This window comes from Accipiter gentilis, chromosome 21 (assembly GCF_929443795.1).
Source record: "Accipiter gentilis chromosome 21, bAccGen1.1, whole genome shotgun sequence".
Taxonomy (NCBI): domain Eukaryota; kingdom Metazoa; phylum Chordata; class Aves; order Accipitriformes; family Accipitridae; genus Astur; species Astur gentilis.
In genome coordinates, this window is record NC_064900.1 from 17,174,871 (window position 1) to 17,246,959 (window position 72,089).

Genomic DNA, 72,089 nt, shown 5'->3' on the forward strand with positions numbered 1-72,089 from the left:
ACTGGGTTGGAAACTGGATGGACAAAGAGTTGTAATTGTGGTGTGATTAATTGAGATGGATTAAACTATTCCCACAGGTTTATTGGCTTATGCTCAATGAGATAGAAATGAATGTAATTAGCTAAATATCACGAATGAAGAAACTTTTCTTCTCAGTGAGCAATATGCTCTTTTGAGAGCAATTATGGCTTAGTTCTGCAAGACACTAAATAATTATAGCTTTGAGACCACTGATGATGTTTAAGACTTTGGAGGATTGAACCCTTTGTATTCAGAAATTGTCAGAGGCTTAGGGTTTAGCTTATGAGAAAAAACAGTTTGTCCTGTTGTTCTTTCACTACCTTTACCATAGATATGTCCATGAGACACTTTTATCAAAGGATTAAATCAAATACTTAGAGGCTAATTCTCTCAGCTTTACTGAGGTAGTCAACTTGATTTATTGTTCCTGACTTATACGGACAACAATTCTCAACAGAGAGAGAAATTCTCTCAACAGGTGGGCATATAATTAAACTGGATTCTTATTGCAGTTAGGTACTCCATGTAAAGCATCAAGCTTTTCTTGTTTGCCAGGAATCATTCATGTTTTAAACTATTGTATAAGAGCAGCGAAGGTATTTGGGGTATGGGGGGGGAATGGCTTAAGATCTGTAGAGAGAAGTTTTATTCCTTGGAACATCTGATCCCTGCACATGGGAGGTTCTGGTTCTTTGACAGTCTGTCACACTGAAGTCTGAATGTTGGTTCCCTCAACACCTCACCCTTGTTTTCCCTCTGCAGAGATGGTACAGCAGATAAAATCATGTTGCACTACAGGTTTCCCTGCATTATTACCCCTTCAAAAATTATGGTGATGAGTGACTGTTTGCGCTTATGGTACCCATGAGGAAAGTTGGGAAAGAAAGGATCAGTGCCTATTGTACTATGCACTGTGTATTTGTATAAATAACCTCTTAGTGCGCTATGAAGATTTCACGGAAAAGCTCTCAAGACAAGTCAGGTAATCTGGGGAAAGGAGTGAAATCTCCACCTGTAAGAAGTGACTCTGACTGAATGAAATTATGGAAAACAGGCCTGGGACACTTTAGGCATGTTGTAGCCTGAGTCAGTTGACGAACAGTACAGTGGTATACATACCCTAAGTAGCTTACTGAAACACTGTGTTTGTGTCCCCAAAAAATAGTGCTAGGTTCATGCTTTTTTTGATTTAAAAATACAGATGGTGTTTTCATATGCTTTTCTTTCCAGCACTGCACCTCTTAAAACCTTCTCTGAAGATACTTGTTTTTCTGGGGAGATGGAGAAACATTTTATAAGCATGTGGCTGGGTTGCTTCTGAACTGATGATGTTAATGGTGCAGAGAAGTGTTAATGGCTCTTCAGAGCTCCAGGGAAGGGAATGTGTATAGGTCTGTTATGTCTGACCTGGTTGTCCTGGATCTGCTTTATGGCCAATGGACAGAAACAGGCACTTCTTGTTGCAATTCATTTCATCTGGGAAAAAAAAGTAGTCTAAAATGGGTGAGATAATTGGGTCCTGAAGTACTTATTTCTTACCGTTGATTATGAAGAGTCTAAGGTGACGGGCTCAGCTGCTGACAGCTTCGCTGTAAATTTCTAAAGTTAAGTGAAATAAATCAACCTTGGAAATAAATGGAAAATGAATCCCACTTTGGCCACAAACATAATTTGTTTCCTGTCCTTGACTCTTTAGTCTTTAACAACTAGGCTGTTCTATGTACTTCCCTCCAGCCTGAAGTATCCACACAACACTAGCCAGAGGATTAAAACCAAGCAAGCTGTGGTAACAACGAGTCTTTCTACTGACTTCTCTGGCTTTGTATCTTTCTTATAGTCTGCTAGTTTTTTGTATTGTAGGGTTGGTGGTTTTTTTTCGTTGGTCGATTCATTTGTTTGAACAAATGAATTCTCTCTCTTGAGTGCTGGAAATATTTTAGAAATGGATAACCCTCACCTGTCCTGGAAGCTGGGGACTAGGAAGTATCACACGGTCCTGAGCACAGCTGAAACAGTGTGTGCTGAAGTAAAGATCAGTGTCTGGCATTTGAGACTCTGAGACGTGAATGAACCTGCCAAAGACCTGTGGGTTGTCAGGTCTCTAATGGGCTGAGCTCACACTGCACCTTCTCCCTCGCCGAGCTCTGTGCTCAGCTGCTTTTATTTTGTAGCCAAACCTGGAAAAACGCGTACCACAGAGAGAACGTTTGATATGCAAAAAGGTGTGTACACATGTGCACGTGAATGCACACAAAATGTGACTGCAGAAGCCTTGTCTTACTGAGAAGAAGAAGGTAGTTACTTGCTAGCTCTTGTGGTTTTTGGGGGGAGTTTGGGGCTGGTTTTTTCAGGGGGCAGGGAGGAGAGGTTCTAGGAGGGAAAGGGAAAAAAATCATGCAAAAGTGGTGGTGCAGTAAACATAATCACGAGGGGGATGCCACGACACAGTGCTGTGCCTGTTTTCTGAACGTGACCCTGTGAAGAAACACTGTGTGTCTCTGGAGCATTTTGTAGTGTTTTGTTGGCTGGCTATTTGGGGTTGCCACCTGCTGGTAAAAATACTGCATAGGTTGCTTTTTCATCCTGCTGGAAGGAGACGAAAGTACAAATGAGCTGCAAAACTACATGAGTATTTTTTTTCTGATTAAATTATTTCTTTTTTTTCTTGGCAATTTGTTTTGTGTGAGGCTATAGTTATTATTTTTTCTCAGATATCATTTATGTGGTTTTACCGCTTTCTGGTTTTTGCAGATTATGCAAATTGCCAAATATTCAAAGAGCAATGCTTAAATTGTGTAAACTGCCAAGGCCCAGTTCTCATTTATTGCAGTTTTTTTAACCACTGTAACAACTGGTTTTTCAAAAGGACCTAAAAGACCTGAATTTAGCAATTCCATTAGAAGTCAAGGGTTTCAAATTGCCAACAGCAGCTTTAGAGAGCTCATCCTGAAATACATTTCAAAAGCTGGTCAGGACAAAAAAAGCATTTTTGTGGCCAGAGTTGAAGTCACCATGAAAAGATAACATATATTGCACAGCCTTTATTTTTGTCCAAGGAAGATGCTCTTCATGTTAATTTTTCAATTTTTCAGTGTAACATTCTCCAGAGCATGACTGAGATGACACGAGAAGATAGGTGCTCTGGATTTCCTCCTGGAATTAAGTGTGACTGCCTAGCAGCCCATGCTGTTTCTGTCTCAAGCTCAAACACACAACTTGCGGTGATTTGCAAGCTGTCATATTAATAGTCCCACTGTGATAACTGCCTATGCACGTGTTCCTGCTCCGTCGGCTCCCTTTGCGTACACAACCTCCTCTAGCTTGAAGATCTTATGCACCACATGGCATTAAAAGCTTGCATCTCTGCTGCAGAGATGTCTAGCAAATGTGCTGGGGGGCTGAGGAGATGTTCTTTGTTCAGGAAGGTGTAAGGACCCCACGGGAAATGCTGCTTATGTGTGCTACAGCACTGTGCTGACCGCTGCCAGTCAACGTGGACCTACTGGTTGAAGCAGGTCAGCTTTGACAAACAGGTGACTGGGAGCCCTGGGAAGAGGGCAGTGGTGGCATTGGAGTTTGGCCCTTTGCTAGCCCCCAGTGACGGGAGTGTGCATGGGAGAGGGGGCCTTGAGGATCATATTGCTACCTAAGTAATTACTTGTAAGTCCTGGCTTAGTGTTGCCAGCCCATTTCAGGAACTAATCTCATTGTCTTCTGCATAACATGTACTTTTGCACGGTACAATAATTATCAGCTTTCTCCTGGCAACTGATAATTTTAAACCCTGTAGAGCCTGCACCATTTGCTGCTTGAGCAGCAATTTGATGACTTGTGAAGTGGGAGCTGGGTGTGGGTGAGGTTCAAGACCTCCTGTGGCAACCACAGGGAAGGGGAGACATTTAAATGACCCATGTGAGGACCTGCAGGTCAGATGCTTGAAGGGGACTTGTCATAGCAGGGTGGTTTTATTGAAGGCCACAAAGTCTGTGCCGTCTGGTCCTGCTCCACACTACTGTACATGCCTGCCTTTTGCCCCTAACTGGCACAAAATTAATTTTCAGGTGGATTCAGCTTGATATGTGCGTATGAGTTCGTGCAGCAGTTCTGCAAGGGGACATGCAGACCTCCTCTCTGCATGGGTGTAGGGACAGGGCACACACAGGGTGCCCTCTGCCTTTTTTTTTTTTTTTTTTCTTCTTTTGTCCTCCCTCCAGTTCTTGAAAGGGTTGTTTTCCACTTCTCTCTCCTCCCCTGTTGAGGTCTGTGGCGACTGGAGGCAGGGCAGGTGACGCCTTGGCCTTCAGCTTTGTTACTTTCAAGGCATTATAACAAATGTCTATTCCCTTCCCTGATGAAAAATGGGTTGAGTTATAGCTAGGGTTGCCTGTTGTTAAGGCTGTCCAGCCCTTTGTCTGATTGTTGCTAGTGGTTATTTATAGCTGTCAGGCTTTGGCAAATCATGATGAAATTTTTCATGCTTAGTGGGAGTCTCAGATGAATTTTTATGGACAGTTTCACCAATTCCACTTTTTGCAAGAGAAGAGCAAGGGAAATTACTTCGATCATGTTTTTTAAAAACACCAAAACAAAAAAAAAAAACCTCTCTCTTAAATTGTGTCTATTTCTTCCTCATGCTTAAAATTTGGAATATGGAGAGATGTGGTTTAACATCCCTTTGAAAATTGGCCTGTGCTTCATCAGTGAAACAGCATTGAAAAACTAACTTGCTCCAAAACAGCAAAAGATTTCTGGAGGTTAAAAGGATGCAATAATGAACACTTAGGAATCTTTCCTCTTGAAGAACATGATGAGCAGTGATGATGAGCTGGATGTGTGGGGATAAATATGAGACAGGGGCAGACTAGAGAAGGTAGGACAAAAAGGGATCAAACATATAAAGAATCAGCAGTGAAGACCATGTACGTTTGTGCCACTAAAGCTTTCTCCAGGATATGTTTATTTTGAAGAGGTTCGATGAAGGCATCCTTCATTTTGAGATATCTGCATTCTGAGTATTTGACTTTGCAGATAGGGTTTGTGCCTAGGCTACAGCAGATAGTTGTTTTGATCTGCTTGTGACTAGTAGGTCTATGGTAGTCAATAGAAGTTGACCTGTTAATAAGTCAGAAAAGTTTCTCTGAAGACAGGACTTACAATTTTTTCTTAAATATTTTTACTCTTTTACAATACAGTCAATACCACAAAGATTACCATTCTGCCCAGAAGAATATGCAGGTGCATATGAAGAACTGTACACTGGAGTGTGCACAGCCCCAGCAGAGCTGGAGATCAGAGGCTGTATGTTAATAGAACTGCATCATGTTAGAGTAGTAACTTTCACAGCGGCCGGTGCTTTAGCAGAGACCATAGACCCCTTACACTCCTTGCTGCTTTGCAACTAAGGAACATCTACAACTACAAAATGTTTCAGGTCTGACATATGGCATTGACCTTGGATAGACACTGAATATGCTATTTGAAGGAGGAGGAGGGGAACGGGAAGGAAAGGGTAAGACCTTGTTGTTGACCACAGGAGAATGTTACGCACTCACACCTGTATTTTAAGGGTCCATGGCGAGGCAAATCTCTCTCTCCTTTGCTGAATGCAGATAAGGAACTTTTGAAAGCAGTCCAAATAGCTACCACCGAAAGCCTAAAGCTTTCAAAGATTATGCCTTAGTGTCCCCTAACAACTGTAGCTCACCAGTGCAATACAGTCATCCTCAGACTCCAGACCCGGGTCTCTAAGCTCTGAATATAAATGGCCCAATTTTAAAAGCTATAGTGCAATGATTGAGACTGCTGAGACCAGAAAGGTGATGCTCTTAGCAGCTTGCTTGTGGCTCTGGGGCTGCCCTTGGAGCACATTGGAACAGCTACCAATTTCTCAGCTTTCAGAACAAATCAACTGCTCCAGGCACAGGCATTAGGTACGCTCCTGGCTTGATAGGTAGGAGAAAAGGCATACATTTTTTATCTTTCTTAAATAACAACTCACTTGAAATTAAAATCAAAGTTTTTCACCCTAAGATCAGAAAAATGAACAGAGACCATACTTCACTTGTTTAGGATGGCAAAGCCCACCATGGTGACCAGGACTGCACAAGGGCAGCGGTGGTATTGTCTAGTCTTACTCACTCGTGACGTGTAACTTAATGTATGTCTCTGCTGCGAGGGGTGAGGAGCTGCTGCCCCTGGTGAAGCAGGTGAACTTAAGCTGTGTCAACAAGCCTCTTAACTTGTGCTACTAGCTCATAGCTCTGCTTTCTAAGAAGTGGATCTGCATATTATGAGAGAGGAATTCAGACAGACTAGCTGAAGTGTGTGTGATGTTGGGAAAGAAAAGGTGTGGGACGCTTGCTGAGGCAAGATGTCAAGTGTTGGGTGATCTGAGTTTCCATTTCTGACAACTACTCGTTATTTTGTGAATCCTGACCTAAATTCTATAGAGAAACTTGCAACAACTCTTGGGTACCGATTCTTCGAATTGTGGGGTCAGTAGGTGCTAGCACAGCACAAAGAATTTGTTGCTTCTGCCTGAAGTATTAAGCTGACATAAAATTAAAAGAGAAGACAGTGAGATCGACCTGTAATTAAGTTTTATGGTATCTGATTGAGTTTGAGCACTGAATACTTGCCAAATTATTTTATCATCTGTTATTCTAAAATGAAAAGAGTAATGGTGCAAATGTACACCTTGAATCTCTGTGGGGCAATTTTTCTGGCTCTCTATGGAAAAACTAGATGAAGACTGCATAGAATTGAACTTTGGATTGACAATGAGGGGGTTGATTTATCCACTGTGCTTCAGTTTGAATATAGATATAAAATGCCTGCTGAAACAAAGAAACCTTACTTTTGATTTTTGATGTGCCAAAAATTCAAGCTAATGCTATGGAAAGAGTACAATGTAGAGATTAATGTAGAGTGTAGAGATCAGCTTTTCGTAATTGGTGTCTTTGTAACGCTCGATTCACTTTTATGCTAATTTTTTCTATAGAAAACATTTGGTGTGTTGTAAAATCTGACATTCAAGACATACTGAATGCTGCCAGCTACTTCTTTTTATGAAAGATGAATCTCAAGTCAGTTTTATTGCTCCTTAATTTTTCAATTACTAAAAAAAATATAAAATCCAAGCAATTCCTTTTTATTGATGTTTCACTTCATTCCCAAGTTTTTCCCTATGTACTTGATATGAAGGCTTATCTGTTACGTGTCCACATGTCTGTACTCTCTCTAGAGGTGATCTTGGCACTGCAGCATCTGAGCATCTTCCTGTATTTGATTGACCACTGTGGCTGACTGGTGGTGTTAATGGTGATCATGTTTGTAACTAGTTCATTAAAAAAAAATAATAATCTTGCAACAATTTAAGGTGTGGAAGAGTGTTTTTGAGGAGCTAAGAGGAAGCTTAAATGTATGAGTGAGTTAGTAAGATTTGTGATCATTCTGTGTTGAACCGGTTGCTAAGGAAGTTCTGTATGTTACACAAATAACATTTATTCCTCAGTGAATTTCATTCAAAGGTTATACTCAGACATCACATTGAACCTCAACTCTTGGTGATTTTTTTTAAAGTATATTTTGAGGTATTATATTTAAAGTATGCAATACCTCTCACTACCAGAGAACACAAAATTATTGGCTTAAATCCATATTCATGAACATACTCTTACATCACTTTTTACTTCCTAAATTTCAATTGAGAAGGTTGCTGTATTTAGATATTCTCGATAAAAACAGACAAAAGCTCAAAAATGGGCATGTGCTTTTTTTTTTTTTAAAAAAAAAAAAAGGCCTTCATTAAACTTTTTCCTCTCTGTAGGAATTCAGGTTGGCAGCTGAGGAAAGCGGAACTAGCTGATATCTTAGAACAGACCCATAGTCCAGCTTTCTTCCAGTTATGGAAAGGGAGGGTAATTCTTTTCTTGTTTATATGCAGGTTTCAGTGTTAACTTTCCAAAAGTGACCTGTTTGCAGGATGGTGTTTGGGCACACATGAAGTTTGGAATAGAAGTTCTAAAATCCCCAAACCAACTTGCTAAAGAGCAGAAAACTTTTGAAATGGAAGTTTTTTAACAGTATTTTCTCTGAAAACAGTAGTGAAAATCATTATTTCAAATAGTATTTCAGATTATATTTGCATCAGTGTAAGAACAATGAAAAAAACTTGCGTGACAGTTAAGCACAAATAGATATTTATATTGTCTACCAGTTATCATACTGCCTTGACATGCCCTGGTATCTCAGTGCTCTCAATACTTTTCTATCCTGTGCTTAATGATATGACCAAAATGTGTCAAAGCATTTTATTTTATTACTCCTACTCCTTTTTTTGCTAATATTTTGGTTTCTTCAACTTTTCTCAAAATGGCGAATATTCATGAAAACTATGAAATTCTTTGTTCAGAGTGTCCTTTCATGGAATTAACAAATATCTTAATTTTGAAAGAGGCTGTATGGATATTAAACAGCTTCTTTATTTCAACTGTATTTGTGATGTAAGCACACAATCAGCTCTATCTCCCTGTCCAAAGCAAAGCTGTATGTATACGTATTTGTACATAAACACATGTATGTTGTTAACTTTTACCATTTTTGCCCATGTATTTCCTATGCTTACAGGATGATTCTTGATCATGGAAAAATTCTGATCTTGTAGAAGTTACCTTCTGAGAGTTGACAGGCCTGCAGTGAGGGCCAAACATGCTGCCAAAACTACTGTCAGAATAGTAGCCTTATTTTTAACATGTAGTTTAATGTAAGAACATGGAAAATCTTACTGGATTACTTATGTGTTCAAATACAAACTCACACTAAAATGGGGTCTTGTCTACCTCTTTCATGCCAAGTATTTTGTGTCAGCATATACCCCCTTTCTAATATCGCTCTAGTATCTTTCACTACAAAGGCAATACTTTTGAAACAGACATCACCTAATGTGATATTTTACTGGTTTATGTCATTCTTAACCATTGAGCAAATAGTGAAAATTAAATAAGCAATCTTTACCTAAGAATGATTATTTAAAGCTAAGCTATTAATAAAATCCTCTGACAGGTGGAGGCTCTTAGTAATATCAATTAGTTCTCTCTTTAGATATGAAGTATTCATTTTATAAATTTATTTATTCTCTATATAAAGTTTGTTGCCTCTTGAAAAATGGCTTGCTATTGGGAATACGTCATGCTATCCATTTAGAAGAATATTCTGTAGATGATATGGACGTGCTTTCAACAGTTTGGGGAAAAAAGAACAAGTGGCTATGTTTTGCAAACATGAAGATGAGTCTGAGTGTTGGATTAAGGAAAAGATTAAAAGATGGCTTTGTGGAAATCTTCTGCTCAGGTACCGCGTTTGCTATGTGGAGATGATAGGTTATCATAGGCATTACTAGCAACATATATGTTTTCTATAATGCCATAATTCTTAGTTAGCTTTCTCTTTTAAAGCTTTTGTGAACTCAAAGGTAATTTGTCTCAGGCTAGTAAAAAACAGTCACTGAGAATGGTAGAATTTCATTGTAAGGATTTAATTCATCATTTGGATTGCTCAGCTGATGATCTGCATGAAAGCTGTATAGCAGAATAAATAACAATAGCTGTGAATCACATCAGCATGGGGATGTTAAAAAAATCAAATGTGTTTTTTTTTCCCAGGCATTTGGAAAAGTCATTATGCTCTCAGTGCACTGGAATAGAGATGAGCGATCTGATTTTGCGTTCCTTTCGCTCTGTGTTGGGGTGCACAGTGCAAACAGGGGGGCAGATGCCTGCATGCTCTCTGGCAAGGAGCGGTCAGGTAGTTCACCAGCTTTTTTTAAACAGTTCCAACAAGACTGAAAATCAAAAGCTGGTGTTTATTCAGATCTAATGAAACCTCTCTCCTGTGGGGAGGGTAGCTATTTAGTCAGTCTGAGACAATCCAAATGAAAGTTCTGGAAGAAATCAACTTATTGTTTATAAACCTGTTAAATAAAAGTAATTGGGATATGGTGGTATTACTATGATCTGCTTCTAGTAAATGCCAGGTGGCAGAGAAGATGGTGGTGGTTTTCACCTTTACTGTAGCTTTGTGACAGGGGATGTGCTGGGGTTTTCATTACTTTCTTATTTTCATTGAGGAAACAGTAATATACCTCCCAAATTAACTTCCAGTTAAATATAAAAAGGTTAGACTGTAACTAATCTCTGAACAATTGTGCTAGAACTGGCTTTCTTTCAGACATGCCAGCTCTTTTTTTGATATATTGTATATTTTTGTTCAACTTGTAGTTTTAAGTTTTACTGGACAACAAGAAAAAGGCGGTGTCCTCTAATGCAAGTGATTTTGCACCATGTGATTGAGTCAACTGAGTAGTTACAGGGAGCTTAGAAAAGGCAATTGGAGCCAGTTCCGAGTTGGGGGGAAGCAGGGTTTGAAAAGAGGAGGAAACAACAAAGAGAAGTAACAAGGTGGCAGAAAAGGGAAAAATTTCTTTATCTGTTTAGTCAACCAAAGGGTGTTGGGAAGATGCACTCAACTAGATTACATTTTGCAGGGTAACATGTTTCACATAGATGTTTGGCTTGAGGTTTTTCTTGTGGTTTATAATGGATTGTATTATGGAAAGGTTAGTAAAAGTGGCCTCTTCCTTTTCTTTTTTTTTTTTTTTTTTTTTTTTTTTTTTTTTTTTTTTTTTATTCTTCACTTGAACTGTTGAAGTCCACAACTCTAAATGTATTTCATAGTGCAGTGGTGGGGATACGGCACCACTATCAGTGCAGATCTCGAGACCATGCTGAACTCGAAGACACTGTTTGCCAATCATTTCCCTATGCTTGCTTCCCCTTTTCTTCTGAAAAGACTCATTCACACTGATCTGAACCAGGGAGGGTAAATGGGGAGCTGAATTCTGTTAGTGCTCTTCCTAGACAGTGTTATGTGGATAAGGAATTCCTTTTATTTCTGTATATTCACACCCTTTGTCCCGGTAGCACGTGTAGGAAAGGGGAGTATTTCTTTGTCTATAACCCTTTCAGAGTATGTAGTCTACACAGAATCCACTGTATTGCTGGCTTGTTATTCAGCATCACACATGGATAATTATTATTCTTGTAAAAGAAACCCAATAGTCTGACAGTGACTTAAGAAGAATGCTATTTGTGTTTCTTGGTGTCAAGTTACTGCAACGGTTGGCTTATGTCTTCCTTGCAGTAACTTCCTTACTTCCCCTCATCCACCGCAATATCGTGGTAAATGGTGTAAAAGTTGTAGAGAACGGTGGTCAGCTTGGGCGCCCTGTTCCTACCCTACCCCATCCTTGCTATGCAGAGGAGGCTGCAATGGTGAATAGTGGAATTTCATTGTGGTAAAATCCTTCCCCTCATAGGAAGGAGTGCAGGGAGAAAAATCATGGTTTAAGTCCCTAGGCTGTGTGTATTGTGCTCAGTACTATTGGAGTCCCCTGACTTAATGCATCTTTTGCAAGAGTGTCCTAATGCAGACTTCCTTAAAAGCCCAGCACCTGAGATGCTATGCAGTCCCAAGATGGGCATGGCCTGGCAGGTGAAGGAAGAGGGCATCACTTGGGAGGATCCTTTAGGTTCCTTGCGGGGCTTTTGCAGGTGTTAAGGGATAGCAAGCTGGGGAGTGTTTGACTGCTCTGGAGGGGAAGAAATCCCCCTCCAAAAGGGAATTCCTACAAAGTTATCTGACCACTACACCTCACGCCTGAAATGTAAGAGTTCCTTGGTGGCCTTGTCTCATGCTGATGCTCCCCAGCTGCCTGCTGGCTCCACAGGCTGGCCAACAGCACTGGGAGGAGGTGGAGACAGGCCAACTGCCTCTTCCTGATGGTGGTGGAACAGGATGAAGGCCACCATGTTGCATGACAGCTTCAGGTATGGTATGAAACAGAGGAGGTCACCCGTAATTCAGTCATGCTGAGAGTCATGCTCCCTACCCACAGCCAACTGCTGCTCTCCCTGCAGGGCTTCTTTGCATGGGAAGAAAGAGGGGATTTCAAAGGTCTAAATGCTGTTGAGCTAAACTTAGGATTTCATTTACAAGGGGTGATTCTCTGTAAAGACACAGAAGGGCTCCCCTCTTCTGCTTCCCCCCCTCTTACGTACATGTTTGAGTTGTGCTTGTTTATTTTAACACCTGGAAAACGGCATAGTATTTTATTTAAATATCAGCTCCTTCAGGCCAGCACACCTGCCGGTACAGTGAGAAGCTTCTCACCATGCGTTACACGTGTATGCTGTCAGATTAAAATGCAGTGCTGTGATTTAAAAGGAAATTTCAAAGCCCTGTTGCGCCTGCCTCCCAGCATGGTTTCCATAAGCACAGTACCTGTGTGGTAGGGCTTTTTAAAAGGACAGTGAGGCCCCAGTTAGCAGAGCAGTGATGTTGTGAAAGGGCTGTAGATGCAGTTCCAACAAGGAGCATTAACATACTTGCCCCGGGGAGAAAGGAACGCATCCAAATGCTTTCAAACAATAAGTACTTCTTATCGTCTCCTGCAAATTGTTTATGAAACTCTCTCCATCATTATTGTTTAAGTTTAGCTGTGTTTTGCTTTGGGAAGGTTTCCACTTGCCAACTTTTACCTGAGCAATATTTTAAGAGGGGTGCAGATATGAATGAGATCATTTTACTCTTCACCTTTAAAAAATCAGAAAGCCCCCTCTCCCTAACCCCCATTCTCATTTGTATTTGACATGAGAGGATGGATCTCCCAGCTGCTAACTTGTATTGAGACTGAAACAGCTCAGATCTTGGACAGTGGCTTCTGAATTTGGAGACTCGACAAGTATGGTCCTTTGCCCTTAGATGCACTCCAGATAGCGCAAGTGGAATTTTTGAGTCCTTATGCCCACCTAGTGAGACGTTTCAGGCTTTCCCCTATGGTATAGGAATACATTTAAAAACTCTATAGTTTTATAAGTAAAGCATTGATTAAAATGTCATTGATAGATCTGGCTGCATTCCGTAGTTTGGCCACTGGTTTTGTATTCTCTTGGGCGAGCACTGAACACATCAGTTTCCTCACCCATAAAATGGAAGCAATACCTTCAGGGGCAACAACGAGGCCTTTAGGTGAAAGGAGATACTGAAGGACAAAGCGGTGCTATACCATGATGATTATTCTTTTACTGAGAAGGTGCACTTTTCAGGTTTAACACTGCTTGGTAATGATTAATTGGGTTGCATGGATTAAATTTTTAGTGAGAGTTATGAAATACTTTCCTAAAGAATAATGCATTTTAAATGTTATGCGAGATTTAAGAATTAAAATTTTGTCTTGTATTTCAAAGAATTTTAAATGACCTTCAGACTGAGCCAGTCAGTGGTTTGAATATGCTAATGAAATCACTTTGCTTGCAAGTTGTTTTGTTTGGTAATGAAACTCAAAACTACTGACCGTGTTGAGCTGATGATGTTTGTCTGTCTAATACACTAATATTCATCAATGTAGTGTGCACAGGCAAAGTTCAGGTATGAATATAGATGACTAGGATTTTCTGGGAGTTCGTATAATAGTCTCTTTTAGGTTTTGATCCTTGTAGCCAGCTGATGACCTTTATTTTACACTGATAATGAAGGAAAGCAGCATTATTTTATCACTTAGCTCCATGAATACAGAAATAATTGAGTTCTCATCACTAATCATTTTAGCAAATTAGAAAGCCCCATTTAGCCCACATCTTGCCAGCTGTACATGTACTGAGTAGTGTTTCTGAAGTATTTTGAGACTGTTTACTGCTTAATGTACTGCTCAGTGAGGATATCAAAGTCCGACCCTAATATTTTGAATGTATTTCAGAGTCTGGTTTTGGGGTTGGTTTTTTTGTAACTGATTGTTGCTGTCATTTTCATTAGACTGAACCTAGATGAATATAGGTAATTTTTCAGTATGAAGAATAAACATTACAGTTATCTTGGTAAGAAAGAGCAAAATGTATCTGTATAACCTGTGATCTGAAGTATTAGAGTTGTTTAAAAAAATAAAAGACAGTAACCTCAGAAGATTCAAATTAAATTTAGAAAAATCCACAGATTTCTTTGTCTGGTTCCTTTACTACTGTAAATCTTATTAAGTAACATTGTAATCCTATAATTATCACAAATTTGGATTAATCCCAAATGAGTGAGTGTCTAATGTTGCAGTTTGTCTGGAAAGCTTTCCTCCCACCATTTATTATATATAAGCTGTCTGTACTGTCTGCATTAAACAGCACTAGTAATGTTGTAGATCAAAAATCTTTGAATATCTTATCTAAAACAGCCTCAGGTAATTAAAAAAAAAAAAAAGTATTTCATTTACTTTATGAAAGCTCATCAAAGATGCCCAGAGCATTAGGTTAGGCCTTTAATATAGTTTCTGAAATTCTGAATGACTTTTTATTAAAGGTGAAACTTTCCATTTAAATGTGTTGATTTCACTTATTTTATGCCAAAATTGTTGAACCTGAAGATTTTGCTTTTAGTTTTGGAACAATTTTATAGCTGAAAAGTGTTCATCAGTTCCGCTGGTCAGATATCCAAATATAATTGGGAACATATCAACCTGTTCCTGTTTCCCGTGACACGAGATGAAGGGGCAATGGGGAGCAGGGACAGGAGGCATGCAACAGAGGAGGGAAGCAGATGAGCACATCTAATCACGATTGTTATGCCAGAGGAAAAGGAAGTTAAAAAAAAAAAAAAAAAGAAAAAAAAAAAGATTCTCATTATTCATTACATTTCCCATGAGTTTTAACTTACCCTTGTCCCGAGTTTCCAATAAAGTTGAGTAATGGGAAAATGTATTAATCAGCCTCCTAGAATGCGATTTCAGTTGTTACCTATCACATGCCTCTCATGCTTCCCTAGAGAGGCATGGGCATACGAGGCATGCATTTGCCTCTGGCTGTGCATCATGTGAAATTGCTGGCAGCTTATAGCAAGTATCTAGACTACCAAAGTTGCTTTGGTATTCATTGGAATTAAGTTAATTGTAAAGAGTTGGAGATGAGCTCACATAAAGTATATATGGTAAAACACATTCTTTCACTATGTGGCATGATGGACAAGATGCTCCTGAGGATTGTCTTGCTATGGCAGAAACTGCTGTGATCCACCAAGAGCTGGAGATGGGCCTAAACCCAGATTATGAAATTCATCTTTGCAGGAAAATACAGAAGGTGTACATTATTCAAAGGAGGCATGTGCAGTAATGCCAAAGGCATCTTGCTGTGATAAATGGCCAGGGAGGCATGTTTTGAGCCTTTAAATGTACTCTGATCTTTTCAAGAAATTTCTGAAATCCTTTCAAGAGATAGTGAGGCTAGTATACAATGCCCTCTCTGGGAATTAAAAAGAAATTTTGATTTTGGAGATATGTGAAGTGAAAGATAATTTCAGGAAAAATATTTGAGGGTTTGTTCATTGTAATTGTTTAATACAATTGCTTAATTCTATAAGCCCAGTTTCTGAGAAAAAGTTGTGTGTGGTAGATTTTTGTATTTTGGATAGGAGAAAGCTTGTACTGCCAGTTTAGCTTCTGGCTTTTCTGACAGATCTTGCCATCTTTAATAGTCATTGGACTAATACACAGTAAAGCTGTAGAGATTAGATGATGTGGTCTTAGGCTATATGTAATGTTGAAGAATTTCAGTGTTACATCAGTAGATATTCAGATGACCTATCTGGGTAGTTCCAAGGCATTTTCTGGGGAGAGCTTTATGATCTCAGGGATCTGGGCTAGCAGTTTTACCCTGGCAAGCTGTGTCTCTTAGGTCTGATTAATTTGCTGTACTTTCTTTGCCCTGGTGTGCTTACGCTCATTCCTTTACATTTTGTTTCCTTTCATCTTTACGTCACTTCAGGGTATAAAGGGGCATTTCTGTAACATTTCAGACCTGGAGCCAGTCAATTCCACTTCAGTCTTTTTTTTTTTTTCTTTAATTGTTTTTTAAATAAACATGACTTTTTGATTGACTGCATTTGGGGAGAAACCATTTTGCTAATGAAAGTATAAACTGAGAAGCAGGGGATTTATATGTTTGCACCATTTGGGGGAATGTGAAGGGACCTTTAAAGTACAAGTGAATGTAACTCTTTTCTATCCTATAGTAACTTTTAAATGTTAGTTTTCCAAATATTTCATGTTACTATCCAGGAGGCAAAAAAACCCATATCTAACCATTATTTGTTTGCTCGGGTACCATGTTGAGAGTTTTTCTCTTTTTAAGAAAGTACCATGAAATCAAATCTTAGCAAGTGATACCATTTCACAGTGTTTGACCCTTGCAAAACTAGTCTGATTTTCTTGTTGTTTCTTTTAATTAAGTTTCAGTAAACATATACTGTATGGTATGGATGAATGATCTGATCTTTTGAAAGTGGTTTTTTGTAGTTGGGCACACTTTTGAATCTGAAAATATCAGGAACTTCTGACTGCAGTAGTTTGATTCATAATTGATAACTCAGATGCAGCTAGATTATGAAGTCAAGTACTTGAGAAGCTGCGAGGCAATGTTGAATTTGCAAGATTCACAGTACCATTTACACTGTATTCAGTGTAGGTGAATATTTACAAAAGCTTTGTGAAAGCTAAGTTTGCCTTGTAATATGAAAATGAAAACTAGGAAAGAATTAATGGTCTGGCTACTGTAGCAAAAGCACATGTTTGCGTGATAAAAACTTCCTGGTGTTACAGACACCCTTTCTGAAATGACATAGGAAAAATTGAAAGAAGTCACTTGGACAGGAATACGAGTGCTCACTGAAAAGTTAGGTTTTTAGAAATAGCACTGTGTGGATTTAGATTCATACCAGGAATATGAAAATCTTTTTCTGTGTGGAAAAGTTCCAATTTTTGAAATTAAAAATTACATGGGAAGAATAGACTTTTGCCACTGAAAAGCACGTTATGTGGTCCTGAACTAACTGAAAATGAGTCAATGATAACACATCTGAGTTTTAAACCTTGGCCTTTAACAATTGTGAAATCATTAGTAGTATTTTGTAAATGTTTTAAAGATTTTTAACTATAACTTTTCTTTCCACAGACTCAGCTAAATTCATGTCTGGTATAGGTGTCCACTGTCTGGGCCCAGTCATAACTGTTTGCAGCCTGATCCTACACGGCTTTTCACTGGAGTTACACTGAAATGAGCTTGGGCCACTGCCATGAAGCGTTGGGGTCTCTCTCTCGCAATGCATGTGCAATGTGTAACGTTTTGAGAAGTACCAGTCTGAGTGGGAGCATGGAGCAAACCAGTGGAACTTGTATATCTGTGTTATTTCAGTTTATAGATTGTAGATCTTAAACATATTTTATGATGCTCCCTGTATGAGGAGCTGCTGACAGCAAGGCTCACGTTGTTCTTTGAGAGCCGTGGGAACAACACCTTTCCCTGCAGATAACAGATCATGTCTGTGCTGTACGTTCAGGGGCTCTTTTCTGCAGAGATGATCTAAAGTTAAGGACAGGTGGTTGGGAGAAACAAATAATCTTATGGTTTTTTGGTCTTTATCAGCTAGTCCCACTTGGTCTAAATCAGGCTTTAAGGCTATTGTTTGCTCTAATGCAATTACACATGTTTTTTACTGAGACTCCAGCGAACCAGAATTTGGCAGCAAGACCAGATAAACCAGATAGGTTTTTAAAAGTGAACTGCATTGTGCTGGTCCCTGGGAAAGTATCTTCCCTGAAAATGTTTAATCTGCCCTCCCCTCCCCATCATTTGTGGATGAAACTATCCATGGCTTACACTGACAGTTAGTCAATTTATGTCTTACCTAAGAAAGATTTCTTTTTTTTCCTGTGCACAGTGTAATGTACTTAGAGATGGCTCTTTCATTTACAGTGTGGGAAGTAAAACATAAATCTATGATATTCCTCTGTCTTTTTAGTATTTCAATAACATGAGCATAGCAATTTCAGTTAGATCTTTGTGGATAATAAAAATAAGGGGAAGAATTGTGTAAACATGCAGATTTTTAGAGCAGTTGTGAACTACTGAAAGTATTAAAATGTTGCGAAAAATGACATAGCATCTGCAGTTATATCACTAGTGCTTATTTCTATCCAGGTCACTGGTTTTGTGTGGTAATATTGGCATATTTAATGCTTATATTCTGAGATGTGCTGAAATCTCTCTCAGCTTTGCCTCAGTACTTACAATGCTCAGTAATTCCAGCTCCTGTTGATGCTACCTAACACTGGGACTGCTCACTCTGTGAAGACAAGTGCTTGAAAAATGAAGTGCACTTGTGATACTGAAGATCAGTTCAAGCATGTGTGTTTAAGGGACTACCCTTGCCGTTACTGTGGGCTTCACAGACCAGCTTTCCGATGTAGCCTGTGCAGCAATGATAGAGTATTTCTGCCTGAGACACGGGGACGGGAGGAACTCTGCACTTGCTGTTCCAGTAAGGATCTTTTGGAGTCTGTGCATCTGAAATGGCCTCCACTATGTTTTACAGATGCTCTTGTTAACGAGCATCGAGCAGGCAGAGCTTGGGTGCTTCATGTGAAACAGTTACAACGGACTCCTCAGCTTTGCATGATGGCTGAGAAATGCAGAGTGTGCCAGGAGTACAATGAATTAAGAAAATAACCTACACAGAGGAATGATACAACTGCAAGCCCTGGCAGAGCTGGCATTCTTTGGAAATCTGGAATGTAGCTGGAGCATGCTCAACCTGTTATTATTGCCTATCTGCCAAAAGATTGTTACTGGCAAAATAGAAACAAGTCAGAAGGTAGTTTTCTGTTTCCTTTCTATTTATTTTATAGTTTTTACCCAACTTGGTAAAAACTAACCATGAAATTATGGAATTAAATCCTGGGAAGTTATGTATTCTACATAAAAATTAATCTTGTGACAGAGGAATTTTTACATACAAGTACATTGTGCAAAAACATACAGGGGTAACAGGATACAAATTGTAGTAGTATCAGAAACAGAAAGAGTTGAAGAACCCCAACCCCACCCAATGTGCAGTAAAGGCAAAAGTGAAGCTTACTCTCGAAGGAACCAGTTGTTCTCTGAGATGCGTTATTGGGAGAGAGGGATACATGGGTGTGTGCATATCTTGGAGACTCAGGAGAAGGAATGAATGAATGAATGAATGATGCTGCCAAGACCTGCATTGTGCCTGGTTTCCTTTGCAATTATGTAGCACTTGGCAAAGGTGAGGCTGAAAATCCATGGGATCATCTCTTAAAAACAGAGGTGCTGTGCTCCTGTGAGCAAAATGATGGTGCTTTCCCTGGCTGTCTCACAGCCAGTCCAGAAAGCCTACAATGAGAGGTTATGTCTGAGCTGAGAAAACCATGTAAAGGGATCTTTCTGCCAAGAAAACAAATAGCTTAATTCTGTATAAACAAAAACTCAAAGGTTTTTTGAAGGGTCTTTTCAGTATTTTGGGATTCAGTCAGAACAGTTTTAGGGGGAAAAGAATCAGTCTCTTTGCATGAAGTAAAAATTGGAGATAACTTATGCGAAGAAATTAAAGTGAGCTCAACATTATCCTATAATGGACAGTGTAAAAAGGGTCTCAGACATCAAAAAAAAATCTTAATTTTCCCTTGTCCTCCTTATAGAAGTAATAGCCACTTGGAAGGCCAGTTTCAACTGAGGATTCAGGAGAGTGCAGATGGGCTTTACTGTGACGTACCAATATCACATTACCATCCAAGTGGAGAATAGGGTCTGTGTCTCAGGGCAGAAAACCCCCACTGAATTTTTGTGACCACTTGCAAGTGTAGGGAAGGGATGACCTCTTTCAGTTGATGGCAGCAGGTCTGAAATTACTGGCAGAAACCCTCAGCTGAACTGTTACTCTTTCATTTTTAACTGTTAGGAAACAATTCAGAAATAAAGGAAGAGAGGGTTCTCTGGGTGATAATAACTTCCATGCATATTTATTGGTCCACTTGGGTATGTCCAGTGAAGCCTTTCTCATTCATAAGGCCTTTCTCAACAGAAAATGACACATACATTTGGTTTCCATAAGCTGTCCAAACTTAGGTTGCTGAGTGTTGAGATTCAGACAGTGGTTGGGATTTATTAGTACGTAATTAGGACAGTCCTGCCTTTCTTTTTAAGATCTGGTCCTAGACTGCAGTTTGGAGGGAGGACAGATACAGGTCATATAACGAAGTGAGGGGGAGTATTTATGCTCTAAGGCTGTAGATAAGCTGGCACATCTTGTTAATTTCTGAGGAGGAAGAAAGGACCTTGAGTAGCCTTTAGAGTCCTGTAAGATTAAGACTTTTTTTTAAAAAAAACAACCAACCAACCTAAAAAAAAACCCATCACTCCAGGTCTCCCATTTTTTTGTCTACCAGCCTGGAACAACTTGGGTCTTCTGTGAGTGTAGTCAGAAGAGAGAAACTGATGTTAGTTCAACCTGACTTCTCCAGTCCCAAAGTCTGATTGCTTCTTGACACAGGAGAAGACCACTGTATCATCCTTTTTGCTTATGATTAGCATGTTCTTGTGGCCAGAATGGAGTGTCCTTGGACAAAGATCTGGCACAGGTTCCCAGGATGTCAGCATGGGAGTAAAGGAGGTGCTGCTCAGGTCTATGTGGCCCCAGGACCTCCCTAAACAAGCAGGAGAGTATCTATTACTGCAGATCTAGGGAGGAGATGGGATGAGAAGAGCAAATGTTGGCAAAATCCTTGTGTGTTTAAAATTGACCATGAAATTATAATCTACAGAGTCATAGGGTAACTTTGGGTAAGACACAGTCTGAAGCCCAACCAAATTAGCTGAGTGTGGCTGGCATGTCAGGGCTTCACCACCAAGGGATTCTTGATAGAACAGAAGTAGTAACAGATTAGCATCCACAGAGGGTTGTAACAAAGCTTTAGGAGAGGTTCTATTCTCTTTAGAAAGGAGCTTCATTATTCTGATGAATGGGAAATTTATTAAACCCCTAATATTGGTAACAGAGTCTAGCTATTCAGGATCCTCGGAAATGCAGCCAAATAACTTTATTTTAAACCAAATGCAACTAAAAACTCAGTCATAATCAAAACAAAAAGAAAAATATTGAAGTGGTTACCTGTAGTCAGAAGTAGGCAATGTAGCACAAACACATAAAAATAAAAATCCAAGTATGAAACACAACACTGAATAGCAGTGGCATGAAAAAATCATTTGAAGTGATGTCTGGGATGGTGTCACGGAACAGCTTTTTACCGTACCCTGAGGCAAAGTCCAATGCCTCATGATTGCTGGCTGCATGTACTTTCCCAGTCTATCTTGGTCACAGCCTCTGCCGAGGACCGAGAGGCTCTGTGAGCACCCTTCATGAACCTACTACAACCTCCTATAATGAACTGTGTAGGTGTGGAAAGCTTGAGCACCTGGGCAAAGTTAGGTAAGTCTCCTGACCTCAGGAAAAATGGAAATCTGGAAATGAGCTCCATCTTGCACTTGGGGACAGGTTACAACCTCTTTGCATCTAGCTATGAGTTTGCCATAGAAATATTACCTGCTGGGATTTGAGAAAAAAAGAATTGTCAAGGACAAGGCTTTAAAGTTATTCTTAGTGTTTCTTTTTCTCCCATGGCTTCAAGGCCCCAGCAGATAGGTGGACTGAAACCCTTCATCTATGTATCATGCTCCTTGCTGAGGGAGAAAGGGTCACCAGAGGTGAAAATGCTTAAAATAATTGTTGAATTTCTACTCAGTTGAGTAACAGTTTATGCACTTTCTATTAGGTGTGGCACTCCGGCCAAGTGTGCTACACATCTGCCATTGGAGCTAACAAAATTTTTTGTGTCATAAGAAGGATTTACTATTTGAGAACTGATCATCGTCTGTAAGGTATTATAAAGCACTGCCATCACTGTTGACTTGTGTCCTAGTTTCCTTCAGTACCATGCTCTGGTCTGAGAGTTGTATGGGTTCCAAATACACCCTCAGCTGAATGAAATACAAGAGTTTAAGACTCAGTTCTCATTCATTAGTTAGCGTACTTAATAAGTCCACAGACTTTAATACATATCAGACCAAGTCCAAAGTAATATAGATGGTGGTTCATTTGATGACAGAGTCTTCCATAATATTGCAAGGATTATTTTAAATTTTTTGTATATTTTGCAGTATGGAAGTGCATATATGGATAGTAGTTATGAGCATAGAGCCTCACCACTGTTAGAGCACATGTGCAATTTGCCATATGCAGTGCTTCTGAAATTTCTCAACAACCTCAGGCGCAGCCATCCTCAAAACACACGTAAAGATAATATCAAGAATTCTACAGAATGCCTCAATCCAATACCACTTTTCTGCAATAATCTGTGAAAAAGGACAAAATAACATGTATGATTGCTCCCATATCGCATACCTGAAGTCAATGCTGTCAAAATCCTAATTCAGACGTTTGAAACAGTTTGGAATACTAAACGCATGGAAAGTATCATCATCTTTGCATAAAATAAATAAAAGGTCCAACCCAACAATCTTTGGTCACAAACCACCAAAAACCCACCACCTCCAAACCCCCCAAAAACCAGACCACAAAAAACCCCCTCCACATCAATACATTTTACCTCCTAAAAAAATAAAAATAAATTAAATAGACCATCTGTGTAATTTTTTTCCTTTAAAATTTATGGCATATACATAAAATATGTGACTGTGGTGTACTGCAATAATTTGCATCATTTTTAGGGTAATCTGTACATTCTTTAATGCTCCAAAGTAATTCCAATCTCATGCCAGCAAATCACTTAGTAAATTCTTTGAGAAAAGATCCTGCTTTTACTTAGTGTGTAGCACAATAAAGACCGGGACCTTCTGGATGAGATTGTAGATGCTGAGGTAGCATAAATCAGTAATAGGAACTGTGAATGAGTTTTACGTGACACTATGGCTCTTTCAAGAGTTTGTCTTGGATAAACATTTAGTGCATCATGCTTACGTAAAGCTACCTGTTCAGAAACTTCCTCCTGGATACAGCTGCTCCATATTACACATCTGTGATTTATACTAGTATATTTTAAGACAAATGATCACTGTGCAACTGCTGGGAATTAGGTTAATTTAGATTATTTTGCTATAGGTTCCTGACTATTGCAGACTTTCGATTGAGCTCTCAGCTGGGTTGCCTTCCAGACAATTGCCTGTATGAGACTTTGGGGGCAGGTGTTAACTGTGGAAACCTACTTAGTATTAAACGTACCTGTCTTATTGCTACTGACTTTGGAGACGATACTTTTATTTATTTTTTTTCTAGTCATTGTTCTTCACAAAAGACCTAATTGAAAATATCTGTCAAATCATGTCTCTGGTTTCCTTCTTCTTGTCCCCCCATTAATTGGACACGTATTGTGTTTGTGTGGGAAGGAAGGAGGCTCTATAGCAGTATAGTAATATTGCTGGGAAAAGAACATTAAAATGGATAAAGGGATTTCCTAGTGGTATAAATACCTGCACACGACGTCCCTGTGCTCTGGAGCTCTCCTGTATACCTATATGCAGGTAAAAAGCCTGGAATAGAGTTTGAGCTGCTGTTAATCGCACAGGATCTGTTCTGTTAAAAAACAGGGGCAAGTGGCTCTTTTGCCTGTTGGAGGGTATGACTTGCCAAGCATTTTCTTCATCTGACACCTTTGTGCCCTTGAATTCTGACTCTTCTCCCTCTCTGCCTCTGATAATGCATCACAGCGCCGCAGAGTGCCTGCCGGTTTCTAACCATGCCACCAATGTTGTGTCTACAGGTACTTTTTAAAAATAATCTTACTCTCAGTATCTCATTTGTAATGCTTTTGAATGATACGTGCTCATTGAGTTCTGCAATACTGAAAGTGTTTGGTATCAATGCTATGTGTGATTGGGACTACATTTGAGTAGAAGCATTTTCACAAAACTTTGCATGATAAGTAAATCAGGAAAACCCCAACTGTTTGTGGTTTAGCTAAATTTGTAGCTTTAAGTTTGTTACAGGATTAAGATCAAGTATGCTACCAATGCATTAGCTTAGAACAGGCTCAAAAACTATCACTGTTGTTACGACTATACAGTCTTCAATAAAAAGTGTCATGTAAATTAATTGAAAGTTTATTTATTATGTAACTACAATTTAAGATAATATAAGTTACTTTAAATAGGAGTTGTATTTAGAACGGGGCAGGTCTAAATACCATTTGGGGAAGTTTTCAAGAAAGAAAAACGCTGCTTTACAAAACATATTGCATACCGAATCAAGACTAAGATGTACATGGGATGTTCAAAATTGGTGGCAGAAGTCTCATCGATATTTTTTAATTTTGTGTGTTTGTGTATATAATCCAATGAATTGCATTTAAATACTAGGACTATGTAATCATTGAACTCTCTGAGAGAGAGACAGAGAAAGAAAGAGAGTTTTTTTGCAGCCTTAAACCTGCAGAAGTGGGATTCTGGAATACAGGAATTGTTGATGGAAGGCTTCCAGGAACAGAAAAAGAAATAGTTTTATTTATTTGAAATTACATTAAGGTAAGAATTTTATCTGGAGTCTTAACAAGAAACTAGCCTTCTCCTGAAATGCATTCGTAATAAAACATCTTAATAGTAAGGACAAGCATGTAAGTAATGAAAACTAAGCATTGGTGATAGATAACACGATCTTATACATTAAGCAGGAGACTCAAAATATCCTAATATGGCTGTTGGTTAACAGTGGTAGTAGGCAATAGGAGAATTTAAATTTTGCATGAGGCCAAATTTATGTATCTGTATCATAGTAGTATTTTCTAGATTCATCTGATTCGTAATAAAAAGTATATGGTGACAGCCAGCCAAAAGCATTTGCTCATTTGCTTCAGCTTTGGGTTTTGATATTGTGTAGTTACCACCCAAGGACAAATGCCACAGGATCACATCTAGCAGGTGATGCTGTGAGAATGGAAGCAGTGACAGAGGGTGCTAACTATAATGAGTAAAGGTTTACAAATTTCATACATATATTCAGAAACTGTAATAAACAATGCCATTCTGGTGAAAGCATCTAAGGAGAATTTGTGCACAAAGTAGACATGAAAGAATTCTTAATAATTACTTACGTTAAATGTAAACAGTTTTTAAAGCGCATGCAACAATTCTGCATCACAAAATAAAAGTGAATATACTTCTGTTCAAATACTATACCATGTCATACAGCTGATGTTCTGCAGTATCCTCAACAATTTGATTGTTATTTAATTTAAATAGTATCATCTTCACTATTTAATTTAAAATCCTTACTAGCAAATGCATTGAAAATGCTATTTTTATGTATAAAAATGATAGTCCATGGATTATGAAAGAATAGAAAAAAACCACCAGTAAACACTTAGATCTTACCTCAACAGAAAAGTTGCATTGCTCTAAATGCATTAGTATTATTAATGTAATCTTTGTTTTGGGTGCATTTATACTAGTATAAGCATGCCAATTTTAGTAGATTTTATATCTGTATAAGTGTATCTAAACAGGACATTTTCCTGTTATGATTACAGTTGTAAAAAAAAAAAGATTCTAATCTAATTAATTATATTGTTTTGAACAACTGGAATGTGTGCTCTAATGTGCAGTTTCACATATCTGAATGCTCATGAACATGAATTTTTAATATTATACTTTATAACAGTTGTTAGAGAGGACAGTATATGCATTTCGGTGCCTACTTATGCATGAGAAACACTCATATTTATTTTGCATTCAGTAAAAAATTGACTGATTCTTCAGGCACTGGCAATTACTGAGCACGGATCTGAAACATCCCTGTGAAAACACTAGAGAAAAATTAATTGTGTGTTTGTTGGTGCTGATCATAGAAAATGTTGATTTAGGCCTAACTTTTTAGAAGAGCCTAGACTCTGTCATTCTGTTTCCCTACCACTCTGCCAAAGCACTCTAAGATGTTTTTGGTGGCTTGGCACTTAAGAAAATGCAACTTCTGGATGCCTTAAAGCAAATGTCCCAAACTGCTGCTTTTGGAAACCCAGGTCTTAGGCATGCATAAAATATTGCCTTCCTTAATGTGGGGTTTGCACGGCAGTGAAGCCAATCAATATTCTGGGAACATAGAGCAAATTTTTATGTAAGATTAAATGAAATGGTGTGTGGAAGTTGGGTGGGGAGAGGGACTGCTTTCCTCCTGAAGAGTTCAATGCTTCCCTTGCCCAGCAGTCTACGTAAACTGGGTTATGCCCATAGATTATACTACAAATAATGGATCGAGACCACAGCTTGACAATTTCTGGTCTTGGCTCAGAGGGTATCTCACTATTTATACTGGCAGTTTTGTTTGGTGTGACCTGTCCAAGCGCCTGGACTTCCAGCAGCGTTAACCTGACAGTTACGGCCCAGAGTTAAATGCTTACTGAATGCACACAAAAACTACATACAAGGATACTGTCTGTCTCTGAACTTACAGGCTGTGTCTTGAATCCTCACACATTTTCTTACCAGTCCTGTCTGTTTTGTCTTTGATCCAAACTCCTATATGCTCCCATATCCGCTTTGCCATGACAACTTTGGGGAACGCTTCGGCAGGCCTTCATTACTCTGTGCCTTCCTGTCATTACGGAAATCAACCATCTACCTATGGGGTGATGGCAGGTAAGAGACATACGCTCAACTGTGTGAGCTATTAGCATGTTGATTTGGGTCAGTTTTCCTTTAGTGGGACCGATTCAAGACAGTTGCTTAAAGAAGACAGAACTGGGGCTAAGGCACTAGAAAAGGGGTTAGGAAATTAGGGGTTAGGGCCCAGAGTTTCCCCAAACCTCTGCATCGCTTGGGAAATCACTCTGTATCTTATTTCTCTTTACAAGACTGGGACAGTGCTGCTCTTTTTGCTTACCTATGTCGACTGCCCCTGGTGATCATCTCTTTTTGAGGGACCAGGAGTGATGTACCCAATATACCTGTGTATTACCAGTACCTGGGGTGATGGAGCCCTGACTGGAGCTATAAAGTAAAATGGTGACGTGGTGGAAGGGTAGGCAGATCATACAGCTGATCATGGATTTTTACACTTAAGAATGTATGCTAGCATCCTGCTCAGTTTCCCGTGTCCCAGGCTGAGTAAGAAAGAGGAATTGTTACTCTATGCAAGTTCAGGTAGCAGTCAATGAGATAATGCCAGGAACCAAGTTAACACAACCCCCAGGAAATTATCATGACTCAGAGATAATCCAAAATCAAACTCAGGATTTTATTTCACTTAAGAATGAAGGAAATATTAGAGTAAGTCAGCACATCTGTATAGGGCCTTTTTAGGGACAGAGTGTAGACTTCCTTCACGGCGTGCAAATGTCCAAATGCTCCTATTTCATTGTGCATCTATGTGTCTGTAGCAACCTTTCGTGGCATTGTTCACATCACTGGGAAAAGTTAATAGGTATTAAATGAAAAGTATTGCTCAGAAGTTCATTTTGTTTCATTCCAAAATAAGTACATGTTCTTTTTTCTCCTTTTTTTATCCCCACTTTTTTTTTTTTTTTTTTTTTTAGGTATCAAGCCTGCAACTCCAGAGATGCTATCAGCAAGTCTCTCCCAGAGTCGCATCTTACAGACATGCAGCATGCCACATCCCAATGTGGTAAACGGTGTCAGCACCTTGCAAAGCAAGTGCTCCTCTTTTTTAGTCTTTCCTTTATTCTTTGAGAAAATTTTGTTGTTGTTGTTATCCTGTATGAATATATATAAAATATTCCTATGGGGTTAGAACTTCCAACACTGATGAGAGTAGTCGGGGCAGTGAAGCCAAGAAAAGTAAATGGAGAAAGGTATGGGAGGTCAATGAAGTTCTGAGTTCTGCCACAAAGTTTTATGTAATTTAGAAAATTGGGAAGATTGTTCTAAGAACCTGGAATTTACTGGCTGCTCCAGATACACTGAAGAGTGTTAATATTTCTACAATGATTTCCCGCCCCCCTTCAGGTCAGAGACTCTTTAGCTCTATGTACAGTATCTAACAAAAACCCAGCTTTCACTCTTGACTGAATTTCCTTGTTAAGTCTGATATTTGTGAACAAAAGGTAGTATCAGATAGTTTTGGTTTGTCCTTCAGCAATTTCTTTTTTAAGCCAGAATGATCATTCTGAATGTGTTCTGGGTTTTGGGGTTTTTTTCCTTTGAGCTCTTACCTGTGTACTTTCCACAGACAAATTTTATGCTGAAGCTAAACCAAGATATTATCTTGTCTGAGCATCAAACGGTATTTACATGGAAATATACTTTGTACCAGAAAAGAGAGACTGGCACATTTTCTGTGGCTCAAAATGACATACATCCATCAATCTTGTTGTGCCACTTAATTCCAGCTGAGGCCTTGGATTGTTATTTGTTTAAGTTTGGACCATTTACTGTCTTATTTAAGTGCATCAGAGTTTGCTAAGAAATAGGATGGCTGTGGCCTGTGAAAGTGGCTGTTCATCATTTTTCACGTATTGGGATGAGAGAGACCATATCTCCTAGGAGATTCTCACTCTTGGATACTTTTGCATATGTTATATAATAAATATTACAGACATGGATTATGAGATGATGAAGGCATGTTTTCATTGTGTAGCAGCAGAGAATGACTATACTGAGTTTTCTTTTTGGTGTTGCTCAGGTAGCCTGACCCCTTGCCTTTACAAATTCCCGGAGCATGCCCTGAGCGCCAGCTCCTGTGCCCTTGGCCATGGCTTCACGCCCATGCACCAGTCCCTCCTCACGGACGATCCCACTGCCGCAGACTTCAAGCAAGAGTTCCGCAGAAAAAGCAAGTCTGTCGAAGAGCCCATTGACATGGACTCCCCTGAAATCAGGGAACTGGAGAAATTTGCTAATGAATTTAAGCTGCGGAGAATTAAGCTGGGTATGTGCTTCATGACTGGGAACAAAAGGCTGAAACATTCCCGTGAAAGACCAATTATTTCTGAATGTTTTATGATCTAGCCTCTGCAGTTGTCTAATCATAACGCTAATCCTGCCTTGCACTGCCAAACTTTCTCCATTCCTAGAAAACTTGCGCTGATTAATGAACTTCAGCTTTTTGCAACTTAGTACACAGAAAATTACTTTAAACTTTCCTGCCCTTAAATTATTTGTCTTAAGTGCAGAGAAAATTATTGCTTTTCATTAAAGTACATTCAGTAACAGGTACGTTATTTTGCACAGTCCCAGATTTTCTGCAACTTAGGGCAGCACATGCTTTAACTTCTCCTACCCATCCTCTTCCCCACAAAGTGTTTCATCTCATGGTGCAATGTCATTTCAGTATACAAGATGGGTGATATCCATGGCAAATCTTTCATGCTAGTAGGAAGCTTCTCTTCCTGGTTTATTTTCTTGTGCCAAGACACAGGTACAGCAGCTACTGATATTTTTGTTGCTGTCTGATAACGACTGGGGCTGATGCGAGATGGATTGCATTAGAGGGTCTCCAGTGAGGTGCTTGTCTTTCACTGGACAATCATAGCGAAGGACAAAAGTAGACTGAGCCCTGTCTTTCTCACCTGTAGGGGATAGAGGTACATTGCAAAGTAAAAGCCTGTCTCACCCTTGTTTGAACTGTACTGAAAAAAAATAACATCCAGTGCTGCAGTTTCAGCCCTCTTTATGAATATTGGGTACTCCGAATGAAGAGTTGCAATTTTGACATTATCACTTATAGCATTACATTGTATCATTACAGAATAGGGCATCCTTCTAGCTTTATAAATGTAAAAAAATTACAAGGTTATTACAGGTATCTATGCATTACCTCAACAGCTAGAAAGCTAGTGTGTTCCATTTGCAGTGTAAAAGTAAGGACTGAAACAAAACTTTAGGGTTTAAAATAGTTTTGCAACTTGGTCAGTTTTGCTGTATATTATATATTTAATGTCAGCCACAGCAATGGAAAGGTTTGCTAGGTCCCACACTGTTAACCCCTGTAATTATTACTTCACTTTCATTCTGAATTTGAGGGAACAAAACTTCCTCTGATGCAAACAAATGAGACAGAGCCTGTAAGACTGGGCTTAATGCTCTGATGGGAAAAATGCAATTTGCACAGGAAAACTAATCTGAGGTTGAGCTTTACAGGGGAAGACAGAGCCAATATGGGCTGTGTGTCTGAGACTGAGACACGCAGAGTTAGTGCAATCAAAATGGAGGTAAAAAGCTGCCTCGTGAGACATTCAGCATCTAAAGAGATCCTGCCTGTTCTGTTGCAAAGACAGAAAGCAAGGATGATGAGCCAGACCCATGAACATGGCAGATACACATTCAGATCACTGAACAGGGGGGAAGCTGCTGTTACGAAGTCAGTGTCTGCATGGAAACTGCAGCATTTCTCTGATCGCTTCAACTTAGTTGTTGTAACAAATAACAGGACACCAGCGGTGCTGCCAGGGATTAGCTTATTGCCGTTGCACCATCTATAGAAAGAAAGATATGGGGTGTTTGGATCCTTCTCAAATCACTAATCTTGGAGTGTAAAACTCCACTAAATCAGGGTAAAACTCCACTGAAACCAACAGGAGACTGAACATGTCTCTGAGGCGAGCTCAGAGTCAGCCACAAAGACATCTGCAGAAAGCCCATCCTGAAGACACTGCAGGCACACACTTCGTAAGAGGCAGCAGTGAAGGGCTAAGTGTCTTAAGGAAAGTAACCCTTTCAGAAAGCTCCAAAGTGGCTTTTTTATCTTTGTTTTTGACAGGTTATACACAAACCAACGTTGGAGAAGCACTGGCTGCTGTGCATGGCTCGGAATTCAGCCAAACTACTATTTGCCGGTTTGAAAACCTGCAGCTGAGTTTCAAGAACGCATGCAAACTGAAATCGATACTGTCCAAGTGGCTGGAGGAAGCAGAACAAGTGGGAGGTAGAGAATTGAAATCCTCTAAATATTGATTTGCATTTAAACCAGAATCCTGTATATATGTTGAAGGACTAATACACATCTTCCATAGACTAAAGTTTTTGGTTTACCAGCTTTAAATACTAAGGTGTGCTTATATTAAATTTTGGTTATTGTTTTTAGGTGAGCAAGAGGGGGCAAACTGAAATGCATGGAGGGTACAGAATAGCAGAAACTTCACTTGGCCTACTGGAAGTAATTTCTTTCAGTCCCAACCCAGCAAACTAGCTCCAGTCCTGTAGCATAAGTCAGAGCCATTATTAGGATCTGCAGGACAGCCCGTTTAGCAGTGTACAGGGATTCTTCATTAGCAAAGGACTCTTCCTTCCAACCTCTGGCATATGAGATACGGCCACGGAGGAAAGGACCTGAGTTCAGCTGAGGCAGCAGTCTTTTAACCCTGAAGAAGAATAGCATGGCATAGAGGTTTTTGATGTGACATTTTGCTACTAGTGGATATCCTTCCTTTTGCCCAGTTACTTTCCAGTTGCAGGAAGAGTCATGGGGTTCACTGGGTGAAGTCTACTTTAGAACAGGTTGGCTGGTTTAAAGAAAATGGGTTGCCTTAAAGAACAGCCTTTTCAGCTGGATGAATTGCAATGCTGGGAAGCAGTATGCCTGGGGGTGACATTGAAAGCCAGGACGTCCACTGTGCAGCACTCACCTAGCATAGGAAGAAAGAGAAGATGATCTTAATGCTACTTTTTGAATTTGTGTGGTATTCAACATTGGGAAATGTTGTTAAACAGCTGCTTCTGCCACACACTTCAGTTTCCTTTGAACAAAAGGTGGAAAGCTTACTCCCCCTGTAACTGCGCTAGAAACCGGAGGCCTACCTAATGTGGCCAGCACATGGCAAGAATCGCTTGTGAGGGGGTTGTGGTGGGTAGCAGCTGCTGACTGCCTGAGCAGCATTACAGGCTTGAGCTGCAGGGTAAGATCATGTATGCAGGCAGTGTCCTCTGAGAAGTGAGGGGGAAGTTGTCCATCAGAAAGTGGGGCGGAAGAGGCAGGTGAATAAATGGGGTTGGGAGCCAAGGCTGTATTTCTGAAGAAAGAGGGTGAGGTAGCCAAGGGGTATGGAAACGGACTCCATCTCCCCAGACTGCAGGGTGGGAGGAACAAGGTATGTCAAAGGAGGGGGCTGAAGTACAGCTCAGCAGGTACATATGCACAGAGCCAGTGCTGTTTGCAGCTTTATTGGTGGCACACCATTTTTGCTTATAAGCATTTACAGGTGGAGGTAGAACAACGACCAACCATCCTAAAGAAAGAAGTGCTCCTATGTGTGGTGCTGCTCTTATTCAGCAGCATTAGCTGTTAGCTTTCTTCTGTCTTCAAAGAAAGGGGTTTTTTTTTTTCTGGAGATGATTCTGCTTCTTTTCCATTCTCTGTGGAAGGTAACTGCCAGGTTTTGTTTTGTTTTTAATACAGCTTTATACAATGAAAAAGTTGGAGTGAATGAGCGGAAGAGAAAGCGCAGAACCACCATAAGGTAATAAATATTTAGGGTGTTATATGTTAGAAACTACTTTGGCTAAGATGCTTCTTTTTTGTTGGGTTCAAAATCAAAATGTTATTTTCTATTAATGAATCTCTATAGCTAGCATTTAAAAATATTTCACTATTTTGAAACATTCCAGTGGAAAATAACAGCATAACTCTCCAAACTCCCAGTTTACTCCAAATATAATATTTTTCCCAATTAAAGACTTTTTTCAACATATGACAACACGCTTTAATATGAAAAAAAAAAATAAATCCAATTCTGCCCAAATTTTATGATATCTATATAGTGAATAAGGTATCAGAGCATTCTTATTTTCATTTTGGGAGGTTCTACATTATACCAAAATAAATTACATTATTCTGCCAGAGAACTGAGGTCTGGGAAGTTTGAAGGCAAATTTTTACACCTAATACTACATCCCTGTCCCTATCCTCTGTCACTGGCTTCTTTGGAGTTCCCAAAGAAACACTTTAATGAGCTAAAGGGAAAAAACAGGGAGTTGTTCTGGGAACCTCCTTCTCCCGTTTCCCACATCTCAGGTGGCCAACATCTACCATCTATCTAGCCTCAACTCCACCTGGAAATCAAGTAGGCTGGTAAATCATATTACAAAAACCAAATACCAAATAGGCAAAATGAGAACATGGGGTATTTCCTTCTTCTTTAGACATCCCAGACTCTGATAACCTTTCGTGAAGAAGAATTCACTCAAGGGGGCCTCCAAGGAGCTGTATAATATTGTTCCACAGGAAGGGAATTTGTGTGACTCCGGGCTCAACCCTGGTGCTGTCAGGCCCTACCTGTTACAGTAAATTGCCTGTTCTTTGAACAGGGATCCTTCCCCGTGTGCAGGGCCACCTGCCAGAGACGTAAGCTGCTTTATAGTCCCACAACCACAACATGTACCTTCTCCTCTCACATTCCACTTGAGACTTGTTTTTTGAGTTATTGCCTTTCATATAAGGAATAAAATGAAGATGTTGTTTCTCTCTGACTTTTTAAAGAAGTATTCCTCTGAGGGGATGTTTCTCAATTAGGAGTGAAGTGGCGATGGGAGATGCTTCATAGCTCATTTGCTAGTCACAGCACCTCACCAGGGATGAAGCTTTACTCTTGGGAGGCCAGATTCTCCTCTCAGCTTCTCTACAAGCCATTGAGGCCTTGAGCGGCCATGCCAAGACCTTGCCCAGTTTATGTATTATGGCCTGCGTGAGAGCTGTGAGTTGAGAGCATCTCTGTCCTAGGTGTTTTTTCCTGGCTAGAGGAGCCTGCTGAAGTCTGCTCATCTAACATTGTGGGTTTTGGTGTTGTTTTTTAACAGCTATTGAGGAAATCAGTCCTCATATTAAGCATTTTTTAATTATTCCTGCTTTTACATCTAACCCCACTGCACTGGGAGTATCAAATATGGCAGGTTGTCAAGGGCACAGAAAATTGAGGTGAAGTTCAGGACAAAATCTCATTATTTTGATGAGTTGTTGACGAATATGAATTGTTCCTTTGAAGGCATCTAGGATCTCAGTTTGAAGACCTCAAACTAACCAGGACTTTATCCAAACTGCAGCCTTACTCGTAGCAATTCTTAATGGATGTTTGAAGGCAAACTAGAGGTAAAACAAAAGTCCCACTAATCAAATTTGGTTACTCATACCCTGAGCAAAAACTACTTGTTTTGAATTTGTGGAAGCTATTTTATTTTCTGCTTTGATTAAAAAGCCTAAGAAACTGTTAGTCGAAACTAGTGATGGTTTTATACTTCTGTGTGTGCAGAACATCATGCTATTAACTAGGGGGTTCTCATAATGTTACTAAACACTGCAAAATAGACCTATAAATGAAAGAGCAACAACGCATTACAGACGAATTAATGAAATAACTAGAACTCCAGCAGATACTTTGTATATTTCTGTAACAGAAATACCTGCACCTCATTTCCAGAATAATGCATGAAGTGCCCTCTTGTGTCCAAAGAAATTACAGCTACTGGTGAAGCCAGTTTTGGATGCATCCTGTTGCCACACAAGCATGTTGCAGATACTCTTTGTTTCCTGAGAATATGTAATACAAACGTTAAGGAAACTCTATCTGACAATAAGAAAAGATAGGAGTCTTAACTTATTTTGTTTATTGAACCACTCAACTTTGGTCATTGCTGATTGTGAGGAATAGATTAAGGCAGACTTTTAGAAAATGTGATGATTGCTAAAATAGATTGCTGTAATCTCTGTGATTTCTAGAAATACTAGCGCCCTCTCCATAACAAAATGAAATGCAGAACTTGAAACAACATACATTTCCCCAGTTGTAACTGATGGAGCTCTTCCCCTTTGTAAGCCCAAATGATGTGACACAACCAGGTAACCCCACCGATGTGCATTTGCTTAACCCTCACAACACTGCTGTAACTGGGGCAGAACGGGTGGGCAGGCTTGTTCCAATTCCTGTGATCCGGTTCATATCTAGCTAGTATCTCCTCAAGAACACCAAGAAGCGCAAACATTTCATGATTACCACTGAAATTGCACTGAACTTGATGCTGGTTTTGCCTTTAAATTACTCCATGCTGAAATTCTGCATGATGTCATGCTGTTCATGTCAGCAAAGGAATACAGTGTACTTTAAGCTCTGGGGGTTTCCTTTACATAGAAAAAGAGGAAACAAACCAAGTCACTATCTTCTGTGCTCTTACTTAACCCTTCTCCTGAACTAGTGGTTAAAGCTGGAGTGTGCCAGAAAAGTTTTTGAAGGTGACATTTTATCCCTTTATCCAGTATTGCTGCCAAAGAAGCCCTAGAAAGACACTTTGGAGAACAAAATAAGCCTTCTTCTCAGGAAATTATGAGGATGGCTGAGGGGCTCAATCTTGAGAAAGAAGTTGTGAGAGTTTGGTTTTGCAACAGAAGACAAAGGGAAAAAAGAGTGAAGACAAGTTTACATCAGAACACCTTTAGTTCTATTATCAAGGAGCATCATGAATGCCGGTAAAACTTTCCATGTATAGATGTGGATTTCTGTTTTGCTTTTTGTAAGTATTGTAAATACTATGTTGTTAAAAAAAAAAAAAAAAGAAAGAAAAATCAGTAAACCACTTGTTTCTCTTAAAAAGCTAGTGAGCTTCAGATGAGGTGTGTTGTGGAAGACCTGATTTTAATGTAAAAGTTTGGAAATGAATTAAATGCTACTGCATATATTTAAAGAGTTGGAGGTCTCTGCTTAACTGCAAGGAACCTATTATGCATTATTCAACTAGAAATGCTTTCCAAGTTGCACAAGTAGTTGCAGGTTGCCTGTGCTGTGCCTTTCTTGCATCTGTGGTACATTTAATGATTAACGGAGAACCCCGTGTAGGTACCCTAACCATCACGAAACAAAGCTTTTGTGTTATGTGCGAAGAAAGGTTATGAAGCTTGATATCAGCAGGTATAGTATTGCAAGTATTTTGCCTCTGCATGTCCATGCATGTGCTTTACCACACCCTCCAGCCCCCTCCCGCCCCGTGCTAACTAGCTAACTGCACTAACCTTTGAGAGATTCTAAGCCATTAGGCACATGGCAGGGTCCCATCTCCAGTGGTGAACACTCAGCATCAGAAAGAAATGAGAACTTCAAGGAAGAGAAGGTGAATAAGTGACCTTAAACAAGCAGTGGTGACACTGCGGAATATCTAGTTATGGCCAAGAATGGGATATACCCATGGGATCTTAGGACTGCCACTAGATCTGAGAGCCAGGTAGCAGAATGGTACCTGAAGGACCTGCCTTTCCAAAGAACAGCTCAAACTCAGCTACCCGCTTACAACAGCTGTACACTTCTGAGTGAATCAGGTAAATTTCTTGTGTAAGTTCAGGACAAAGCTGTTAGAAATGTGCAGCAATTGTTGACATTGTTTACAGTAGAGTAAGCTTACCAGTACAGAGGTGTCACCACTGTGTCTACTGTGTGCTCTGTCTCAGTGTACCATTTGACTGCTTTCAATGGGTGTCAGGTAGAAGTGACTTTTTTTTAATGCTTGTTATTAGAGGTAATTTTTGCTCATTTATTATATGCCTTAAAGTTTTGTTTGGATAGGCTTAGCTATAAAAATTGGGATACAATTTACCTTACCTTAAGACTTTGTGACTGTGGGGAAAAAACTAGAGAATTATCAGGGGTTTTATTACTTTGGGCTTTCTCTGCATTGTATTTTTTTCTGATTAAATCCATGTGTGGACATACTTACACCAGAGATAGTGTGCTAAGCTAAAAAAAGAAGGCCCTTGAGCTCTGAAATAAGTACCCACACAAAGCATTTATTGCACTGCGCATTCCCACTCTCTTACACCCCACTAATTGAAAATAAACCCTTTTTCATCATCCTCTAGCCTAGAGAGATAATTGGGGGGGGGGGGGGGGTATGGGGACACGGGGGACACAGTGCCAGAGATCCACCTATCAGAAAGACAGGCACTGAGAAACTGAATTAATGACTGTAGTACTCACTAGGGATAGATTATCCAGCCATCTCATTAGCCCTGCTCATTGTTATTAGAACAGCCCATTACCATATATGTATTTTTGACTGTTTTCCCAGGACCGAAATTGAGTACATGCAAGTAGTACTGGCCAGATACATGTTATTTTTCCATAAAACAGACCTGATGATTTAGAAAATGTCTCGATAATAGGCCCACAGAAAGCAAAAGGAGTTTAATGTTCAAGACCACTTAGAAGCAGTGTGTACAAGTTAAGTGCTCTCTCTCTAGTGTACATTAAATTATCTCTGATACCTATTACAGTGACCATAGGCATATTCAGCTATGGAAATCAGGCTCCTGGAGTTAAAAAAAAAATACATTTTTATGGATGAATGCATTGCTATAACCTTGATTTAGAAGAAAACTTCAATTTAATAACTCAAAGGGGAGAAATTGTGCCAAGTACTCTCTTCAGGCTGTTCTCATCACCAGCATAGCTCACCCACTGCAGCAGACCAAGCTGTAACCTTTATCCACCACATGTGATCGACAGATCATGACTCTCCAAAAGGATGCAAGATAAATAGTTAGAAGATTAGCACTCAGTGAAGGCGGTGGCATGCATTTGTGTACCTTTCATGTTATGTGATCTAATGTTATGTACGTTGAAACTACTATCCGATATATATAAATTTTATTTATATTCCAAATTATTTTCTTAATTATAAAAGGCTTCCTAGAAATGCTATAAGCCTGTACTTCCCAACCCCCACAACCAATAAACTATTCTCATACATTTGGTATTTCAGGTAATGGTTTGTAGTTCTGTTTTGGTTAGCACTTTGCTTTTTTAGTTGTGTATCATGCCAACGTGCTTATTCATTTTAGCAAGCTGTAATAATTAATTCAAGAGCTGACTTACCATAACATTGTCATTTCCAGTCTTATAAAAAGTCTCACAAGTGAAGGCTAATTGCAGAAGCATAGCAAAATAAAATGAAAGGTGACACATAATGCCATTTTCTTGCAAAAGAATGACAACAGGCTAAATGGAGGAAGCAGCCACCACTTAAACACATCTAGCTGTTTCCATGGAAATACAAACAAATTAGAGAGAATTGTTTAAAGAAAAAAACCTGGATGAACTCAACTTAATGTGCTGCAACTGCAGCCATTAGACTTAAGAGAAAGCAGCAATTCTTTTTTTTTTTTTTTCCCCTGTAGGAACAACTTACTGGGTAATTGCCATCAATCACTCTTGATTGGGGAAAACCCCCTAGATAAGAGTTCTGAGGGGTAGCTTTATAAACCTGCCAGTAAGAGTTTAGTTGGCCATTTGACTAACATGGGCTGCATCATTTTTCTTTGAGATGTTTGTGGGTTTTTTTCTTGCTCTTACTTTTCCCAGTGACTTAAGGCAGGGTGTTACAACTAGGACAAAATGACATTATGATATTTAAATCTGTGGTTCACCTGTCTCTGAAATACTGTGTAGCATTCTGTCCCCTTCATCTGAAGGACCTAGAAAAGGCCCCTATACAGGCAAAGCTGAGATCAAAGGTAAGCTGAGTAGCTGTTTAAGCTACTGCCTCTCTTCTAGATTTAATGTGTGTGCATTGAATGCTATTGAGGTCTACTGAATTATGAGCTGTATTGAAAGGCTGGATGGAGGCAGGCTGTTCACCATCTTGCCTAATGTAAGAACTAGGAGAAAACATGTGAAGATGGCAGGAAGCTTAAGAAAAAACAAAAGTGGTGGTTCTTAATATGGTGGGGAAAAAAACCTGTAGAACTCCTCTACTAAAAAATGTGGGTGCCATAAGTTTATTTATATAGACAAGTTCACAGAGGAGAAGGCCACTCAAAGCTGTTGAGGAACTCGCATATGGCTCTGGAAGTGCTCCAAACTGAAAATAGTTAGAGGTTGGAAGAGTATTAGGGGAGGAAGTCTCATCTACATTTATCTTGTTAACATATTTTCCTGGACATTGCTTATGGGCATTTGTAGAGTAGGATTCTGGGCGAGATGGACCTTGGGCTGCCCCACTAGAGCCATGCTTAGGTGTATGTACAATTGCATTGTTGTTCTTGGATTGAAGACTTCCAGATTCAGTTGCTACTAAGGTGTCAGCAAAGATAAAGGAGTTTAAGGATTGAGTGGTTTGGGTTTTTTTGTCTGCTAAGAGTGATTTAAAAGGAATTTGTTTCTAAGTAGGAGATCCAATTTTGTTAGACACCTACAACATACTAACTATAATTGAAATAAATATAAGCAAACCTGCAAACCTACAACACTTCTAACTCTACTACTGAAAGATTTTTATACAGATTAGAGCTGCAGGACTTAAAAGGTAACTATTAACAGAAACATTGGATAGATATTGACAGCAGCCCTAGTTTAGCAGTCTTACTGACACCAAAAAGCAATGCTTTTATTCCTGTTCATCAAAAACCCCCTAGACAGAGGAAAGAACTCGTAATAGAATTACACCCAGGTTTGACAGTCATTAAAAGGATAAAGTGCACAGTTCATTCAGAAAGGACATAAGCCTTGGTGTTCAACCAAAATACAATCAAATCAGTAATTTTATACCTACCTATTTCACGTTATGGTTTCTCCTTCAATGCCTACGAGCAGTACTTGGGCACCCAGTTACAAACAGAAGGGAACGTAAACTTGATCAAGTCTTTACTGAATGTTGAGTTTAAGTCAAAGTCCCACAAGCAACTACAACAAATATTATGCTGCTTTATAGCTCAGGTCAAAGGAAAATTTATCACAGCTAACAGAAGACCAAAGAAAGACCACTAAGAGACAGATGTGTAAGACTAACCCTACAGAGGACAAAGTCATTGTGGAATAAAAAGCCTTTTATTAGATTTTTACAAAATAACTTGTAAAAAAAAAAAAAAGAAAGAAAATTCTCCTCATATTGGATATATGCACTATGTAAACTTACACATTCCTACCCACTACCTCACAGACTCATAGTTTGTCCATTACTTCTTCAAAGAGAAAGAACACCTGCATTTCTATGCCAAAAACAGATGAGGGCTCACCTATGTTTTTTCTCTCTCTGTTGACATCAGTCCTAAGAAGCAGATGATACAATAACAGTAGATTCATAGAGGTTATGGTTTCCTGCTACACTTTCTCTAGCAGCAAAGTCTCTTTATGAAGTCTGTCCCCCCACAGTTATCCTGGTTTCACTCTTGGAAGGTATTTTGCTTTTCTCTTTTCAAAGCCAAGATGATCTTGTTGTTTCTGTTCAATGAACAGCCCCACTAAATCAGCACAACTGAAGGGCAAATAATCTCCAGCAGGCTAAGGGCTGAGGAACTTCACACCATCTGGGAAGTCATAACTGGGAACTGAATTCTCAGAGTTTGTCATCTATTTAAAATATGAACAGTTCTCATTTCACTAGCCCGATGCGTTCCATTTAAAGCTAGAACCATGCTGATGCAGTTCAGAGACCATAGAAAAATCTTCACAGAACCAGAACACTTTTATTATAGTGTTTAGACAAGTAATTATGAAGTATCATCCAAAATTGTTCTCAAAACTAAAATTTAGATTTAGCTTATCAATGTGATCAATTGCATCTTAGTAAACAATACAATTATGCACAGCTACCTTCCATTAAGAAATACTGTAAAATATATACAAATGTTGTTTCAGGCAAATGTCCTTTTTGCAAGTGCGCTGGTTGCATTTCTGAACAAGTGCATTTCTGAACTTCAGCAGAGTCCCATCAAGTGTACACAGAGGTCTCGCCATAGTGTTTTGTGAAACCACCTTAAGTACAAGTTTACTCACCTTTCAAAGACTCATGAAAAAAAAAATCACAAAGATACAAGATTTATATACATAAAGGCACAGCAATTCTGTTGAAACCATCTATGTTACAGTACAATAGAGTTCAGTCAGTGCCTTTCATGCAACAATGTTCACTAGCAAATTTAAATCCTCTTCCAGTAAAATTAACTGCACAAGGACTATATCCCTCCCTTTCAGTAAAAAGAATAACCAGCTATTATTTAATCAACTCAAAGTTACTACAGGAATTTGAAAGAAATACATCAAATGCTTTTTCTTTCTGCCTAATTTTGCTAGACTTTCAAGACTATTTCTCATAAAAAGAAAATAGTTTCCAACTAAGAGCAAAAGTGAAGTTTCATTTGTGCTAAGATGACAGACTAAGAGTTTTTCTACAGTGATAGTTTCATAAAAATGATATATATTATATAGATGCTGTCCTAGGAGGCATCGCCACCAGCCACAGAATAGCCAATTCTAAAGATAGATCAGGAAGTGAGATAGAAGAAAACTTTGAATTCAGAGGACAGATTCAGATCAGTTATAAATGAATCTATCATTAGAACTACAGCCCTGGTTGGTCCAGTGATCAGAAAGAAGACTCCATGCAATGGATACACCAAGCGTACTTCTCCCTGTAAATTGATTCAAGGTATTCTCCCCTTCTCCTTCCCCCAGTACCAACTTCAAGTTGTCATTTTTGAAGCTTCAGAGTTTTCCTAGACATCAGTTGCACTGAAAGAGTATTTGCACTTCTTACATCTGTCTGCAGCTGAATAATTAGAAGGCAGATTGCTTATTGCCATCCAGCTAATCAACTCCCAAAGCTTTAAGCTGTCGTTCAATCTCTTCATCTGATATGGTAGCAGCTTTTGATGTTGATGCAGATGGTAAGCCTCTGGCAGCTGATGGAGCTTTGGCCATCTAGAATAATACAGAAGTTCTCTTCAGTCAAAATAATACATATTATGACAAGCTGACTTCTAGAATAAGACTGTAGAATAAAGGCTGCTAGGATAAACTATTAAAAAAAGGGGATGAAGGGGAAGAAGCACATGAACTGGGTAAAAATAGCCATACCTTTCCAGAGATTTCAATTCCGATCTCATCAAGAACTTGGTTAACAATATCTTGGCTTTCTTCCTCTTCATCAGAAGCATCAAAAATATCATCCAGAGTATCATTAACTTAGAAGAAAGAAAAAAAATCCACACTGCTTTAAGCAAAAAGGTTACTAAAATTACCTAGTACTTTCTATCCTCCCAGAAAGTAGTAGTAATACTACTGTGTAAGATACTAACAAAAAGCACCTGTATATTGGAGAGGCTTTCTTACCTCTGCCTTGCAAAGCCTGTGAGCACAGCTAGAGCAACAACAGGGTAAGGCATGACTGCTTTTATAAAAATGTTTAGTTTCACCAAAATAGAGCAGCTGAACTATCTCCCCCTCTACTAGGTTTTAACTTTTCTTAAAAACATCTACAGTTTCATAGAAATCCCCTTCCTCTTCCTCCTCCAAGTAAGTTGCTAGATTGTTAACTACTCAGCTACTTTCTGAATTGCAACAATACAGTTCTGCACAGTTGAGGTGTTGTTCACATGTTGCTCCACAACATTGGTTTGAGTTCATACTACTTACTATGGCCAACACAGTGGCAGGGATCAGGATAGGAAGGAGACTGTGCGAGCAACACCAGGAAGTTTGGTGTTACTTAGTTTACAACAGGCAGATGCAACTGGGAACAAGAAACTTGCTACCCCCCAAGAAGTTTGTGGCTTAAATAAAAAGAGACAAAACCATCCCATGCCACCGTGTTATCAATAATTTCTAAATTAAGTGTCCATCCCCAGGAGAAAAAGCACATGCAGAACTATCAGCTACAGAAAGGGCAATTTTTCAAGTTCCCCTACCACTTATGCCAACAAGATTTTGAACTGGTCTCAAACCTTCTTCCCTTCCAGTATGTTGTTTCTAGAAGTATGATGGGTGTTATGCATGAAGATGGGAAGGAACAGATTCTAGATTTAGTATCTAGAGCTACTAAATGCCTAAGGCTCAGCTCCCCTGCTCAGACCTGCATTGTTCTGTTTGCTCTTCATTTTTGCTGTTTGTTTGCTCTTCATTTTTGCTGTCAATCTCATTGTAGAAGTAAAACTTCAAGCATCAGTATTTCTAGACTGGTTCTACCCTTCCCAGAGCACTGTGGGCTGTAGCTAGCTGTTCCCTGCAGTGCAGAACTTACTCATTTCTTCAGTCATTTCCATCTTCATGTTTTCCTTCTGGAAATTCTGCATAGTTTGTAGTGTCTTTTGTGGATCCATTTTCTTATTAACTGCTTGCATTGTCTATTAATATTGAAAAAACCCTTAATCACACAACAAGACATTAGTAAATACCAATATATACATTAAGAAGGAATAAGACTTTTCTAATAAAAAACGCTTCAGTCCAAATTTCACTTTCCTTGTACCTTTACATCCTGTGAGAACTGTAGACACAACAGATCAACAGTACAGTCTGTACCTAGTAAGAAATATTGCTATCTACTACCCTAATAGATACGCTTTTAAATGTATGCGTCTGTCTTGCACCATGACCATTCTCCTGGCCTTATATTAGGAAAAATCTGCCTGATCTAAATGAAAAGAATGGGACAATATTACCTAACTTGCAGGCTATACACTTTAAAGAGGTAAATGTCTGCAGGTTTTTCTATTCAGTAAGGAACACTTATTTAAACCACCACTAGAGGACAGGCATTAAATTGCAATTGTTTCTTTATGTTATAATTTAATGGAAAAATTACTTTTCTCTGAAAAACAAATATTGAAGTGTTCAGGAAGTACGTATTAGCTTAGGGTGAACCTTTGTAATGGGTAGCAACCTTTCTGTGACAGTGTAATAAAACTTCACCTGTTTTACTACAAGCATGTAGCCCTGCCTTTGCAGACACCAGTATTTAGTACTTTCTTCTTTCCTAAGAAGCAAGCTACTGTATCTCTCATGGGACACCAAAACCTAAATATAGACATGAGCAATTCAAACATAAAGTCTAACCATCTTTAAGAAGATAAGAGAGTTGATTAATTAAAAGGGATTCTGTCAAGCTACTACAGTTGCTACTGGCTTTGTAGAAGCTCTTCTGCCTTCATCTCTGAGTTTGTTTAAAGTGATAATGTATTATGCTTCTAATGTTACTTGAATTTCAAAGACTGTGTTCATAGTCACAATATTTGAATTTAAAAAGTTGTTCTGGACTTAGAAGGTGTTGGTTCTTTAGAATTCTTTTACAAGAGTTGTAGATGGAAATAAAAAAATATTTCCACTAAACTCATACAGAGTTTATGTATCTTCAGAAAATAAGGGTTAGATGCGTGATTAAAAGAAACAGGTAATTATTAACTGGACTTTATTATGTCCAAAATTAGTGCCATACATGCTAAAAATTATATAGAAAGTACTTTGAAAACTTTTTATTCATGTATTTGTCTTGCTTGTTGAGGCAACTGATTCCATATATTATTCACTGATGGTTGTATGAGATGAAGAATAGTTTATGATCTTCAAAATGAACAACTGAATACTTTTCTTTTTTAAGCTCCCCATGTTGATAAGGCAAAATACTCACTTTAAAAATTACCAGAAGAATTTAACACCTTCCTCTCCAATAATGTTACACAAACTAGTCCATAGAGGTACCTGCCATGTTTCAAAAAAATATTGCTTTTCTGCATGCTGGTTAATTTTTTAATTTTTTTTTTAATATTTGGGGGGCGGGGGGGGGTGTTTATGACTTACCTTCATAATTAGTCTAGTGACACTTTGGTTTTGAGAAATTTAATCCAAGATGTCTCATAGATAAAAACAAGTCAACCATGTAATAATTAAAAAGCCAGACCAACTTGTTTACGTGTAACACTTGTACGAATACGGAGTAAGCTGTTTAACTTGATTGCTTGTACAGTCAGAGGAGCCCCCCCTTTGTGGGCTAGTCATGGAGGATGGAAAGTTTGCTACAGAGACACAACTTTGTATCACTGAAGGGCTGATATCTGCCAACACACTGCTTCTAAAAGACATCTGACAGCAAAGCCTTGGCAGTTGTTACTTTCTGCACTAAGTTGCATTGCATTACTGTTTCACTGGCATGTAATAGGATTTAACTTGGACTATGATAAAAGCACAAGTCATCTACAATAATGCACGCTAATTCTGTTTCCTACACCTCAAGCTGAACAATCCTCCTTGCCAAAAGCAAACTCCCTATTTATCCATTCAAGGATAAGAGGCTGAAAAATCTGAGTTTATGAGATGAAATTTGTGAGAAAACCTAATGCAATACTGTTTCCTTAGAGCATGGAGAGTGAGAATGACAGGGAACTCCAGATTAGGTTTCCTTAGGAACTTAAGATCCAAAGCAATAAACTACTTTTTGCACAAGGCATAGAGCGACTGTGACACACTGCCTTGATTCCTAGATGAAGCATGCCCTACTTTTTCCCAATAAAAACTGCTTGTGACAAGGTATACAGGCCAGACGTGTAGTGGCACGGTTTGGGGTTTTTTGATGTATTAAAAGAGTTCTTCCACTGGCATTCGAGTTTATTTTTTATCACACAAACATTTCACAGATGTCTAGCCGAAGAAAATATGCTTCGTTAGGTGCTAACTGGCTGGATTGACTAGGCAAAAATTTCATTATATGAATCAAATTACATTTCCCTACTGTATGCTCAACACCATTTCGGATACTAAGCAATAAGTTTTATCCCTTCAATCATCTTACACAAAATAACACAACTTAACTTTTGCAACCTTATGCTGCATTTTAATGTAAAAGAATATCTTGTAATGCCTTACTTTTGCTGTAGTTGACATAGCTCCTGCCATCTTCATCTGAGAGTTCATGACCTTTGTTTGAGTTGACATAGAAGTGACTTTAGAGCTAACAGCGTATGTTCGATTTTTCTGCTTCCGCAGTTGTACAAGCTGTTTTGCTAGCACTTTACAGGCTTCTTTGTTACCAGTCTTAGCCATTTTCTTTATTTCCAGTTCCTGTTAAAAAAGATATAAGATTAATTCTACAGAATTTTCATTCAAACAAAGACTATAATTAAACCTCAACACTAATAATTAAATTCCAAAAGTTAAATATCCTCTCCTACCAAGGCTATTTAGTAGAATAAATGCAATGCTGTTATGATTTGACGAGAAGAAAAAAACACAACAAAACTGAATTATAGTATGGTAGCACACAGTTCCCCAAAAGACTTCAACTTCTGCATAATGTCACATTCACTTATATGTGCACATTAAATTCCATATCTGGATAGGGAGTAACAATGAAAAAACAAAAACAAAAACAAAAAAAAAACCCACAGAAGTGAAGAAATTATTATGGCCAGCTAACTATTAGTGTCATGACTCTAATCATCTTTGATTTCTTGCATTCACAGGCAATCAAGCCACATCACACCCATGGAAGAAATGTGGAGTTCATAGGTTCTTTTTAACACCTTGTCAGCCTTGAGAGAATCTCATAACCTTTTGGGGGAAGAAGTAGATAAAGTTAGATAAGCAATAATTATAGGCTCTTTGCCCACATAATTTAGCTGGACTTAACTTAGCACATAATAAAAGTCATGTAATTAGTCTACAACATGTGCTTAAACCTTAAGACAGACACTTCTGTCTTACAAAAAACCCCAAACCCCAATCTATCAATTCAAGGAGAAATAGCAAACTACTTAGCCCAGAGGCACCAGGGAAAGTTTTGGCACAAATAATCTTATCAGCTGGGTTTTTTTTGAAGTATGCCTTCTGATTTGTGACTTGGTAATGTAAGCTTTTCAACTAATTTTTCCTTTTCAGCCTTTTTAACGAGGGCTTGCCATAGTATCTCAGTTCTTTGTACATCTCCAATTGTACATTTTTATTTTTATCATCAAGTAAAAGCAGCCTTTAAAGACCAGCTTTCTCCTGTGATTCTTCAGGAGAATATACCTGCTACAGGAATACTGTTGCTTCGCTTTATGTACACTGCTAGTCCAGATAGTCCAGAAAACTGCACTTACAAGAAGATATATTGCTCTGAAAAGGTAAATACTGGTCACCAGGATATGAAAAAAGTCATGTTTAAAGCAAGTGTAAACTGACCCACTGCATTAGCTTTACTACTAGGAAAGATCATGGTTAAGTTTACTATAGAGATGGCACCGGCACAAGATCTTTTCTGTAAATCCATAATTTCTGAAAGGCGGTGTCACACATACTATTTTTAATCCAAGAAGGTACAGATCAGCAAATAAGGAGCATGAGACTGTTCAAACATTAGAGGCTTGAAATATATGTAAAGCTGTCCTCTTTGTAAGTAGCTCACAGAGACCACAAAACCAAGTATCTATAACATGCCCAGAATATTATCGCCTTTTCTCATACCTCAAGTATTGCAAAGGATAGAAGGGATTAGTTTGCACACTAGCAAACACTAGTTTGCACCCTAGTTTTAACAGCAAACATTTGAAAATAGGACTTTTCTCATCAAGAGGAAATTCAAAGCAAAATGCAAACCTACACCAACCATTGCCAAATCATTGCAGATAACCCAGCCGCAGAAATCAAACCCTATATATAGGTGATTTTATTCTTAAGGAGAATTTGGGTAAAGAGCTGAAATACATTATTTGCTTTTGAGAGGTTTGGGGCAAGCTTATTAAAGTCAGTTACGTTCTGGAAAAAAATAATCAAAATTCATACAGTCATATGAGGTTACCGAACTGAAACAGAACTGTCTGCATACTTTAAGGTATTTTTATACATTGAATTAATATTACTAGGTTTTCTCAGGGTAGTACCTCATAGTTAAGGGGAAAAAAAGTACATAACAAAATGTTCTGAGATTGACTGACAAGCCCTTGGTCCTTTTTCACCTGATCTAACTCTGAAAATTAATATTTATTGTCCATTGATTCTCTCAACAAAATAGCAATTTTTAACTTTTTCAAAGACATGTTTCATTTCTCCTTTCTTATTCTCAGAAATCCAACACTTCTGAAACAATTTACTGTAGTAATCAAAACTTCAACCTGAGTATTCAATGAAAATTAAGGTTATTTCCAGAGTCAAAATATTTCATACTGAAAAACTCCTTACCTATGAGTAACCTATTATATCTTACATGTTCAAGGCTTCCAGAAACAATTTCTCTGACCTTTTTTAGTTTATTATTATTCCCACCTCTTGGTACTCATGCTACTTGCTGCTATGAAACACCACCTCAGTAGCTACTGAAAGAGTGGCTGGATTCACATAGCTTTTCCCACAGTCTGAGCATGTCTTCATGCATCAAACCCCACCATCTGTCACATCCATTTATCCAATTATACTGCCATACACAGGTGCAACATCCGTTCACTGAATGCTCGATAGCTCACACACACTAAGTTTTAAATAGATCTTAATTTAGGCAGATAGTTTTACTTTATTAGCTAGTTTTAGGGAAGTTCTATATGAATGAAAATAACACCCTATGGAGTATTCATGATACCCTATGGTTTTTCAAGTACTCTCTCGCTGGAGAATCATGGTAACATATGATAGCACTGACACTTCTTTTAGCTTTTCCACCACAAGACTACTGATTTACAAGCCTGTTAGAAAAGAAACATTCTGAAGGATAGAGAATGCTAAGAATGGAAGGGAAAAATGAATGTGGTTATTTTATCTAAACATATTATTTCAGGCTTTTCCTATTTAAAGGCTGAGAATCACTTTTAGATAATATATTTTTTCCAACATAATTTTAATAATTGAAAAGTCAAAAAGGGGAAGACAACTTTTTTAGTGTTCAATTATTATACATTGAGTCGTATCTTCAGCACTTTGTAAGTTTTCTGTTATATTGGGGGTGTACCTTTGTTTTTAAAGAGTAAAATAAAGTTCCTAGTTCTACTTACCAGCTGTTTTTCCTGTTTTTCGAGTGCTGCTCTATCTCTGGTTATAGCCCTCTGTGTACCTCTTAACTCTCGATTTTGCTCTTTTATTATATCTGGAAAGAAAATATTTATAGCTGGGAAAAGTTTTCAATGCTATATAAACATTTTATCTGCTAAGCACTCTGCGGACATGCAGTGTGTTTGGCAGCCTCCTTTGTTCAGAATGAACTGTCAGCATTTCAAATATATGAAATATTAGCAAAATACAATTTTATGTATACAACATGATCATGTTTCAGCAGCATAGGCCATATCCCATAATAAAAAGGCTATTTTACCTAGTATGTTTCTTTGCACCCTAGCAATAGCCTTAACCACACAGTAAGTTAGGTGCACACACTTTTCTGCAAGTTCAACTAACTTAGCAATAACGTCCACTGTGAACCCACTGCTTTTCAACCAGTCAGGCCTAACTGCAACAGGTAGACCAGCTGAAGAAACCTTATATATGAGATCTGAGAGCAGTTAAGGAGTTCTCAAGTCCATTAAAACAGCAAAGATACTCCTAGATGCAAATCCTGGATCCTGCTCTTCTCTGTCCTTATTCTGGTTTGACAGAGATTACTCTCTTCCATAAACATACTGCATCCGCCAAGTCAGACTACAGAGCGATAGTGTTCGAACTTTTTCAATTAGCAGATGCTTAAGAATATTAAGATATGAAAGTGGAGGCCTTTATAGTGAATTTAAGTTTCCTGACAACTGACATAGCCAGCAGAAGCTTGAACCCTATCAGGTGAAACATATTATCCTTCATAGGAGTTTTGTCCACTGTACTATTTAAAAATCATTTACCAGTAACATCCACTTATTAAAGCAAGTATTATTTACGATATAGGCATCAATCATGCTAGTTGCAATTAACTTTTGTTAGAATTTACAGCATGTGCTTAGGTGTGATTCACCTGGGCAAAGGTAGAGAGGTCTGCATCTGACTCAGCATCCTCTGACCTTTTCAGAGGAAGTAAGTTAGTACTTTTAGGAAGAGATTCATCTACTCCTAACGTATGCTTCTACACGACATTAGATAAACTTTGGGTGGGAGTTTAAAAAAAACTTTGGGTGGTAGTTTAAAAGGAGCAGACTGTCACATAAACTTTGTTTAGAGCTCGCTCTTCTGATCCACAGAAGTAACATGGCAGGGTACTGCCATTGTACTTACAAAGTTTGAAGCACATGAAAGTCAATACAAACAGGCAGAGTTGCTACCAGAAATAAAGGCATGAAGGATAAATTCTAGACACTGCAGCCACCCTTTTGATTTTTTAAGGCTTGTGACAATTTTCCTACAAAAAGAAAGAAGCATTCACATTCTTCATTTCCACAATCAGAAATACTGTAAATGATCCATCACCGAAATTATTTCAGCCTTAATAGGTATGAACCAGAAAAAACCCAAACCTTCAGTGGCATTCTAATGAGACCATATACACTAACCCCTCCCACCAACTGTTTTTGGCCAAATAAATACATATTCCAAACTCCATGAAAAAGAGACCTGTTTTTACAGTGCTACTACTGCTCCAAGAACTACACAAAAAGCATCTTCAGGAGATGTAGACTTTTCAATGGACAATAACGAAGAGCTGAAAGATGACACGGAATATAACACTGCATTCTTCACACCAGCAAAGCAGCAGTGAAAATTATACTGAAAACAATGCTACAGGCAAGTAATTTTGAAGGTAGATAAACGTATATTACTTGGACAGCTGCATTTGCGAAAATGAAAGAAAAACCTTAATAGCTACACACAAGACTGTCTATTCTAACTACAATAACTATTAAAAAACCCACAACTCTTCATGTAGAAAGCTTGAGAAATAAGAACTTCAAGATGATAAGAAACAAGAACTGTACTTGTCAGGAGACAATAAGGGTGAGCACGATGCTTATTTCTGTTGTCTCTGATCTCACAAGCTCAAACTAAGGATTAGCAATAAACTGAAAACAACAACTATCTGCAGTTACAGGCCCTTTCATTTGTTTTTGCAAGCGAAGGCCAAGATGAGACCTTGGTTCTTGTTTCTCTGTGATAACTGACGCAAATTCTTTACTCCAGCAGACAGAAGAAGACGGGGCATTCCTGAGACAGCCTTTTTGCTGATAGCCACTCCCGTGTGTCAGGCCGCTGCCTCGCACACCAGGGTAAGGAGGAAGCACCTCCATTCCCTAAAACAGGTTGGACAAGAGACACCCAGTAGGGCTTGATCTGGCTCCTACAGTCCGCCTTGGTCATGGGAGAAGCTCAGTGCCATCTCCCCCTTCCTCCCCTTTCAGGTGTTGCACCAAGAACGGGAAGAGACAAGTGGCAAACGCACGTATTCTCCGCTGGTGACACACAATTGGTTGACGCACAGCGTCATTTTTGGCGAGCCATTTTCAAACGAGGACCCACCTGATTTGACACAGGGCACCCAACATGCCAGACAGCCAGCTCTGGGGCTCGCCAGCCCCCGCCCAGCCTCTGCCCCACCGCCGCGCCTGGGGCACACCGATTTGGAGGCCTGGCCGTTGCCCGCAGGACTGCTGCCAGGTAAGCGACCTGTTTCGGCTTTACTTTGGAGGCGGTTACTTCTGCGTAAGTTTTAGCGTTTTGTTGACAGACCGACTACAGAAGCATCAAGACCAACTTGTTTTAAAACCCGCGTACAAAGCCAAGCGTGCGGTGGCGGCTCGGCAGCCGCTCTGCGCAGCCGGGCAGCGGCTGCCGCCGGAGCCTGCGGCCGTGCTCGGACGCCTTCTCCCCGCCGCAGAAAGCCGGCTCCCGCAGACCGGCACCGCTCTGCTTCTCGGCTCCAGCAACTCTTCGCCGGCCTGTTTTGTCCCCTCGCTGCCAACGAGGGACGTTCCTCCCCCTCCTCCATCACCCACACACCGGGATCACCGAGGCCCGGCTCCCGCACCTCGCCCCGGCCCGGCCGCCCCGCAGGGCCCGATGCCCCGGGAGCAACCCCCCCCCCCCGCCCAGCCCCCCGGGACCCGGCCCGGGGACTCTCCCCGCCGCCCCGCCTGGCCCGAGCGCCGCCGGTGAGTCACCCCGGGCGGGCTGTGGCCTCCTCCTCTCCCTGCGAGTTCCCGCTCCGCCAGGACGCAGAGCCCGAGGCCGCCGCCCCGCAGGCGCCGCCACCGCGCCCGGGCTCCCGCTCCCCCCCGAGCCCAGGCCGGGGCCAGCTCCGCGCCCGGGACCGTACGGGGGCTGGGAGCAGCCGCCCCCGGGCTGCGGGAGGGGCGGCGGGGCCCTCCGCCGGGCGCCGGCGGCCCCGCGCCCCACTCACCGTCCACCGTCTTCTTCTTGAAGAGCGAGGCCATGGCGGCAGCCAGACCGGGAGCCGCCGGACCCCCCCCCGCCGCCGCCGCCTCAGCGGGCTCCTGCCTCCCCCTCAGGTGACCAGGAAGCGGCCGGGCCGCGGAGACCCGCCCGGCTCCGCCTCCCCGCCGGCGAGGGGCGGGCCGGGCCGCCTCGCTGCCCCCGCCTACCCGCTGGCGGCGGCGGTGGTGGTGGTGGTGGTTCGGGACGGCCGCTGGCCGTGGCGGGCCCGGGCCGCCTCCCCCCGCCGGGGTCTGCCGCAGCAGGGGGGGGCCGCGGGTTCGCTTCTCCCCCCCGCGGGAGTCACCGCCCGGGGCGGGGCGGGGCAGCGGTAGCACCAGCACCTCTCCGCCGGGTTTCTCTGCGCGCTGGGCTTTGGTCACCCCGGGCGGCGGGAGAGGCGCCCCGGGACCCTCCCGGGCGCCGGGGTGGCGAGCCTGGGAGCCGGCTGAGGGGAGCGCGGGGAGGCCCCCGCCGGCCGTTTACGGCCGGGCCGGGCCGGGCCAACGCGCCTTCCCGCCGGCTCCAGGCGCCGCCGAGCGGTTTCGGGTTTTCTTCGTGCGCGTTTAATTATTAAAAACTAATTGACTTCAGCAGCGTAGCGCTCCTGGGGCTCGCCGCCCCTCGCCGTGCAGCTCCGCGCGCGTGCAGCTGTGGGGGTTTGGGCTCCGGCCGCCATTTGCGGGGCGGCGGCGGGGGCGCGCGGCGGGCAGAGCGGCCCCGCCGCCTCAGGGGCGCCCCGCGGGGTTGCGGCCTGGGGGGGGGGGGGGGGTGCTAAGGGGCGCCCCGGCTCTTGGGCCCTCGTCCCCAGCCGTTGCCGCGCCGAGGGAGCTGGTAACGGGCTCTTCTTCGAAGCTAAGCCTTTGCCTGAGGACCGCGGCCACCCTGGTGCCCGAGGTGTAAAAGGATGGGGAAAGGAACGACAATTTTCTTGGGTTCCGGTGTCTAAGTACAAGCCTTAGTTTTTAACAGGGTAGTTTGTGACGCAGCTGTGGTTTCATCATTGTCAATTACCTACGTACACATCATGACCTTGGAAAATAAAAAAGGAGCTACGGGAGAAAATACGGAGCTATTGGCCTGAATACTAGCTAGACGTGCCTTCCCTCGCTTTAAAGCGTTGGGGGGGGGGGGGGGGGAGTCTGTTAATTTGCAAGAAAAAACGAGGGATTGGAATGTAGTAATGCATTTTGATAGCTAGATATAAATTCAACCTGAGGAAGAATTGTAAGTTTATGGTGGCAGTACCCTAATAAACCACACTTTTATAACCTTGCCTGGAAAACCAATCTATTAGAATAGTATAATAGCAGTGTGGAGATGTATGTGGACACAGGAAGGTATAAACTGTGTATTTGGTGTAAGTATTTTCTTGATTTTCTGAAAATACTTACTTTATTGCAAATAGCAAGTTTTCATTGTTTTTCACGTGGCCTTTAAGTTATTTTTCACTAATGGTGCTAGACTGAAGTCCAGATCATGTGTGATGACATAGATACTGGGGAAGTTTAGAGATTCACTATGAGATAAGTTAAATAAAATACCCTTTACAAGTCTACTCCTGTATGTCTGTACTGTCTCTTAGGTCAGATCGGTCAGAGATGAGTTAGTAAGCAAAACTGAAATCCTGGCTTTGAAAATGCACAGGTGAAGGGGAGGAGAGTGCTTGCAATTTAGATTTGGTTCCCCCCTTTCTTTGAGAGAGAGGTTGGGCAGCTTAACTATGGGCTACTCTTAAATTGTGCTAATTCAGTATGAGACCAGAAAAGCATTTTTCCACAATATTTCTTCATGAATGTTTACTTGTGATGAGGTAAGCAAAGATGACTGTAATAGGCTTCATGATTGCGACGTATAAAGTATGCCTGAGCTATTGCTTGCCAAGACTTACTTTTCTGTGCTATAAGCCTGAATGCTGGGGTTCTATCGTATACTTGCTTTGAATCTTTTTTTGGTAGTAGCAATAGGATAAGAGAAGGCTTTGAATTTATCTTTTAAGAGAATAACGCTTAAACTTCAGTGTTTCTCTTAGCTTCCGAGTGTCCTGTTTCAGCTTCTATTTGCAAATCAAAATATAAAAATAATATCTCAGTCCTTTATGCTATAGACAAACTAAAAATCAATCAGATGGAATAAATAGCCTTTCTTTAGTGACTGTATGCAAATATCAGTAGCAAACAAAAGCAGCGACTGTATTTTCTGGTTGTTGGATGTTGAGTGAAATAGGACACAAAAATTGGTTCAGAAGGATGATAAGATATCCTGTATTAATTTGAAATTGAGCAAAGTATGAAAAATTAATTTGGGTAATAAAAGCAGATTAACAGCAGGAAAGCTGGTCTGTGTTCTAGAGCTGTACTTAGAAAAAGGTGGTGTTTGTTTGGTTTTAAAGATATATAGATATATATATATATACCAAAAAAAGCTACTCTAGCATTGGTCCACTGAAGTATTTAGGCACATTGTTAACTATGTTCAGTCTGCTTAAAGCTAAACATGTTCAGGTGCTCAGATGAAATGGCTGCTATGAAGAAACCCTTGCAAATTGGCACTTTCAGGTAATGTTCTTTAGAACAGTAGATAAAGTGGCTGATTTGGAAAAATACTTTTCTGACACACTCTCAGGAGAAAAAGAAGTGAGCTTTCAGGCATGTGAGTCTTCAAGAAACTCTTAAGGTTATGCTTTAAATCTTTTCAAAATTTCTGGCTATGTCAGCTGGTCTAATGAAAGTTATTAGTGTTCCATATCTCCCTTTCGAGGGCGAGGGAAACATTGCAAGTGAACTTTCGCTGACAAGCTAAGGCAGACTGTCTCGGGATGCTTTGTAGATAATGACCCAAATTCAGTGCTCTGTTTGATCTATTCTGGGCCTGTCTAATTTCTCAGCTGCAGATATAAGGAAATTAAATGAGGCCATGTGTAGTAAAGAATGAAGTGGGTAAGTTGAAAATTACAGGAGCCTGAATGAGATAAATAATCAAAGACTGGTATAAATACATTGTTATATGAAATGCACAGCACTTAACATGTAAAATAAGGTTGTGAGAAGTGTCTTTGTGGCCTGAGCTCCTGGCCCTCTTCCAAATCCTGCAAGGACTGGCTAACACTTTATCTTGGAGGAGCTCCACTGAAATCAAATGACATGGCACTTACACGTGTAAGAGTTCACGAGATCGTGCTCTAAAGGCTACGTGACCTCATACCTTGTCGTATGAAGGGGGGCTCAGATAGGAGGGGGACAGAAAGGAAAAGGGAGGGAGAGAATTGCAGGCCCTGTAGAAGCTCAGGCTGTGGTTCAACTCAGCACTTCAATTTCTTTCCTAAGTAAGAATCTGCTGTGGCACAGGCTCAGTATTATGGCTGTGTTTAAATGTATGGCTCCACTGAAGTCTGTGTGTGTGTCATGATGTTATCTCTAATTGCATTCATTAGCAATGGTACTTGGAAATTGGAGCGTGCTCTCTAGGGTGGAGAGGTGATGGCAAGGTGCTCTGTGGGCAGATGATGTGAGACGCTGGAAAGAAGATGAAGGGGAAAGGGGCAGGGGAGGATCAGTGACCACCACAAAAGGCGTGTGTGGAAACTTTTGAAAAAGAACAAAGACTTAGAAACAATAGGAATAAATGAAGAAGGCCCTAGAGGAGAGGATAAAGAAGGTGGAGAAAAGCAGTGGAAATGGTGCAGCCCTTAAGATGCTGGAGGTTCCCTCTGGTGCTGTGGTTCTGAAATTCATTTTCTTTGCTTTGTTCAGAATGAAATCACTTATTCATGTGTACAAGTATAAAAAAGTGTTTTATACAGCATATCTCACCCCCACCTTGCAGATTAGACAACTTTCCAGCAACTTTTGTGGAAAGCTCACAAGAACCGAAAAAAACCTTGTTTGCAGGAAGAAAGGGGGAAGTTGCATCTAACAAATACACAGGTATGAAATAACCCTTAGAAACACTAAAATAAAATTATGAGAGATATTTCGTAAGGGAAAACTATTTAACTGTCTACAAATAATGGCAGTAGTGAATTGCTGTCAAGTAAGAGCAGTGCCAAAAAAAATGATGTTGCAATGGGATTCAAGTCAGTGAGCTACAGGACAATCAGTGGATTATCTATTTGAAAATAGTTTATAATTCTAAACATTTTCATTTTCAAAAAAAGGATATTTTTCATTAATTTAAGAAAACATTGAGGAATGTGGTGAATCTGAAATATGAGTGACTGCCTTCCCTCTCATCTGTTCATTATTTAAGTTGAATTGGGCATGTATGTGAAGCAGAGAGAGTGTATTGTGGGATTTATGAATAACTTAATTGTTTCTTTCTCTGCCTAAAAAGGATCAATTGCCAATAGACTGCTACTCATCTATGTCTTAGAGCATATAAGGTGTACAGGATAGAGAGAAATACACATTCAGGTGTGGAAGCATGGTTTGATTTAATTTGTTCTTGTGAGGACTGTGTGACATCTATGGAGGCTGCAATTGTCTTTTTATGTGAGAGGGGCTTTGTGAAGTGCATGTTTTGCCTGATAATCCACTGAATTCACTTGACAAGAGTAAGTAAAAAATGGCAAGAATGAGTCAAAAAAAAGCTATGGTATCTTAAATGTGAAACGTTACTGTAGTTTGCCAAAAAGCTTTTAGTGAACTGGAACCCTGGACATTTAAAGGATGTTGTCTTCATCTTAATTTCTTACTCCTGAATGTATTTGTGAACAATTCTGAAAAAACAAAACACACACCCCACCACCCCCCCCAACCCAACCATTCTTAATACATGTGAGATTCTAGGCAAGTTATTTTTTTTTCTGTTGCAGCATATCAAAGTAAGATACTTATGTATGCAAGATTACACCTTAGTTTCAGTCACTTTCAGCATCTTCATAATAAAGTACAAGTACTTTGCACCATTTAGTATGTGCATGAAGTTCAGTGCTTTATGAAACCCTCTAAATGCCTAACCCCTCCTTACAGAAATCTGGTTTTAATTATTACCTTGATTGGTGATAATAAGATACTTCTTAGTTGCAGACTACATCTTTCATAACCTTCACACCTGATTGCAAGGTTCTTCCTTGGTGAAAGAGTGAACACTCCCATTATAAAATAGTGCTATTACTTTGTACAAGCAGAGTTAGTTTTGCTTCAGTAATCAAGTACAGTAGGACATCATATTTCTGTAGGGCATTCATGAAATCAAGGGTTATACTTTTAAAAGCATTTGCTTGCAAATATCGTATCTTTAAATGACTTTGCCCAAGGAGAAAAGGAAATCCAGGCTAGCAACAAAATAGGTAAATACTGTTAGCATTTTATCACAAGCTTCAAGAACTCCTCAAGGCATCAAGTTTAGAAAAAAGAGCGAGAGATTATGGGGAGGATATGTATTATTACAAACCACAAAGTCAACAGGGACTGCTAAATGTTCTTACAGTCCTAATAGCCTATCTCATGTTAATTCTAGCCTGAAGCTCAGTGACTCTTTATGTGCAGAGATAATGGGGGGTAAAACTGTATTTTTAGTTTAGCAGCAGATTCCTCCCAACCGCAGAAAATAAATTGGAGAGCTTTGCGAACTAAACATGATTTGGGCTTTGAAGGAATTCCCAGCAATAATATACAAGACTTATTACCCTGGGTAGTTAAAGGGTCCTGTATGTTTATGGCTGATAGTAGTAATTTTGATTGAATATTGCCTCAGTAACTTGTTTTCAAATAATTTGCCTTTAACCCAAATCTGTTGATCCTAAAGAGAAAACCTTATTGGTAATGTTCTTATTGTTTGTACTTCCTATATGTATCTTAGATAATATTTAGTGACATTGCCCAGGCAAAATGCTGCATTAATGGTAAAGTTGTTATGTTTAACTTAGCTGGAATTCACTACACATCAAGATTTAACACATCACGACCTGTGTTAAATAGCTTCAGGTTTGAGAATGTGTGTACAATTTTCTTTCCAAGTAAAAGACACTACAAGTAGTTGTTCATAAATAATGCATTACAAACCTAGGAAATTCAGTTTAAGGTTATTACTGTTCATTATTTGTTTTAAATTATTATCTAGGAACGTGACTGCTTTGGGTTAGGAATGCTGTAAATGTTGGAGGGGGGAAGACACTCCATCCCCCAGAGAACATATTGTCCCAATATAGTAAGAAATAATATGTGGACATCAACAGACTGGACAGTGCAGAGAAACCAGAATTTCCTTATGTAGCTTCACATACTGTCTGTGCATGGTGTCAAGGTAAAAACATGTTAAGCATTTGAAAAAAGATCTTTGCGTGAGTTTGTGAAGAAGTCCTTCCAACAGTGATGAGTAGGCAAGGAGAAGAGGAAAGATGGTTGTCAGAAGCAAAACAATAACAGGATGCTAAAAGCTAAAGTTAATGAGAACTGAAGGAGGGAGTCAGTGTGGACTATGAATGTGTGGTGGTGGCGGTACGGAGACTGGGATAGGCCAGGGAGGGCCTTGAATAGAGATGCACTGTCTGTGGTGAATAACCAAAGGAACCGCTTGGAAGGAGGCAATGAAAGTGGCAATGTGGTCAAAGCAACCATCTAAGAAGATGGCCTTTTGCAAAACATTTTGAAGGAGCTGGGTTGGATTCATCAGGGACGGGAAGAAAGATATTGTACTCATCTTGCACCGCAGTAAGGAGTATCTGGACTAAAGCTTCAGCCTTGTGCCTCAATTGGAAAGGCTGGTCTAGCAGAACTGCCCTGCAAGAGGGAGTGCTAAGAGTTTTTTACAGCTAAAATGATGTGGATCTGGAGATGGTGCGCAGCTGACCACCCTCAATAATGGAGGTGAAGGTGCTGGTGATTGTACTGATTAGGAAAGGGAGAAGGTTGGAAGCACTGCCCTGTGGAGCTGAATATCTATGAGCTAATGGTAGACAGGGGCTGACACTTCAATTCACATTCTTCAAAAAGAAGCCTGAAGTAGAGAAGCAGAACTGTAAGTTATTAGAATAAGTGGGATAGTGGGGGTTTTGTACTAATGAATGAGACTCTTTAGAAACAGAATAGAGAACAAGGAAACCAAGGACAGGGCCTCATGAAAATGAAAAGGTGTATCTTTAATGTATGGGGGTTTTTGTTAAAGCATTTTTATAATTATTGTTATGGAGGGGATTTTTTTTTTTTTTTAACGTTTGATAAAGTGGAACCATTTACTTAATTTTATTCTAAATAAAGTGCATGATATTCTTCATCCCTTAAGAAGGTAAGATTATTTTTTTTTGTTATGATGATTTTGCAATACTTTAAAACATTTATTATTCAGTCTTTTGATAGCTGTGAGGAGAAACAAACACTTATTTAGTAGAGTTGTGATGGTATTCTTGCATTTACATGAAAACAAATGTTAATATTTTTAGAAAAGTTAATGTTTCTTTGAAGTATAAAAGGAATATAAAAATATCTCTTGATACTGGAAATGTCAAATCAAGGATTCCCTATCTTGGTCTTTTTGTTAATGATTTATATTTTCACTGGGGTTCAGAATGCTGTCCTTTGAGAATAGCTATAGCTACCTAATGGTCCAATCCAACAAAAAATATGTTCAGTTCCTGTACTTCAAAAGTGTATATAAAACTCGAAATCACTAGAATCTGCTCCCAAAGCATATACTGCCAGAAAGCCAGATATATTTTATATTGCATTGGACCCTAAAGTGTTATAAAAAATGGCATATCCCTTTTTTTCATAGCTTTATGACCAGCAAGACAGCATCAAGCAGTTTATTGCAGACCCTGTTTATGCCTTGCAGGAGTGCAGTGCAGTAGGCCCTTGTGCATGCTTTGTTTTTAGCACCAACTCTGGAAGCAATTTTTAATCTCATTTGATTTTAGTTGAATCTATGTTCTCTTCGTTGTCTGTGTGTGAATCAGTATTGAAAAAAATTAGACCAGTGTTGTTTTCACTGTTTAAAAAGGCATTCTGTTTTATATTGGTTTAGTTAAAACTCTATGTTCATATCATGATTACAATTTCTTTCTTAACTGTGTAATGCCATCATCACTTTGTACAGCTAGGGTAAAACGTGTCATTTCCAGGGATGGTGGGGGGAGCTCAGCCACATGTAAATGAGGATTCAGTTCTACAAAGCCAGGAAAGACATTTGGCCACATTAATTTCAGTGGGAATTCATATGGGTAATCCCTTTATAAATTAATTGGGATGTTTCATTGGTAGACAAGGTAGCCAGGATCCACATACAAGTGCCTGTAACCTTCTGGGAGACTCAGCTGTCACCGATGGAAGTGATGTGGAGCAGCCTCTCCTTTGCTCATACAACATCGGTCTCCTGAGCTGAGCCTTTGGATCTAATTAGATCCCTATTCAGGGGACTTACCTGGCTTAACCTTTAAATCGTATCTGAAAAAATGTGTCTCTGTGGTGGCTCTTTTTTTCTTAACTTGTATCAAGTTGTTGAAGTGACTAATGTAGCAACTGTTTGCTTGTGAAATAGTATCACTATGTTAACTTGCTCCTTGATTCTGATACGGCTATAGTTGCCAAAAAAGCGTGTGTGACAATTTTGTTCTTGGTCTGACGTTAGAGGGAGAGCATGGACCACAGGTGGTTTTGATGTCCCAGTTCAGCAAAGTTCTTCTGAATCTGTATGCAAGCCTGTATGCAAGTGCTTGATCTGTCTTTCAGCAGAAAAAGTCCTTTTATCAGGACTCGCTCCAGTTTTGGAGATGAATGAGAGATACAGTTATTCTGCTGAGAAGGAAGACTTGGTCTGTTTTTGCTGGTTTGTATAGTGCGCAGCAAACCGTGTTATGTTGAAGTTTTGCTCTGTGGAGCAGAGGGAAAAAACTCAACTGTATTCTTCTCCTGCTGCCCAGGAGAGCCAAGTCCCTCCAAGTAGGAGGGGATCCTGTCGTTGGGGGAAATACAGCTGGCTGGGAAGTCAGGGAAGAGCAGCTCTGTTATGTGCCTTTTTTTTCAATAGTGGTTTCTGATTGTAGCGGCTCCTGGGAATTATGGATATTTTGGTTTTAGGAATAGTCCCTGTACAGCAAGTATTTTACATGATGATGACAGCATTCTGAAACAGGCTGTTTTGTTCAGAGTTCTGCTGACTACCTCACTTAATAAATGAGGTATTTTGTTATTAAGTGCCTGATCAGAACCACTGAAATTTGTAATGTTAGCCAAATCCACCAATTTGCGATTTAGCTCTCACTGCAGTATCAATTACAGCTGGTTCTTGTGTTCATTGTTGTCATTCTTGTTCACAGAATGCCTCAATAAAGGAATAGAAAGAGGATTATCATGCACTTGCCTCTTCTACAGAGACAGATGATACAAGCACAACAACGTTGTCTCACTTACAAACAGCTCCTGGAAATAGTGGCCTGTGAGGGAATAGAGCTGATTGACTCATTTGTTGTGAATAATTTAGCCTGAAAAATTAGCATTTTTGTACATGCATTATCCATGGAGAACTGAATTTACATTCATCTATTTGTTATTCATAATCTTGCATTTAATAGTTTATGAATTGCTGTCTGAATTTTTTTGAGATGTGCTTAATTCACTGCTTTGTTACATGTGATGTGTGATGGTCCTCCGAGTCATCTTGACAGTTTCTGGGTCCTCACTGGAGGACAGAAACTTCTAGCTAGAGAACAATTACAGCCATCCACAGTTCTTTGTGGTCACATGGAAAGATGGCTCTCCTCTATGTAGAGGCCTCGTGACAGTATTTTCTTAGGAAATGGATGTGGTTAGAGAGGGCAGCTGTTCAGAATTGCAGAGGCAGTGAAGCCTGTTTCACGGTGATTTTTTTTTTAAAATTCAAGTTTGTGCAAGACCTTGTAACCTGTCTTTTTTTTAATCAGAGCAAATTTCCTGTTTGTGAGAAGGCAGGGTAGTACAGAGTCAGTGTGGGACTGGGAAATGTGATGTCCATAGCTACAGCTCCCAAGCATGAAGCAGTGCATATAGAGAAGATGGAAAGCCACTGAGTAAAGTAGGGCAAATGCCAGAAACAGAGTGTGTACATGAGCATTATTCTACCTGTTAAAAAAAAAAAAAAAAAAAAAATCTCTTTCGGACTTCTAGTTCAGGAATTTCTTGGATATCTCCACCGAATTGTGTTTTGTGTATGTGTACTTACATGTGTGTATGCCCATTGTATACATACACACATATGCTGTTCACATGCCTCAGCTTCACTCTCTTACTCATTTTTGCTTTGTGTGCGAGTGGCCTTGCACAGGTCTGTTTCTCATCAGCAAATAGGAATAGCAATCATTTCCCACTTCTTTCTCAGGATTGTTGTATTTTATTAGTCCATGTTTCTGAGGTGCTGTGAGCATGCAGACCATTTGTATGGAAAACCCAATAGTGCTGGATTGCCAGGGTGCACTAATGAGTGCCAGGAGGAATTAATGTTATAATCACAGAAGCAAATATACAAAGTCACTGAATGTTAGTTTTATGCATGGTTATAATCGATGTCAAAACTATAGGATGTTGTATAATCAAATAATTTATTAGGCACAGCTGGTTAACTGCTTACAGCAAAACAACCTGTAGCTTAATTGGTCCTTCTACTACACTGGTTTTATGCATGGTCTTTCTGGCCCCAATACCCAAAGTAGAAAACCCTGCCTTGGGCTTCTTGAGAGTTGTGCAAGAAACAGTGGGTCATAACTCATCCATGTCACATTAATGTTGTTGTCATGGGACATCGATGGCATAATGAAGGGAGAATAAGGGCATTAAGGAGAGTTAGTCCTTCAATAGGACTTCCCTTCTGATTTCATTGATATGCTAATTAGAATTGTATATTCCTCCCCCCCCCAAGAAATGATGGTAATGTCTTTAAATAATTACTTTGAGGAAGAAATATGAATCTTGTTGGTTTTAAGTATTAATAATTTTGTTTCCATTCAAAATGGAATTGTTTGATACAATTAGGAATACAATAAGGGAAGTTGCCATATGCTATCAATCCTAACATGTCTTCTCCTCTGAGGTAGTTTTTGACTAGTTCAACTATTTTACTCTACAAAGTACAAAGTTAAATGTCCTGCCCTGAGCCATGTTCAGGAATGGCAGTTCACTATTTTCATTTTATTTTCAGGATATATAGCCAGGTATGTGAAGGGTACAGATTCTTAGTTACTTGCATGCTTGGGGGTCATTTTGAACAAAACCAAGAAGGTTTCTGTGGGTCATTGATTGTAATTGAGAGAATTTGAAAAATAGCGCTTCGTTTAATCATCGAAGCCCTTCACATGAAGTGTTGGATTTTCAAAATTAAGCACCTTCATTTAGGGGCATGAGTCTATTGGGGGGACAGGTAATGTTCAGTCACACAAGACTTGCCTGTGTTCAAGTTGTTCATTTACTGTGTCAACACAAATAGCTGTTCAGTCTTATGGTCTAATGGTACATATATGCTTATTCCTGTTTTGAGGAGAAAACAGGTACTATTTGTGCTTTAATTACGTCTGTTCACCCTCTGTGCAGACCATTTACCATCTTCTTCCTGTGTGTCCTTCAGCTAGCATGTGTGTCATGTCAGCTGCTCCAGTGTAATTCTTAAGTCACATCGATTATCCTCACGGTCTTGTCTCTGTAGATCTAGAGGTGAGAAGCCATGAATTCTACTGTATCTTAGCACTTGTGCAAAAAAACCCTGAAATTCCATTTCATACCTACTGCTCTGACAGAGGTGTCTACCTTGGCAGAACTTGGCTGTCTCTTTGAACATTTGGTGGGTTCCTAGTTTTCACATGCATTTGAAGGGAAGAAGAAAAAAAAGTTGAAAATTTGGTTTTCAGTTTGTGGGTTTGGCTATCAGATCTTGCTTAAACTGTTGAATGTGGCTAATGTACTTTGTCATACAGTTCTTTCTGCTAATTTCTTCCAAGATAAGTAACCAGATTCACTTCTTCTATTCCTGGCAGGTTTGTTTGTTTATTTTAATCAAGGGCAATGGGAAGCTGGAAACGATCTTTCTGTTCACTTGCATGGTGAGCTGTCACTGGAGGGATTTTGTCAGAAAAAACCTAGATATATGTATGTAAGTTTCCAATTTGTTCTACAGGGCCCTCAACAACCTTAAAGCCTGTTTCTAGTAGGTCCATGAAAAGTCAGTCAGAAAAATAAGCTCTGCAGTGGGCTTAAATTGGTTTTGCAGGTATTCCACACTTCCACGGTAAAATTCTTAAGGTGGCTTCCGAACAAAAAATGGTTGCAAGCCAGTGCTATACAGTGGTGATACACACAAAGTGCTCTGTGCATATTATTTATCTGTATATTTTCTGTGGCTAACTGAATGGCAACATCAAACAGGAATCATTTTCCTTCATGCCATTCTTTAACCTTGAACCTTTCTCAGTTGGAGCATCAGTTTCCCAGTTTTTCTAAGTACTTTACCAAGTGTACAGATTTCAAGGAAATCCAGCCATAAATCTTTCAAAACACTTGGCCATTTTTCCTGTTCCCACTTTCTAAAAGGCAAATTGTTTATAGAAAAGGCAAATTGTTTATAGAGAGCTAAACTCAGGGTACCACCAATGCAGCTCAACAAAAACATATTAAAATTCACTTGAAAGGGGAACTGCGCTTATTCACTGTATACATCAATCTGCTCTATGCTGGGAAGGAGAGACAAGGCTAACAAATACTATAACCAGTCCTGAACAGCCATCTCTGTGCTTAATGACATTTAAAGCTAGATTAGAGAAAACACAGGGAAGTAAACAAGAGCTAAAGGGAGCAATATCCTGGAGAGGGAGGATGGGGCCACATGATTCTTCCCCTCCCTGGTATCAATGAGTGTAGGAACAGTGTGATATATTCAGTGCACTAACATTTGCATTACAAATGCTTGTGCTGGGTTTAGAAAAGAGCTAACAGATTGTCATTGCCCAGAGCACTGGCATTACAATGATTACTCCAATATAACACGGCTGTTAAACTTTTTCTTAACCCTTGTGCGACCTTCACCCAGCTTGAGAGAGAGTTATTTGCCTAGAGTTAGCCTTCCTAGACAAATACACATTTTAATGCTTGCAGAGATCTGGACAAAACAGTTATCTGTTTTAATCACTAGCATCTGAGATATTGCATGTTTCAAGATGTATGGATTTTCTAAAGTGCTGAAATAATAGATGATGCACAGCTCACTCCTCAGAGCACTGCTGAGATTACACCCTTGGCTGGTGGGAAGATGAAGTATTATGCAAGGCTTTTCACACATTATGTTTTTCTTGTATTCTCTACAGTTTTCTGAAAGCTTTAGGCAATAAAATTAACACCCTTTTGTCATTTATACCATTGTTACAATGCCATCATTCAGTTTAATTTCAGTTGTCCTAATTTAGATTGGTGGAAGCTGGAAGAGAACCTTGTCCTCTGGTTACTTGGCGATTCCTCTATAAATGAGTACATCTGGAAAATTGTGAGGGTTTGTTTTGTGAATATGTTATTTTTAAAATCTCTTCTGTAAATGAAAAACATCCTAAATTTAATTTGTCTTGAAGATCTACAGCTAGTTGCAAAATAGCGAATCTCACAAATTTTTGAACTTGGATTTTTGTATCTAGGGTTTCACATCAAAGTTACCAGTACCCCTAAAATGACATTAACATTGAGACAAGAATAATAGGAACTCTTGAGGAAAAAAAAATGGAGGATTCTTGGCACTCTTTTGCTAAATATAGTCACAAAAACTATTTGTATGACATTTGAGTTTTATTATATTCTTTTCTGCTTATTCTTACTTGCTTATGGTCATCTATTTTTATCCAGTTAATGCTTCAAAGGTTTTTACTGGGTAATTCTTGGTGTTTTCCATCCCACTAAAGAAAAGCAGATCTGTGTAGGTATCTATCAGTCCCAAGTGTGGTTATAAAAGTTATTATCTCAGCAAAGCGTAGCTGACAAATGCTAAAATGTTCCTGTTCATATTATTGCAAAAAGTGTGTATCTGAAGGAACAGTCTCGCTAAAGTAAAATAAGACCAAGCTGTACTCTATTCTGTAACAATATATTAAGGGTAACTAAATCAGCTTATGAGTTGGCAAAGGAATTTCTATTTCAGTTTTGGTGTAATAGAGTGCATCAATGGGAAAAGGTAGTGATCTAGTGATTACAGCCTGCAAACCTAACAAAGGTATATGAACTTTGTTGCTTAAAAACAGCTCCTTGGAGTCTCATACTGAAACAACTAACCAACTAGTATTAACACACTTGCATTTAAATCAAATTTCACTATTTTTTGCCTTTTAACAAGCTCAATTCCTACCCCTCTTTCAGGAAACATAGCCTGATCAATCTGGTCTGTGCCAGGACAATGTCCTAGCATTTTAAGTTTTAACAGAACTTCAATTTGCTTACAATAAATAGAAATTGCTGATAAATAAATGAATATCTTATGCTTTTAGAAACTCCATCTCATGATTGCCCTTGAATTGTTAGTCGTATTGCAGAAATGTCCATGTTCAGATGAAAATATATTCTTCTCATTCAAGATCTCTTAAAAGGTGAAAGACTGTTTTTTCCAATACTGCTTCAGTTCAAGTACCACTGTCATCTTTCCTTTGGATCAAAGTTGTATCATAGGATGGTTTTACTGGTGGCTCCAGCCCAAGAACATGTAGGGAGTTCACAACTCTTCAACTTTCTAGTTCTTTTGCTTTTGTCTTTTGGTCAGGAAGATGTAAGAACATCTTTAGAGTTTTACATCACCCGAGACAATAACTCAGCTCCAGAGAAGTTTTAATAGATGAACAACAACAACAAAACCACAACAAACCACCCACAAACAAATACTAACTCCTCTTTTGCTGTATTCATTCAATAAAATAAAACAAACGTTTTGTATTTGAATAAATATTAGTCTTTAAACTTAAATAGTTCTAAATTTAACCAGTTAATCAGTGTTTTTTACTGCGATGTCATCTTCCATTTACAACTGATTATATTACCAAAACCCCTCTTCTCATTAGCATACAAAATATCCTTGATGTTGATATAAGCTGCATCAAATAATTATTATATGACAGCTTGCAACTATATGTAAATTTTCTTAAACAATTATCTGAAAGAAGAGTATATCACTTTAGCACTTAGTGGACAACAAAAATGTGTACTTTGAAGTAGAGACATAGAAGTAGCCAATATTATCTGGAAAGCATTGCCCTTATATAAAGGCTCTGTACAGCATTCAAAGAATGAGAACTTTAAAATTTTGCAAAACAAAACTATATATGAAACTATACATGAATCTGAAACAAAGTTTCTCCTTGACATAAAGGAAGGCTTGAGGTCCAGTTTTATGACTGGGTAACACATCCAAATTAATTTTCTCTTATTCAGATATCCTGTACAGAGTGTATCATCCCATTGAGGAAGCTGAATGTATAAAAAAACCCATAGGTATTTGTATTCTAAGCAATCTTTTTCATGATAAAAATATAATCTCAGATAGGCTGCTGTCTTATATAAAGGAGTGTCATTAACTTCTTTGAGAAGATAGTATTTTGTGGGGGCCGTTTTTTGGCTCTTGGTGTTACAGTCTACCATTATTAATTAATTTATGACTTGCAGTTAAAATCTTCCATAAATATTCTATGTAGAACACAAAAGTGTCTAATATGCATATGTTTCAAAACACTGCATGAAAGAGGATATAATGGCATGGTTGAAAAAGTAGCATCGTAAAGCTGCATTCCAGATTTTGCGCAAATGTCCTAAGAAATAATAAACAGGATTTTGTGGTTAAGGGACAATCATTGTATCTTTTTTTGCATCTGTGAGAGAAACAATCTGTTTCTGTAATTATCTTGGCTATTTCATCAACCTAAAACAACCTATCATTCTGAATTTTAAGAATGGGGTTTTGGCTGAAAGAAAAGGGCAGATTTGTGATTATCTAAATTGTGAAGAGACATAATATTTTATTGGCAGTCTTGGCAGCACTACTCGTATGCATGCAAAATCTATGATATTTGTTACAGTAAAATCTAATTAAAATTTAAACTAAGCTGGTGGCATTCAAACTGCTATTGGAGGGGGAGGATCACATTCTATGGGTCTCTTTTTTTATATCTGTGCATTTGCTATTTTTTCATTTGTAGCCAAGCAGCTTCTGTCTGAGCTCAAAAATGTGTTAGCCTGCAGTTGTTTTGTGTGCTATTGTCAGAAAGCAAATACATAGCCTGTTATTTGCCACAGTTTTGTGTGATCTTTGATAACTTCTCTGGCCAGGCATTTTCAGCTGTCAAACACTGGAGCCCTGTTTTAGTCTGCAATTTTACTCAGTGCCATTGTAATGAAGATTTAGGTATGCAAAATGGGGTTTATGTGAGTTTATTAGATAACAGCTAAGTCAAAATAGTTAACCACCCGCTGTTGCGATTGCTGTTCTAGTTCACTGAGGATGGCAGTAGTGAATCTTGTGTTTCTTTTTTTTGTGTGTGAAGAATGACATCTCAGTACAATGTTTTACTGTACAACATGTCAGTTTGGCATATAAATGTGCTTCTCTTCTTATGTGCACCAAAGGCTTGAGACAGGATTACAGAAGCTGAATAAAGAGCAGTATGTGCCATGCCTTGCTTTTAGTGATGAATGCAGCTTGGGCTAACTGTCAGTAGGGCTTAGAGAAAACTATCTTTTAAGTCGGGACTGTGCTATGTATCTAGTGAGCCACTTGCTCTTCTGAAAATTAACAGTTATTCCATGCAAGTTTCTACATTGACATTTTACTAGATTCAGCTCCCACTGTTTGAGCTGGATGCAATCAGCAAATTGTCCATTTCCTTCCCTGTTTTCTATAACATTTGTTTTGGAAAACATACCAGTAATGGTGGAAGATCTGTTTCTTTGTGATGTTTATTCCTTTTCTTTGGTACTTAGCCAGAGATGACTAATCCAAATATATCATCTGGTGAATTCCAAATGGTAAGTGAAGGCAAATTGTGTGGCAAAAGCAGTGAATCTGTAAAAGATCAATTGCTTGATCATTTTATGTAGGTGTGTAACAGATTTTCTTTTAAATTCAAAATTTTTTGTATGTGTGAAGTTTAAAAGGAAAAAAAAAATGCCTCTTAAAATCTACAGGATTCTTAATACAAAATACTGCGATAATATCTGTAACATCATTTCACTCTCATGTCCCTGATTTCAGTATGTGCAGAGATGCAAGAAAAGATAGAGTATTTCTGTCATTGGTGACAAAATGTCCTGTAGACACTGGAAAAGTGAATATTGAACAAAGACTTGAAACAGTCTTACACCACAATCTGAGAGAAAATTTGTAAGAAATAGTGAAATAATACAGGCATCTCTTTTACTACTGATTTTTTTGACTGCTGTGGTTGGTTTTCTCAACGTCAGGGAAGTTTTCACACTACAAAATTCTTAAAGTGCTTTCATTCAGAGGGGGTGTGTGTTTATGTTTTAATGTTTTCCTGTGTAATAGAAGAAAAAAAGGTTTGCTCTGTAATAATTAGCAGATATAGTAGAATGATTGGGATCAGACATGGACTCTAATGGAGTTTAATGAAATTATGATGTAGCCTGAAATTTTTTCCAATGGAAACTTCTTAGCAAATGCAGGGAAGCTGTCTCCTGGTGTCCCTCAGGAGCATCTCCATCTCTCTGGAAGTATATGAGATTTTTGCATCTATTAAGGTGATTGGCAGCATTTTCAATACATTTTCCAATTATCTCTGCAAACACTTTGGAAAAGTCAATTCCCTAAAGCTCCTTCTCCCCGCCCCCTGTTACGCTAGTCCTTATTTAAATAAGTTAATAAAAGAAAAAAATGTTTAGTAACAGAGCATATCTTTGCTATGGCAAACATAAAAGGTCAAATCCTTATTGAGAGCAAGCTGAATTTGGTGAAACTGTAAAAATATTTTTACAGTCATTTATGTCCTTTGATGATCTGACCAAAAGCTGTTATTGAGTGTAACATGCTGCTGTACTCTCTTGCACTGTCTGGAGTAAATATTTTGTCACATAGAGTATGTTGGCTGTTTCATGTGGAAGGCACCATATATATATGGAGTAAATAATCCAGAGATATGGCAGTGTTTTTAATTCTCAACTCAAAACATATGCAGTGAAGGGAAAGTTTTATACAGTGTTTTCCTCCCCCTCTCCCTGCAAGGACTCCATTATATATATACAAGCCTGCTAAGTCACTGAAACATTATTGTTCTAAAGCAGAAATCTGCTTTTTTGTGAGTGGACATGAAATTCATAATCTGTTAATGTCTGTTTCATTCCCCTACTACCCCCTTGGTCAATGGCTTAGCTGCAAAAATTAGCTATGAAACAAATGTAAATCTAAATATATAAATGTATTTCAAAAGTGATGTCCTTGACATTAAATCTACAAAAGAACCTCACTCTGTCCTCATATCATGCTGTTGCCCAGCATCCTGTCTAAGCCTATTACTGCTCCTACTTGCTGCCAGCATATTCATTAGCTATTTAATCTTTTAATTCCTATGTGAGGATTCATAGAGAAATATTTGCCTGTAAGTCTGTATGTGCATGTGGGTTGTACGCCCATGAAAATCATGTTTTATTTCCATTCCTCCTGGTGTTCTTGCTGTACTCCTATCCCTGCATCTTTACAAATGGCACTGTGGTGCCTACTACCCAACCACCTTCTGATGCTGAGTCTTGTCACTGGGCAAACAGATGTGCTGTCTGGAGAAAAGTTTCTTCCTTCTGAGGCTTTGCAGCTATTCTGGGAAGACACCCACCCCCACCCCCACCCCCCACCCCCCGCCCCAAGAAACGATTCTCTCCATCCTAGATGTCCTGTTGTCTGATGGACACTGACAGTCTGGAAGTCCTTGTCAAGAGACCACTATGTCCTCAGGTGGCAAGAAGCTGTGGGCCCAGGCAATGTACTCAAGTCCCGAGGATGTGGGGAAAATAGCAGCGTGTGCAGAACTTTGTCAGAAGAGCACAGTCAATGCTGTCTCCTGTGAGCTGGCACTGGAGCTGGAGCATCATCAGATGAAATTTCAGGAATCTGTTTTTGAAAGACTGGTCCTATGGAGCGTTGTGAGCCACCACTCCCAGCGGTCAGCAGCTAACCAGTTTGTGGTGGGCAGGAGCATTGTGGGAGAAGTCTGATCTAGATCTCCAAAGGCATGCACAAGTCCACTGTGTTCAGATAGTGTATGGGGGAAGTGCTGACTAGACCTTTACTCCTCATCGTTTCCTGAGTTGTGCAGGATTTTCTGAAATTCTCCACAGTTCTGTTTTATGGCTAGCTCAGGGCACCTATGATGATGTAAGCATCAAGGGCTACCATGTGAGATTGTACACCAATAAAGCAAGGTCATGGGTATCTCGGGAAGATATGAAAATTCTCTAATGGTGGTGTTCTAGTCTTTGGACTGAAAAGGGCCTTCTGCATCTTCATTTCAATTAGGGACAGGGTCACTTGCATTATTTGGGTGCTTGGAGAGTTGTCAGAGATGGCACACACCTCCTGGCCCGCTGGGTTTATGAGTCTGTGCATAGAGAGTGACTTAAGGTCTTACTGCCAATTAAATGGCCTTTTTTGTATGTCATTCTGAAATGCAGTCAGATTGTGGTTGCCTGTCTGTGTGACATGATGTCTATGACAATGTGCCAACAGCCTGTATGGATGGCTGATTGTGAATGTTCTTTTACTGGCCAAGCTTTTCACACCATTCTCCCATGCAAAGATTAAAAACACCTAGTTGGAAAGTGAATGTGCCCTGCCAGCCTCATGACAGCCTATTCCATTACCCAAAATCCCCACTACTTCATTAGAAAGAAAATACCTGCTTGGTAGAGAGCAAAGGCCAAAATATGACTGGGAGAAACTGGTCAGCAAAACTGTTCAAAGGAAAAGAAAACTTTATTTCCTGCAAGAGCCAACGTGATTCATAACGTATGTGGAAATGAACAGAGAGGGGACAAAGGAGGTAATAGCACATGTGAAGAGAAAGACAGGAAAATCGTGTGTGAAGCAAACAGCCCAGACACAAACATTTCTGTATGTGTTACCATGGCCCACCAGAGGCCAACTGTAATGACCTAGGTGCCATCAGACTTTTTACATAGAGTAAGAAGTACTTTGG

At 39.5% G+C, this 72,089-nt stretch overlaps 2 protein-coding genes across 4 annotated transcripts; one reads left to right on the top strand and one right to left on the bottom strand.

Moving 5' to 3' along the window:
• The first annotated feature begins 23,598 nt into the window (after positions 1-23,598).
• POU1F1 (POU class 1 homeobox 1) lies at positions 23,599-35,380 on the top strand. Of its 3 annotated transcripts, none has more exons than XM_049824618.1 (7): positions 23,599-23,740; positions 26,457-26,606; positions 27,503-27,620; positions 28,613-28,854; positions 30,685-30,849; positions 32,320-32,380; positions 35,167-35,380. In XM_049824618.1, exons 1-7 carry the CDS (start codon positions 23,599-23,601, stop codon positions 35,378-35,380), a joined length of 1,092 nt encoding a protein of 363 aa, XP_049680575.1. The 3 variants fall into 3 exon arrangements, with proteins under 3 accessions (XP_049680575.1, XP_049680576.1, XP_049680577.1); XM_049824619.1 differs by having other exon boundaries at positions 26,541-26,606; XM_049824620.1 differs by lacking the exon at positions 27,503-27,620 and having other exon boundaries at positions 28,609-28,854.
• A 4,959-nt stretch (positions 35,381-40,339) lies between these two features.
• On the bottom strand, positions 40,340-52,089 carry CHMP2B (charged multivesicular body protein 2B). The gene is made up of 6 exons (XM_049824797.1): positions 51,942-52,089; positions 48,625-48,716; positions 45,530-45,724; positions 42,912-43,014; positions 41,750-41,856; positions 40,340-41,593 (listed from the first exon to the last, which is right to left on the bottom strand). Exons 1-6 carry the CDS (start codon positions 51,973-51,975, stop codon positions 41,480-41,482), a joined length of 645 nt encoding a protein of 214 aa, XP_049680754.1. The 5' UTR covers positions 51,976-52,089; the 3' UTR covers positions 40,340-41,479.
• Positions 52,090-72,089: the final 20,000 nt, after the last annotated feature.

What these genes read in the sequence shown, in the direction of transcription:
- POU1F1 (XM_049824618.1), top strand. Translation starts at nt 23,599, where the DNA reads ATGACTTGCCAAGCATTTTCTTCATCTGACACCTTTGTGCCCTTGAAT. An exon ending in GTCAGCACCTTGCAAAGCAA is followed by an intron (nt 27,621 to 28,612) that starts GTGCTCCTCTTT and finishes TTGCTCAGGTAG; the next exon opens with CCTGACCCCTTGCCTTTACA. An exon ending in AAGCGCAGAACCACCATAAG is followed by an intron (nt 32,381 to 35,166) that starts GTAATAAATATT and finishes CCCTTTATCCAG; the next exon opens with TATTGCTGCCAAAGAAGCCC.
- CHMP2B (XM_049824797.1), bottom strand. Translation starts at nt 51,975, where the DNA reads ATGGCCTCGCTCTTCAAGAAGAAGACGGTGGACG. An exon ending in CTATGTCAACTACAGCAAAA is followed by an intron (nt 43,015 to 45,529) that starts GTAAGGCATTAC and finishes CAATATTAATAG; the next exon opens with ACAATGCAAGCAGTTAATAA. An exon ending in GGAAATGACTGAAGAAATGA is followed by an intron (nt 41,857 to 42,911) that starts GTAAGTTCTGCA and finishes CTTTCTTCTAAG; the next exon opens with TTAATGATACTCTGGATGAT.